General features: G+C 48.8%; 2 pseudogenes; both read left to right on the top strand.

Annotated features, from left to right (window-relative positions):
• The first annotated feature begins 19,620 nt into the window (after positions 1-19,620).
• Positions 19,621-29,653, top strand: LOC121149365 (annotated as a pseudogene).
• LOC121149358 lies at positions 29,650-30,484 on the top strand (annotated as a pseudogene).
• The last annotated feature ends 41,605 nt before the right edge of the window (positions 30,485-72,089 follow it).

Here is a 72,089-nt window from a genome sequence, read left to right as displayed (position 1 = left end):
GTCCTCTACTTTTTCCCAGGTCACAAGCAGAGAGCTGGATAGTATTTAAAGCAGCTGGACTGGGCTCGGCACAATGGCACAATGGTTAAGGTCCTCGCCTTGCACACCCTGGATCCCATATGGGCACTGGTTCTAATCCCAGCAGCTCCACTTCCCATCCAGCTCCCTGCCTGTGGCCCGGGAAGGCAGTAGAGGATGGCCCAAAGCTTTAGGACCCTGCACCCACATGGGAGACCCGGAAGAGGCTCCTGTCTTCGGATCGGCATAGCATCTGTCGTTGCGCTCACTTGGGAAGTGAATCATCGGACCGAAAGCGCTTCCACTCTGCCTCTCCTCTCTGTATATCCGCCTTTTCAATAAAAATAAAATAAATTAAAAAAATAAATAAATAAAGCAGCTGGGAGAAGAACTTGGGCCCTTATGAGATCCCGACACATGCAACATTAGGAGTGTAGCAACTAAGCTATCATGCTAGGTTCTTAATTTCCAGGAAAATATAAACTTAATTTTATTTTCTTTTGAGCTTCTGTTATTATTATGTTATGACAAATTTCCACAGGCCCTGGGATTTTCCTTACTTCTGCCTCTTTCATTACTTAAAAAATAGTTTATTTATTTCCTTAAATATGAAAATTATACAACAAGAGTCAAAGACAAACAGATCTTCCCTCCACTTGTTTACTCCCCATGTGGCCACAAGGGGCAGCAAGGTCCAGGCCAAAAACAGGATTCCATTCTGATGCTCCACAGGGGTGCAAGTGTCCAAGGAACTGGGACATTTTATTCTATCTCCCAAGCACACTAGCAGGGAACTACATCAGAAAGTGAACATCACACCTCAACTGATGTCTCTCACACAAAAAATTTCAAAAGAGGATTTTGCATGGATGTTTGGTGCAACGCATTTTTTAAAGAAAATCTCATAGAAAGGCAAAGGAAAGTACACACTGAAAGACAGTAATGAGTACCAGTTAAACAACAGCATAACTACTGTGCCTGTGGTAACTGCTATGCAATGTGATCGGAGATCTCAGTTAACACCAGATGAAAAATATAAACTCAATCCAAATTCTAGAGAAACTCAAAATAAGTGTACATGGAAGAAATGTTGGACTGTAATCCTTCTACCCTGACCACAATTCATACACCATCAGAATTTATGCACAGTCTGTAACATAAATTTTCCCATATGGAAAACACTAGCAATGAGTTAGCATATGTAAAATAAATAGCAAGACAAATACTGTCATTATATCAAAAAATAAGGAAAAGCCTAGCATCGTGGTATAATGTGTAAAGCCGCTAACTGCAACACCAGCATCCCATATGGAATCAGCTGTTCTACTTCCAGCCCAGCTCTCTGTGAATCTCCTGGGAAAAGCAGTGGAAGATCATCCAAGTGCCTGGGCCCTGATCACCCACATGCAAGACCTGGAGGAAGCTGCAGGTTCCAGGACTCAGCTTGGTCCAGCACTGATTATTTTAGCCCCTTGCGTAGTGAGCCGTTGGGTAGAACAATTCTGTCTCTTTTTTTAAGATTTATTTATTTTTATTGCAAAGTCAGATACATACAGAGAGAGAGGAAGAGAGATAGAAATATTTCCAGTTTGATGTTTCACTCCACAAGTAACCACAATGGCAGGTGCTGTGCCGATCCTAAGCCAGGAACTCTTCCAGGTCTCCCACACAGGAGGTGCAGGATCCCAAGTTTTGGGCCGTCATTGACTACTTTCCCAGGCCACAGGCAGGGTGCTGGATGGGAAACAGGAGCACAGGGATTATATCCAGTGCCCATATGACATCCTGACACAAACAAGGCGGGGACTTTAGATGCTAGGCCACACAGCAGGGCCTTGTCTCATACTTGAACTCTCATTTAGCATCAAAAAAATCAAACATACAAAAACATTAAAAGAAAAAAAAAAAACAAAGAAGCATGTTGAAGATTTATTTACCATATCATATCACTTAAAAAAATTCAATTTAAGAAATCACAAACATCAATTATCAGACATTACTAGGATCCAGTCACTTCTAGGGATGGAAGATCAGACACTGAGACCTGAATTGACAAAAGCTTTTTATCTCATTAGGTATGCAGTTTATAAGGTTTACAGTCTTTCTTGGCAGAAAATAAAGCTGTCAATGATTTAGTTTTCTTTCTTGGAGTCTGTTGCATAAACTCAGGTTCCATGAAAAAGAGCAAAGATGTAGCACCCAAATCAGGGCACAGCATCACTGCCTAAGAGAGCAAACTGGAAATCAAAGCACCAGGACATGACAGAGAATGAGCTCTGGGAAGCAGCCTGCTTACACTTCACAGGGAGACCCACACTCAGCAGCTTCCCCACGTTCCCAGGCCTTGGGGATCACTCTCACTAAGGGCACAGTGCCCAGGGGGGCTCACTGCACTGTCTGAGGGAATTCTAAGCAGCCAGAAATGTGCCAGTGCAGACCTGGGAACTCCACTGAGTCTGCAGTGTCTCCTCCAGCATCTTAGCTCTTTGATGCAACCACACGTTTGAGATCAAGTGAAGGCTGTGGCCTCTGTTTTTTTTTTTTTTTTAACACCAGATGTGTTATGTTTGCTTAATACCAATTAAAACTAAACACAACACAATTCAATTATTTCAATATCTGCAATGAGTAGAGACTTCACGGCCAAGCTCAATCTCTATACACAGGTGCTGTGGCCACTTGGGGAGTCAATCAAAGAATGGAAGATCTCCCTCTCCATCTCTCCTCCTCTCAATATAACTGCTTTCCAATAAACATAAAATTCAAAAAGGAATGTTGTGCCAGATATTGAGCACAAATGACACTAACTCTTTATTAAACCAGCCAAATATGCTCACAACATTAATTACCCTTTTTGCCACCAGAATAGGACCACTGCAAATATGCCCTGAAATAAGTTATGAATCCAGTCACAAATACACTCACCATCTGATAAGTGCTCTAGGTCACCAAAATTTTACTTCACCAAGATCTTTTGTTAGTACAAATTATCCTCTGGTGAAACCAACTTGTGGATGCAAAATGAAACTGCTGTGTCCTAGGATGTACCTGGGCCTTTGCCAAGGTTTGACTCCTTGGTAGCCAAGGCTGAGAGAACCCAGAGTGCATCAATGTTTCCTTTAGATGATATTATGTCACCAAGCAATGGAGCTCTGCATGGGGAAAGAAAATATTAAGGCTCCGAGGGACTACCTATATAAAATACATGGAACACAATAGATGCCCTCCAGTTTTAGAGCATCAGCTGCCAGTCTGAATGGCCACCCCCATTCTACTGCTATCGTTCAGAAGGAATGAGTGAGTCAGAGGATCAGTTAGTCACTTGTGTTTGTTACCTAGTGTTTTGAAACTCAGAACAAAAAGAATGTAGTGAGGACTGTGTAACTATTTTAATGGGGGAACTTAAATTGAGGATACTCTGATCAAATGTATGAACTTAAGTTAGGTAAATGAAGATATATTAAGGATTCAAAGCTTAATTTAGTGTTTATCTTATTGACTGAACAGACTTTTTCATCCACTCTGAAATAAAACACATGTCTGTAACAGCCATAACACCAAAAATAAGTCAGGTTTTTCACACTGGTACCCAAGACACTTCCTGCTGCCTCCCATCCTGGGCATTAGCTGCACACTGCATTTGCAAAGAAATGAAACACAGGTATTATGACAGAGACACAGGAGTCAAAATGTCATTTTCATTTTTTTTTCTTTTTAAGATTTTATTGATTTTTGGGCCCAGTGGCATTGCCTAGTGGTTAAAGTCTTTGCCTTCAATACTCCAGGATCCCATGTTGGCGCCCTTTCTAGTCTCGGCAGCTCCACTTCCCATCCAGCTCCCTGCTTGTGCCCTGGGGAAAGCAGTGCAGGACTGCCCAAGCTTTGGGACCCTGCACCCACATGGGAGAACAGAAAGAGGTTCCTGGCTCCTGGCTTTGGATCGAAGAAGCACCAGCTGTTGTGGTCATTTGGGGATTGAATCATTGAATGGAAGATCTTCCTCTCTGCCTCTGCTGCTCTCTGTATATCTAACTTCTAATAAAAATAAATAAATCTTTTGAAAAAAAGGAGCCAAGAACTCATCTAGGTAACAAATAAATAAATAAATAAATAAAAATATTTTATTGATTTTTATTGCAAAGTCAGAAATAAATACAGAGACAGGAGGAGAGACAGAAATGAAGAGCTTCAGTCGCGAAGCAGCCACAGTGTCTTGAGCTGAGCTAATCAGAAGCCAGCATCCCGGACATTCTTCCGGATTTGCCACGGGGCTCCATGGTCCCAAGGTTTTGGGTTGTCCCCTACTGCTTTCCAAACACACAGGCAGGGAGCTGGATGGGAAGTGTGGCTGCCGGGATTAGAACCAGCAACAGTTTGGGAATCTCGTGAATTCAAGGTGAGCACTTTAACAGTTAATCTATCTCGCAGGAGACCCAAAGTCATCTTAAACACAGTCACAACAGCCACACTGTTCAGGGATGCCTTCCTGTGCTGTGTCAGGTGGCCATTCACTGCTTTCCTCCCATGCCTGTTGTTCACAGCAAACAGTGCTTCTAAAGAGCTAATGCTTATTTTGTGACATAGGAAAAAGACAACTTAGTGAAGTGTTACTTGATGACAATAGTGACTCCTGTTGTGATTTTTCAGGGCAGAGAGCAGCACTTGGTATTGAGGCAAGAGTTCTGCACATTCAGAGATTTATTCCCTGCCTTAATGCTCTCTGCTGAACCTGACTTATTCCCTCTACAACTCATGGGGACATTTAATCCCAATTGGGAGAACTTAAGGGAATGGGTGACAACATACCAGAAGCCATCAGGATAAATCAGTACTGCTGCCTTCACAGCTCCTTCCTCAGGTTCTTCTAGAGAAGCCCCTTTGCGTGAGTCCCCGTGCACTCCCTTGGCTTGTCTACAAGGTCGCTGTGCCACCCCAGGCCTCTGCCAAGCACAACGCCAGCACCACATGCTGCCCCTCAACCTTGCAGCAAAACTCGGAGGAAAACAAGGCTGTTTGTTCTAACTGCTGGAGTCTGTGCTGGTCTGGTGTGAGCAACAAGAAAACTGCCCCAGACCCTTAGGAGGAGCTTCACTGAGGACTGAGCTGTGGGCTCGAGACACTGCTGCTCAAATCAGGAAAATCAGGCCAATTAAAAAGAGAAATTGATATAAAATTTAAAAAAAGAGAGAGCAAATCCTGCCCAACATGAAGGTCGAACTGTCCCTGGGCACTCCCCCCTCCTCACTGCACAATGGGTTCCACTGTGAGTCCTAGTGTTCAAGGTCAGTGCTGCAGAGTGAGGACCCCAAGGTCCCCCTCCTGGCCCCCGCCCACCCCGCGGCCTCAGGAGATGCTCTCACACACTCACCCTTCCCAGCTTCTCACCAGTCGGGGGTCCTGCACAGGCTCCTGCGGGGAGGGAGCTCACAGGGCAGCACTGGCTCAGCCACCTGCGCCTCTCCACCAGCACAACCAGCAACGCGGCTATGGAGGCGCCCACAACAACCTCCTGCCTGCTGCCACAGGGCTTCCTGGGCGCGCCTGATTGGACCAATCCACACACCTTGACTACGCATGATGTCACAATGCGCAGCCAATCAGAATCACAAAGGGAGGAGGGCAGTCAGGTAGGATTCTGGAGGGAGGGGGAGTGAGGGGCGGGGCTTCACCTCAGGCAGGAAGTGGCCTCCTCTCTTGCAGCTTGAGCCTTCCAACAGCAGGGGCCGCTGTCGCCTCTCACATCAGTCCACCTCCTGGCCTCTCCTTCCCTCTCTTGCTCTATCTCCTTCCTACCCCCAGAAACAGAAAGGAAACAAAGAGAATGTGGAAATGGTGATCTCACCTAACTTCTTGTAGCCTTGACCAACCACCCTAAGCAACCATGTAAAAATCACCAAAAATAAAAATAATTGAAAAAAAAGAAATTAACAGTCCCGAATCTACATAGTATAAAGTATAGTGTTTTTTTTTTTAATTCCTTAAGAAAACAATTTACTTACTTAAAAGTGAAAATTACAAAGCAACAGTCAAAGCCAGCCGGACAGAAGGATCTTCCCTCCACTTGTTTACTCCCCTGTGGCCACAAGAGGCAGCAAGGCCCAGGACAAAACCAGGAGCCTGAACTCCATTCTGATCCTCCACAGGGGAGCAGGTGTCTAAGGAAATGGGACATTTTATTCTATCTCCCAAGCACACTAGCAGGGAACTACATCAGGAAGTGAACATCACACTACAACTGCTGCCTCTCATGTGCTTTTAACAAATAATAGACAAATTAATCAAAAAGTACAATGTGATTTTGGATGTTGGGTCATTCAAAAAAAGTGTTTGACACCAAATGATGGTATAAACATTCACTTTCTCCATTCTGATACATTCTAACATTTAAATCTTTATTCAAATAATACTAACAAATATGAACAAAATTGTTGCTCTTGATACTAAGTAAAAAGTATGACAAAGATTACATACAGGATAAATGAAAACAGTTGGGACTATTCCTGAACTTCTCAAGAAACTGGGAGTATACCTGAATTTCTAAAGAAATGAGACAGTGTTATATACAATTGAATGTAGATTATTTGCAAATATACTTTACAGACTCTAGGGAAACTACTCAAACAAAATCTTAGAAGATATATCCATGATATCCTAATACAGGACAGGATATGCAACCATCTAACATATTCAGTTAAAATGAGGAGATGTGACATGAAGGAAACAATATGGGAAAAATAATAGTCTTACCCACATTCCTTTAGCCCTGGAACCTTTTTACCCTAATTAACTATGTAACGATTGTCAAAATACAATCAATGGAATAGAATAGAAGCACCAAAAGGGAACCCACACAAATACAGCCAATTAATCTTTGACAAAAAGACCAATGACAACTCAAGCAAGTGGGAAGGCCTCTTTAGTAAATGTTGTTGGGACAACTGGCTGATAGCCTGTAGAAACAAAAGGATAGACCCACATCTATCACCATACACTAAGATCCAATCTACATGGATAAAAGACCTAAACCTACATCCAGAAACCTTCAAACTCTTGCAAGAAAATGTAGGAAATACACTGCAAGACCTAGGAGTAGGTTCCGACTTTCTAAGAAGGACACCAAAAGCAATAGCAGTTGAGAACAGAATAAACAAATGGGACCTCATCAAACTAAGAAGCTTCTGTACAGCAAGGGAAACAATCAACAAAGTAAAAAAGCAACCCACAGAGTGGGAGAAGATCTTTGCACACGATATAGGCGATAGGGGGCTAATTTCCAGGATATACAAAGAACTTCAAAACAACCAAAAAACCAAAACAAACAAGCCACTCAAGAAATGGGCAAGGGAAATGGGCAAACATTTCACAAAGGAGCAAGTCCAAATGGCAAACAAACATATGAAAAAATGTTCCAGCTCCCTAGCAATAAGGGAAATCCAAATTAAAACATCGATGAGGTACCACCTAACACCAGTAAGATTGGCCCACATAAACAAGAACACCAACGACGCTTGCTGGCGAGGATGCAGGGAAAAGGGAACCCTACTCCACTGCTGGTGGAGCTGCAAATTGGTACAGCCTTTATGGAAATCAGTCTGGAGAACACTCAAACAACTCAAAATCTGCATGCCATATGACCCAGCAATAGCACTCCTAGGAATATATCCAAAACACCTGTTTTACGACAAACCAACATGCATCCCCATGTTCATTGCAGCACAATCAGTAATTGCAAAAACATGGAAGCAACCGAAATGCCCATCAATAGAAGATTGGATAAGAAAGCTTTGGTTCATCTACTCCATGGAATACTACTCAGCTGTTAAAAAAAACAAAATGCAGTTCTTTGTGGCTAAATGAGCACAACTGGAAACTATAATGCTAAGGGAAATGAGTGAATCCCAAAAGATTAGATACCACATGTTCGCCTTGATTTAACCTGTAATTTATTGTTTGGTTGTTTGTTATTTTTTGAACGTGTCATTGATGCTGTCTCAACCCAGATGTTTCCAAGAATGGAACTTGCATTATTTTTAACATATTGTTTACCCAATACTATGTCAATTAATTCCATAATGTTGTATATTGATACTGAGGCCTTGTTGGGGCTTTTAACCGACCGGATCTTTACTCTGTTAGACCTATCTTCAGACCATAGAAGGTCTCCCCAAGAGGCCACTGAACTTATCTGGACAATAAGACGCTGAACTTTATGCTAGGCATGTGTTTGCAAGCAATGAATCTCAACTGAACTTGAACTATGGTTATGCAGCAAGGTGGAGGAATCCAGCATGGGGGGAGGGGTATGGGGAGGGGTGGGGGGAATCCCCAGCGCCTATAAAACTGTACTACACAATACAGTGTAAGCAACAATAAAAAAAAAAAAATAATAATGAGGAGATGTGGGCATCTAGAGGAGTGGATGAGAAACTGCTTAGGAGACGCTCACCCTACACTGGACTGTCTGTGTTTGTGTTATCGCTCCACAACAAATTCCATCTTGCTGCTAACGCACTCTCTGGATGCAAGCAAGAAATTCCTCAAGTATGCGAGTCTTTGCACCTGCTAAAATGGACAGAGATTTAGTTCCTGGCTCCTGCTTTTGGCTTGATCTTGTCATAATCTTGCAAGAATTTGAAGAATTAAACAGAAGATGGTAGATCACTCTCTCTCCATGACTTTTATAAATGAAATATACTAACAAGAATAATTGCAAAATGAAAATTGACATGGATGTTTGGTTCAGCTTTTCACACACAATTTTGAGGACCACATGCTTCTTCCCAGTGATTCTAAATAAAGCAGCACATTCTGTAAAGGAAAATCTCATAGAAGAACAAAGGAAAGTACACACTGACTGACAGTAATGAGTATTAGCTAACACAACATTGTAACTACTGAGTCAGTGGGAACTGCTACTTAGCAATGTGATCGGAGATCTCAGCTAACACTAGATGAAAAAAAGAAAGTCAAGCCAAATCCTGGAGAAACACAGAATAAGTGCACATGGAGGAAATGTTAGACTACAAATGTTCTATCCTGTCCATACTTCACACACCATCAGAATGTATCCACAATTTCTAACCTAAGAACAATGACTCATATGGAAAACACTTGAAACAATTAGCATATGACAAATGAAAAGCAAGACATGGAATGTCATCATATCAAAAACAAAAGCAAAGGCCAGCATTGGGGTATAATGTGTAAAGCTGCCAACTGCAACACCAGCATCCCATATGGAATCAGCTGTTCCACTTCCAGCCCAGCTCTCTGTGAATCTCCTGGGAAAAGCAGTGGAAGATCATCCAAGTGCCTGGGCCCTGATCACCCACATGCAAGACCTGGAGGAAGCTGCAGGCTCCAGGACTCAGCTTGGTCCAGCACTGGTTATTTTAGCCATCTGTACAGTGAGCTAGTGGGTAGAAGACCTCTGTGTCTTATTTTTTTAAAAGATTTACTCACTTTTATTGCAAAGTCAGACATATACATAGAGTAGAAGAGACTGAAACATCTGCTGTCTGCTGATTCACTCCACAAGTGGCTGCAACTGTCGGCACTGTACCAATCCGAAGTTAGGAGCCTGGGGCTCTTCTGGGTCTCCCACGGGGGTGCAGGGTCCCAAGGCCTTGGGCCGCCCATGAGTACTTTCCCAGGCCACAAGCACAAGGCTGGATGAGAAGCGTGGCTGCCAGGATTAGAAGTGGTGCCCATATGGGATCACAGGTCGCTCACGGGGAGGAGTTTAACTAACAGGCCAAGGCGCCTGGCCCTTTCTCTTACTTGAACTCTCATTTGAATATTAAAAAAAAAAAGGAAGAAAAGAAAAAAAGGCATTTTTAAAGATCTGTTTACCATACCATATCACTTTTAAAAATTCAATTTAAGAAATCACAAACATCAATTATCAGACAGTACCAGGATTTAGTCACCTTTGACAATGGAAGATCAAAGAGACCAAGACTTAAATTGACAAAAGATTTCTTCAAATAACTTGTCTGCAAAGTTGCTGTGCCACCCCAGGCCTCCGCCAAGCACAACGCCAGCACCACATGCTGCCCCTCAACCTTGCAGCAAAACTCTGAGCAAAACAAGGCTGTTTGTTCTAACTGCTGGAGTCTGTGCTGGTCTGGTGTGAGCAACAAGAAAACTGCCCCAGACCCTTAGGAGGAGCTTCACTGAGGACTGAGCTGGGGGATTGGTGACGTTGCTGTTGCTCAAGTCAACACATACCTTTACCTAAAGAAAGCGGAAATCCTGCCCAACATGAAGGTTGAACTGTCCCTGGGCACTCCCCCCTCCTCACTGCACAATGGGTTCCACTGTGAGTCCTAGTGTTCAAGGTCAGTGCTGCAGAGTGAGGACCCCAAGGTCCCCCTCCTGGCCCCCGCCCGCCCCGCGGCCTCAGGAGATGCTCTCACACACTCACCCTTCCCAGCTTCTCACCAGTCGGGGGTCCTGCACAGGCTCCTGCGGGGAGGGAGCTCACAGGGCAGCACTGGCTCAGCCACCTGCGCCTCTCCACCAGCACAACCAGCAACGCGGCTATGGAGGCGCCCACAACAACCTCCTGCCTGCTGCCACAGGGCTTCCTGGGCGCGCCTGATTGGACCGCTCCACAGACACCTGACTAGGATGTCACAATGCGCAGCCAATCAGAATCACAAAGGGAGGAGGGGCAGTCAGGTAGGATTCTGGAGGGAGGGGGAGTGAGGGGCGGGGCTTCACCTCAGGCAGGAAGTGGCCTCCTCTCTTGCAGCTTGAGCCTTCCAACAGCAGGGGCCGCTGTCGCCTCTCACATCAGTCCACCTCCTGGCTTCTTCCCTCTCTGCTTCAGGTTCAAGTCTGGAAACTAAGAAATGCATGACAAGAGTCTGCAGATACACCTCACTGAATGTTCAATAGCTTCTGGGACTTTTCTTTATTTATTGCCGTTTTCTTTCCATTAGTCCATTTCATGTTTTAAAATGCAGAACCGAAGAATATCTGAAGATACAATATACTCTTTTAAATCTCTTTTATCCTACTCATGTTCAGTTCATGGTCTGTATATTTTTATTTTCATAGTGTTCCATATCTGTTTCTTATTAGTACATATTATTTTGATTCTCTATATTGATCTTCTGCCCAACCCATCTTGCTCGAATCTCTCCTATCTTTAAATTTGGTTTTCCACAAAAGCACCATTAGTGTACATTGATAGTTTTGCTGCTTAAAACTTGACAATTTGGGGCCTGGCGCGGTGGCGCAAGTGATTAAGGTCCTCGCCTTGCACACCCCAGGATCCCATATGGGCACCGGTTCTAATCCCAGCAGCCCCGCTTCCCATCCAGCTCCCTGCCTGTGGCCCGGGAAAGCAGTCGAGGACAGCCCAAAGCTTTGGGACCCTGCACCCATGTGGGAGACCCGGAAGAGGCTCCTGGCTTCGGATCAGCATAGTATCAGCCGTTGCGCTCACTTGGGGAGTGAATCATCGGACTGAAGATCTTTCTCTCTTTCTCTCTGTCTCTCCTCTCTGTATATCCACCTTTCCAATAAAAAAAATAATAAAAATAAATCTTTAAAAAAAAAAAAACTTGACAGTTGGGCTACCATTTATTTTCTGTGTTTAATTTCCTGGTTACACATTAATAACAAATTGTGAGAAATTAAGAGAAAAGAGGGCACCTCCAGACTTACATATAGGGGAAAAAATTTGTAGTGTTTCATGTAGATATAGTATATTTGCATTTCCTTTGTTATACACTAGATATGTATTTGTTACTTGTTTTACATAATGTGTGGCTTTTGGTTTTTGATTTATAACATCTTTTTTGTAAGGACTTAAATTTTCTTTTTTTTTTTATTGCAAATTCACATATAGAGAGAGAAGGAGAGACATAGGGGAATATCTTCCTTCTGCTGATTTGCTCTCAAAGTGGCCAGAATGCCCATGGCTGTGCCAGTCTGAAGCCAGGAGCTCGGAGCTTCTTGTCAGTCTCCACATCGATACAGGGTCTCACACATTCGGCCATCCTCAACACTGGCTCTGCCACAGACAGTGAGAAAGATGGGAAGTAGGGCTGCTGGGATGAGAACTGGTGCCCAAATGCAAGCCAGGCACGTACAAGGCAAGGACCTAGGCCACTACTACCCCAGGCACTGTTTTAATGCATATTACTCCTAAGTGTTTCAGAATATCTTCTCATAAACTTGTGGAAGATTACAAGTTTTATGAAAGATGATGTTTATATCCCATAATTGTGTTTATATTCCTAAAATTGATTATTTACATACCATTTCTTTCTTAATGACTTTTACTAATTTATTTTGATATTTAGTTATTTATTGAAAACACAGATTTACAAAGAGAAGGAAAGACAGAGAGAAAACTCTTGAATCTGCTTGTTCCCTTCACAAGTGGACACAATAGCCAGAACAGAGTTGATTTGAAGCCAGGAGCCTCATCCAAGTATTCCATGTGTGTGCAGCATCCCAAAGCTTTGGGCAATCATCTACTGCCTTCCCAGGCCTCAGCAGGGAGCAAGATAGGAAGTGGAGCAGCTGTGCCATGAACTAGTGCACATATAGGATCCCAGCAATGCAAGCCAAGGATTTAGCCACTGAGCCATCATGCCAGACCCCTAATTTTGATAATGTTGAGAATGAATTGCCACAATAGCTGGTTTTTAGTATACACAACCAAACTCATTTGAGGCTACAAATGGATCCCCACCTACTATGCTGGTTTATGTGACATGCTCTGTATTTCTTCCTGAGTTTTACAAACTTATACAAGCCTTGTCTGCCTCCTCATGTCTCAAACCGTATATGCCTGTAGCTAGGCCTGGATTTGTATATCTCAGATCTTGTTCCTGGGACTACAGGTCATCGGAAGTTTCAACACCTCACATGCATGTGACCTGTGTTCATCCTTGCAGTTGGTAATTATAGAAATCTATCATTTGTACCTGACATGGTAGCCTAGTGACTAAAAGACCTTGCCTTACACTAGCAAGCATCCCATTTGAGCAATTTTTCCTGTCCTGGTGGCCCCATTTCCCATACAGCTCCCTGCTTGTGGCCTGGGAAAGCAGTAGTGGAGGGCGCAAAACCTTGGAAATCTTACCAGCATAGGAAACCTAGAAGAAGTTTTTCCAAGCTTCAAGCTTTTTTTTTTTTTCCTCTTTTGTATGCTTCATTGACATCCACCCCTAATCCAGAGGGATGGGGTACAAGATAAGCTAAGTAACCACTACTTATAAAGAAAACAAAACAGTTACTTGCCAAACTTGTTCAGTAACTTGTTACAACAGAGCCCTCCAAAAACAATGAATATTAAACTACAGATTTCTACACCTTAAACTTTAATTTAAATAGAGCAATATTTCCTAAATGTGAACTTAAGAATACCTAGCCTCTTGTATCCTATGAACAGTGTTTGTAACTGATTAAATGCAACCACTGACATAATCTCTAAAACATTTAGCCAGTATATGAAGGATAAACTGGCATAAAATTAAAATCTAATCCACTGTTACATTGTTCCAAGGTAACAGGACAACTCATGTTCTCTGTCTTCTAGATTTTATATTAGCATTCAAAATGGTTACATGCTTGGTAATGTGTTCTTTATGAAGAAGGCTGTGAAACAAAAATCTATGTATGATATAGTTGATGATAGTCCTTAAGGTATAACTTGTGCATTTTCTAAATATTTATCATTGATACATGATATTGAAGTCTGATCCTCTGATAAATAAACTAACTTTTACAATATACATGTAATTGCAACATCTCCCTTTAATTGCTCTTTGTGGCAGCAACCTGAGGACCCAAGGTGTCCACCAGCCGCTATTCCAGGGCTAAGCCAGACAACTTGTGCACTCTGCTCCCATGTCTGCCTGCCATCTGCTTCATTGTCAAGTCGTCCTGGCTGGTGTCCCTGCTTCCACAAGACTATAGTCGTTGCCTTCATGGCCAGACCCAATTGTGCTCTGGGGAGAGTGCACCTCTAACCAACGCCCTCCACTGCCCCACTTGCTCATCCAGGGCCAGGCTTGGTGAGCAGGTGTAAGCGTGCCTCTAGCCCATGAGCACTGCCACTCCATCTACCATCTGCTGCTGAGAGCCAGTCAGGCTTAGCAGGTGGTCCCACTCCCTCAGCAGGCAGTGCACCCATAGCCATTCCAGGCTTGGCCTGTTCTGCAGTCAGACTCTGGCCTTGCCAAATGGACAAGCCATTGTGCCCTTCCTTACTCCTGCCACTTCATAAATATCCTCCCGTGAATGTTTCCATGTAGCTTTGAAATAAATCTTGCTTTTCTAGGGAAAGAAAGAAAGAAAGAAAGAAAGAAAGAAAGAAAGAAAGAAAGAAAGAAAGAAAGAAAGAATAAATAAAATAAAAAGAAAGAAAGAAAGAAAGAAAGAAAGAAAGAAAGAAAGAAAGAAAGAAAGAAAGAAAGAAAGAAAGAAAGAAAGAAAGAAAGAAAAAAAAAAGAAAGATGAGTAATTGGCCCAAGGTATATAATCAGTAACTGGCAATGTGAGATGAACTTCCACTATTAAAATATCATTTTAATCCCATCTGTACACTACTTTCTAATCACTGAAGGCATGAAAAGAGTCACATCAAGCAAAAAGACACCCCCAACATACATACACACACACACACACACACACCTGTTCTGAAGCAACATCCAGACTGCAAAGACCAAGAGTTCAAACAACAAGGTGAAGTTCACAGTACATTTGGTGGTAAGAGAACAACTGCTGGGTGGGAGGCCCTGGAGGTGCTCCTGGCTCCTGGCCTTGGATCAGCTCAGCTCTGGCTGTTGTTGCCACTTGTGAAAGAGAACCAGTGGATGAAAGATTTTTTCTTTCTGTCCCTTTCTCCGTAATCTGACTTTGCAACAAAAACAAATGTTTAAAAACACCACCACCAGTGACGTCACTGGGATTCTCCCCTAAAACACACACACACACACAAACACCATCATATTCTTTGCTCTATATCGATCTATATCTATTTATTTATATATATATACATACATATATAAATGTATAAATATATAAATATATAAATATGTATAAATAAATAAATATACATAAATATATATATATATACTTATTTACTAGAAAGTTTGACAGAGAAGAAAACACATTGATCCAAAGGGCTCGATTGGAATGGGAGAACAGTCACTTGTATTTCTTCCCTGCTGTAGATGTGCACATCACAAAGATCCAGACTGGACAGCACCAAGTGGCCCATCAGGCTCTGTGTTGGCCCTTCTCGCACTGGCACAGCACTACCCACCATGACTGGAGATTTACAGGAAAGTTTAAAATAACAGCTTCTTTGTTAGTTTGTTTAATGGCATCTTGAGAATCTGATATGTGGGTAAAAACCTCTTTTTTTCTTCTAAGATTTCATTTATTTTTATTGCAAAGTCAGATATACAAAGAGGAGGAAAGACAGAGGAAGATCTTCCAACCAATGATTCACTCCCCAAGTGACCACAATGTCCGGTGCTGTGCGATCCGGAACCAGGAGACAGGAACTTCCTCCAGGTCTCCCAAACTGGTGCAGGGTCTCAAGGCTTTGGACCATCCTTGACTGCCTTCCCAGGCCACAAGCAAGGAGCTGGATGGGAAGTGAGCTGCAGTGATTCGAACCTGATGCATTCAAGCTGAGGACTTCAGCTGCTAGGCCACTGCACAAGCCCCAAAATAACAACTTTTATACAATCCCTCTGAGTCTTTACTAATCCACCACCAGCATCACAACCACAACCTCCTGCCCATTCAGTGGCGAGTTCTGGGGTTTTAGGGCTATAAATCGCTGCCTAGGTACCTCCATGTTCAGCCCACTGTGCTTCTGGGTTGTGAATCAATCCTGAACACTCCCAATGACAGAGTAACTTTTCATTTGAAGGTAAGTGAGGGTGCTGAGACCTTGTAGTTTGGGGGAGAGTGATCAGATGAGCTTCATGGGGTCAGACTGATATACCAGCCTCCTTTAACTCCTGTGTAGAACTTGTTATCACAAAACAATGCTGACCACCTTACACCAGTCCATGCAAAAGCTAAGGCTGGGAGCTTGCCTAGTAGGACCAGATCCTAGCACCTGAAAGATTCATGGGTCAGGAGACAGGTCACATTAGGCAGGGCCATGACATGAACCAACAAATGAGAGAACCATTTCCAGGGATAGATTCTGTGGCAGAAGTGTAGGTCAAACCCGTGGAAATACTAGTCCCACTGGTTAGCTCAAGAGTTGGGGTGGTGATGGACTAAGATAGATAGGTGTGACCAAGGAGCCTGCCATCAATCACAGGTAAAGGAACCAACAACAGTCTGTGCTGGTAAAGGCAGCAGCACCCAAATGTGCATCCCAAATAGGGTGTGGGGTGTGCTGGGCTGCAATGTTCACCAGCTCATGCAAGGCCAAATGAAAGGCCAGACTATGCACCACACTGACCTAACACCCACTGGCATGTATGAGAACTGGGTCTGGGAGTGGGTCAAGTGGAGGAACTGGGAAACTCCCCTGGTGTGTCATAGCTCCTGCTGGTGAACACATGGTCCAGGCATGGGGGTTGTACAAGCTGGGCATAGTAGCTCCGATGGATGGCTAATGTGTGGGTTGGTAATGGAACAGGGTAGACCAGGCAGGGCTGAGCAAACCTTAGCTCACAAGAAAAACAGAAATCAGGATGGATCACAAGTAATGCTGAGCTAGGCTCTTACACCCACTGGGTCTGCATGAGCCAGGGATGCTAGGCCACAGCATCAAAGGCAAAGGCCAAGACAGGTGAGAGGTTATGCCAAGCTGAGTCAGAGCAACCACTGGCATGCACACAATTTATGGCTTGGAAAAGGGAGCTAAGGAGACACCCTAGCTGAGTTGGAGTTCCCACTGAGGAACACAGGGGCTGAAGTGAGTGCTACATTCTGATCTGATACAGCTGCAGTCTCCCTTGGCACAAGTGTGGACTGGGACTGGGCGTACAAAGCCAGGTCAGACTCCAAACACCATCTGATGTTCTGGAGGACCAGGGTAGCTGTGGGATGGACTAGGCTTGGTCTCAACCACCTCTGAGCCATGTGTGAGCTGTGTTTGCATATGGATGAGCCTTAGCTACGCTAAAACATCCACAAATAAGAACCAGAATGGGTTGAAGGCCAGTCAGGAAAGACCACTCCTCCTGCTAGGACAGGAGGTGGACTGAGAAGGACTGGCTCATGGACCCACCAGTATATGCAAAATCTGGCATTGGGAGAGGTTCTGATGAAGCAATCTGGGCAATTCCTCTGTCAGGACACAACCCTGCAGGTAAGTGCTATAAGCACAAAAGGAACAGCCCATACCAGGCCAGGGAAAGGTACCCATCAGCACACATTTGGCACAGGTCAGGTGTGGACCAGGCTGAACCAGTTCATATCACCGCTGATGAATCTGAGCAACAGAACAGTGTGGGTCAAACCAGTTATGGTCACAACACATACCAGTACACATTACAGCTGGAATTGAGGGTGGGCCAGGCCGGGCAGGCAACAACACATGCTAGCAAACACCGTAGTGAGGAGAGCCATGCCAGACTGGGCCACAGCACTAATAGGAACCAGAGAGGGGGTAAAGCTGGTAGGGGGAAGTGGAGGGTCCCCCTGCTGGAATATCTTACTCACTGGACAGCATGAGTTGATGCAAGGCAGGGCTATAACACCTGTGGGCCTCATGCGAGCCAGATCAGAGAAGATCCTGGCTTGATTGACTGTCCATACTGGGGCAAACATAAAGCAGAATGGGTGAGGGTTGGTAGGGCTTGACAACAGCATTAGATAACAGATTCTGGCACCAGTGGCTAATCTGTCAAGTTAAACTACAGAACCAACTGGAGAGTACACGATCCGAGAGTGGGAGTGATTTAGGAGGGAAATAGTGGCACCTACTCCCTCTTGGATTGCCACTCCCACTGGAGAGCATGAAAACCAGCACTGCAACAGGTGTGGCTAGACAGAACGGCACCCACCACCATGTGTGTAGCCTGGATAGTGGAGATGGTTAGGTTAAACTAGGCTTTTAATGTCCATTTGCATGTATGAGAGCTGAATTGGATATGGGACAGACTGAACTAATCTGCTGCACATACTGGTAAGCATGGGAACTAGGGCAGGGGATGGGTCTGATGGGGGTTACTGTGAAGGGGCTTCCACTTGTCTGCAGCTCCCACTGGTTTATCTGAGAGTCAAGTGTGTGTTGGGCAGAATCAGGATGGATTGCAACACCCATTGGGTCCAGGGCTGGAAACACAACCACACTAGCCATTGCAACCACCAGCTGATTGGGGCAGTGGACAGTACCCGGCCCTGTACTTGCAAGCACACACAAGAATCTAGTCCAGAATCACCTCAAAGTTTCTTTGGGGATTTCACCAATCAAACTGCCAGACTCAGAACCCTACCCATGAAGAGAAGTGCAGGTTCCATGGTATGCCCTGGAGTGTAAATGCCAGAGCCTAGCCTCCTCAGAGGCTCAGACGGAGCAGTGGAGGGCATAACCAGGCACACATGGAGGATATGGCAGTCTATCAGAACCTGCAGAGGATACCGTGCACCACAACAGAGGGCAAATCGAATCAATCAGCTACCCCAGCCATATTGTCAGTGAAAACTGGGCAAACGGAGATGCTAGGATGGACTATGTCAATCAGTGGATTCTGCAGCGACTTCATTGTGCTTAGAATGGAGAGATTGGGGCCTGGCGCCATGGCCTAGTGGGTAAGGTCCTCACCTTGAGCACTCTGGGATCCCATATGGTCACCCGTTCTAATCCAGGCAGGCTTCTTCCCATCCAGCTCCCTGCTTGTAGCCTGGGAAACCAGTCAAGGACAGCCCAAACCATTGGGACCCTGCACCCATGTGGGAGAACCGGAAGAGCTCCTGGCTCCCCCCATCAGACTGGTGCAGTACCGGCCATTGCGGTCACTTAGGGAGTGAATCATTTGATGGAAGATCTTCCTCTTTGTCTCTCCTCCTCTCTGTATAACCAGGTTTCTGATAAAAAATTAAATAAAATAATAAAAAATAAATAAATAGTTTTAAAAAGAAAAAAAAAAAAAGAATGGCTTGATTGGCAGCAATTCATAACTGTTGAACTATCAAAACCACTTGAACAGGACCCTCGGAGCATGCTCAGTGTTGAAGACCAGGATAGTTGGGAGGCTGATTGGGGCTTCTCCCTTTATCCCCCTCTTTACCCCAGATACAGAAAAAAAGAGAACGTGGAAATAATAGTCTTCCCCACTTTCCTGTAGCCTTTGAACCTTTATGCCCTAATTAACCATGTAAAGATTGTAAAAAAAAAAAAAAAAAAAAATGAGACACATATCCTTGCGGCTGCCAAGTGATCAGGCAGTGCGCTGACCGGCCCAGCCGCACGGCTCCATCTGGGACCCTCCTTTGCAGCCTGTGAGGGGCCGTCCCGGAGACCCCATGCCAATGGCTGCTCAAACATCAGGCTGGCCCCCAAAGGGACGCTCTCAGATTCCCCATCCAGGGGCCCTGTGTAGACCTGGAGCAGACACCCCCTCTTTCCCTTCATCATTTGCTTGTAGCACAGTGGCGATGGATGATGAGGACAGGAGATGCTTACTGGACGTGATTTGTGACCCCCAGACCCTCAATGACTTTCTACACGGATTCGAAAAGATCAACAGTGAAGACCTCCTGGACAATGCCATCGGGGTCCAGGGTGCCTTCTATGAAGGCCCGGAGCTGCACGTGCAGGAAGCTTCCAGTACCCATCTGAACCCAGAACCCAGGCAGCTGGCCCCCAGCGTATACTTGGACTTCCTAGAAGATGACATCCTGGGCTCGCCAGCCACCAGATGTGGGGCGGCAGGCAGTGGGGGTGCCGGAACAGCCCTGCGACATCCTCCAGCAAAGCCTGCAGGATGCCAATACCACCGAGCAGACCCTGGAGGCCGAGGCTGAGCTGGACCTGGGCCCATTCCAGCTACCCATGCTGCAGCTAGTAGACACTGGAGCCGGCCCTGCTGGGACTGCGGGTGTTACTGCCATGGCCACAGGATCCAGGTGCTCTTCCCTGGCAGCTCTGAGCTGCTGGGGCTGCAGGCCCACCCACCGTGCTGATGCACCAGGCCCTGGTGCCACCCCAGGATGTGGTCAACAGGGCCCTGAGTGTGCAGCCCGTGTACCTGGGCAATGTGACACTACAGCCCATTCTGGGCCTCCAGGGCCTGCCCAGGGCGGCCAGACTCGGCCTGGCACCCATCCAGGTGGTCGGCCAGCCTGTCATGGCACTGAACCCACCCACCCCGTGACACTGGCCTCTGCTGGCTTCTCCCTACAAGGGGCTGGCCTGGTCATCCAGAAGAACCTCCCAGCTGCCATGGCCACCACGCTCAATGGGAACTCGGTATTTGCCAATGCTGGGGCAATCAGGCCACAACTGGTAGGGCAATTTCAGTACAGCAACTGGAGGTGGCTCTGGGTCTCGGCATAGCACCACTGGTCCCAGCGCCCAATGTGATCCTGCAACGTACGCCCATGCCCATCCAGCCCAAGCCAGCAGGGGTGCTTTCCCCCAAGCTGTACCAACTGATACCTAAGCCCTTTGCACCCGCCAGTGCCACACTCACCATCCAGGGCAAGCCGGGCTCACTCACACCACAGCCCAAGGCACCGCAGAACCCGACCTTCGTGGCAGCTGGCAAGGCTGGCCAGAACGTGGTATTGTCAGGCTTCCCCATGCCCACCCTGCAGGCCAGCGTCTTCAGGTAGCCACTGGCCACTGCAACTGGGGCGGCGCCACTGCAGCCTCCAGGTGCCCTGAGCAAGCCCATGAGCATGCACCTGCTAAACCAGGGCAGCAGTATCGTCATCCCTGCCCAGCACAAGCTGTCCAGCCAGAACCAGTTCCTGCTGCTAGGCACCCCCACCGTCCAGCTCCCACAACCACTTTCCACCTTGCCAGCCAATGTGGGCGGCCAGATCCTGGCTGCTGCATCCCCTCACACACACGCACAGCTCATCGCCAACCCTATCCTCACAAACCAGAACTTGGTGACCCCGATGAGCCTGGGCCCTGTGCTGGCCCCGCCCTCGGGTGCACACAGTGCTGCCACACACATCCTCTCTGCTGCACTCATCCAGGTGGGCCAGCCCACGCTCTTCCAGATGCCCATGTTGCTGGTACCAGGCAGCCTGCTTGCACAGATCTAGCCTAGAGCCGCGGGCCCCACCACCACCACCACAGTCCTGCAGGGCATCACCCTGCCTCCCAGCACTGTGGCCATGCTCAACTCCCCCCTCCCCCCTTGGGCTGGTGCAGCCAGCAGCTCTTCCCACTGCTGCGGCTGCCTCCTCCACCACTACCACTAGGGAGGCGTGCTCACCATGCAGCCCACCCCACCAGCACCCCCTGCAGCCAGCACGCCACTGCCCCTGGGTCTCCAGCAGGCGCAGGTACAGAAGTCCCTCCAGGCCACTGCCCCACCTCAGGCCAACACCCCACAGCCCAGCCCAGGCCTGGCATCCAGCCTGGAGAACATGGTCCTTGGGCAGCCACTGCCCGCACCTACCCCGGCCATCCTCACTCAGGACTCCCCACAGATGTTCCTGCCACAGATCCCGGCAGCCACTCCACTGGCCCCACTCTCATCCCCCTTCCCAGCCCCAGAGCCTGTCCCATCCCCCCTCTGAGCCCATCCTGCACCCCTGTCCCCCACCCCAGGCCCCAACCACCCTGCCAGGCATCTTTGTTATCCAGAACCCCCTGGGCGTCCCCCAGGATGCCATCACCCCAGCTCCCACTGTCCCCATCCCCTGCCTCCTCTGCCAGCTGAGAGGCCACTGCCTCCCGCCCGCCACCCCATGCCGGCCTCCACAGTGCCTTTCTGTGAGACATCCACCAGGGTGCCTGGCCCCATGCCATTTGACTTCCAGCTTTAGTTCCCGCTGGTCAGGGACCCCACAAGTCTCCCACACCCCTGCTGAGCCTCCACCTGGTCCCTGAGCCTGTAGTACCTCTGCCACAACCCCCATGGACCTTCCAGATGGTGGCCCCCCCTTCCCAGCTCTGCCCAGCCTAAGGACCTGCTGGAGAGATTCCACCATGTACCTTCCGGAATCCTCCTCTAGCACAAAGCAGTTGGGGCCTCTGATGCCACCCCACAGGCCCTGGCCAGCCCCACGACCTTGGTGCTGGTCAGCGGCCAGGCCCCCTCCAGAACCTCCGCCACCCCCAAACATGCCCTTGCCCCAGCACCCATGGCCAACACAGGCCTCTCTCCTCTGTTCCCCATTTGCCAGCAACCACCCAGCCCTGAGTGTGACCAAGGGCCCTGTACCTTAACTACAGCTGAAGAAGGCCCCTACACTGCAACCCAGCAAGGAGGCCTGTTTCCTGGAGCATTTGCACAAACACCAAGGCTCCATGCTGCACACAGACTGCAAGACCGCCTCCCCTCCCTGCAGTGCCTGCTGCCCTACCACGTGTACCAGGGCGCCCTCCACTCCGCCAGTGACTACCACAAGGTGAACGAGGAATTTGAGGCCGTCTCCACCCAGCTACTGAAACGCACCCAGGCCATGCTCAATAAGTACCGACCCTTGCTCCTGGAGGAGTCTCAGAGAGTGAGCTTCTTGGTGGACATGGTCATGATTGACCAAATGTTCATTCAGGAGGAAAAGACCACCCTTGCCTTGGATAAACAGCTGGCCAAGGAGAAACCCAATGAGTACCTCTCTTCCTCGCGCCCTCGGCCTCCCGGTCCCTGCCTCTTCTGAGGGACATCGGCTGTTCAGTCATGGATCCACGTCATCTTCCTCCACCGCCTCCGCCCCGCCGCGGTCGCACCTGCCCACCAAGCTTGTGATCCGGCATGGCGGGGCTGGTGGGTCGCCGTCTGTGACTTGGGCGCAGACTTCCTCCTCCCTCTCCCCCTCCTCATGCCTCCTCCCTGGAAGCCAATGAGGATGAGCCCATGCCCTCCCGCAACCACCCGCCCATCAGGACCTATGAGGCGCGGAGCTCAAGCTCAAGATCAAACAGGCCTGGCTCAGCAAGGTGGTGCACAATATAGCGCTGGACCCCGCCTTTCCAATAAAAATAAAATAAATCTTAAAAAAAAAAAAAAGAAAAGAAAAGAAAACTGCCCCAGACCCTTAGGAAGAGCTTCACTGAGGACTGAGCTGGGGGCTCCAGACACTGCTTCTCAACTCAACACATGCCTTGACATAAAGAAAAAGGAAATCCTGCCCAACATGAAGGTCGAACTGTCCTGGGCACTCCCCCCTCCTCACTGCACAATGGGTTCCACTGTGAGTCCTAGTGTTCAAGGTCAGTGCTGCAGAGTGAGGACCCCAAGGTCCCCCTCCTGGCCCCCGCCCGCCCCGCGGCCTCAGGAGATGCTCTCACACACTCACCCTTCCCAGCTTCTCACCAGTCGGGGGTCCTGCACAGGCTCCTGCGGGGAGGGAGCTCACAGGGCAGCACTGGCTCAGCCACCTGCGCCTCTCCACCAGCACAACCAGCAACGCGGCTATGGTGGCGCCCACAACAACCTCCTGCCTGCTGCCACAGGGCTTCCTGGGCAGCGCTGATTGGACCGCTCCCACAGACACCTTGACAACGCAAGACATCACAATGCGCAGCCAATCAGAATCACAAAGGGAGGAGGGGCAGTGAGGTAGGATTCTGGAGGGAGGGGGAGTGAGGGGCGGGGCTTCACCTCAGGCAGGAAGTGGCCTCCTCTCTTGCAGCTTGAGCCTTCCAACAGCAGGGGCCGCTGTCGCCTCTCACATCAGTCCACCTGCTGGTGTCTCCTTCCCTCTCTGCCTCATGTTCAAGTCTGGAAATCCAGAAATGTAGGACAAGTGTCTGAGGATGCATCTTACCGAATGTTCAATAGTTTCTGGAACTTTTCTTCTTTATATTGCTGGTTGTTTTTCTCTATTAGTTCAATTCACTTTTTAAAGTGCAGATTACACATTCACAAATATGTGTAAGACGCAAAGCAACAAGAGGACTTGTCCAGATTCAATCTAGCAAAAGAAAACTTGCAGTGATATATGTAATTCATATTATATCTGTATTTTCCATTTTATGCACTAGATTTCCTATTTTATGAACTATATATGCATTTCTGTAACTCGGTTTCCACAATTTGTGACTTCCAGTTTTTGTTTTAAAACATCTTTTTAAGGGATATTTTTAAATTTTTGTAGGAAAGTCAGATATACAGAGAGGTGAGAGACAAAGAGGAAGGTCTTCCATCCACTAATTCACTCCCCAAGCAGCTGCAATGGGTGGTGCTGCACCAGTCTGAAGCCAGGAGCCCAGAGCTGCTTCCAGTTCTTCCACAGAGCTGTAGGGTTCCAAGGCTTTGGTCTGTCCTAAACTGAACTCCCATTCCACGACCAGATATCTGGATAGGAAATAAGGTTGTCGAGATTAGAACTGGTGCCCAAATGCAATCCCAGCATGTACAAGGCAAGGAATTAGGCCACTTAGCTACTGCGCTGGGCCCTGTTTAAAAATAATTTTTAAGTATTTCAGAAAATCTCAAGTTCTTATGAACGATTACATGTTTTATGAAGGACAATGTTTATATCCCAGAAATGAATTACTTGCAAAGCAGTGCTTCCTTAATGACTATTAATTAATTAATTTTAAAAGTGATTTGCATAGAGAAGCAGAGACAGAGAAATCATACCTGCTGGTTCCCTTCACAAGTGGACACAATGGCCAGAACTGAGTTGATCTGAAGTAAAGTGTTTCATCCAGATATTTTATGTGTGTGCAGGGTCTGAAGGCTTTGTACCATCCTTGATTGCTTTCCCGTGCCACAAGCAGGGAGCTCGATGAGAAGTGGAGCAGCTACATATGAATGGTGCACATATGGGTTTCCAGCACTTGTAAGCCAAGGATTTAGCCACTGAGCCATTATGCCAGACCCCTAATTTTTGCTAATTTTGTTAATAGATTGCCACAATAGCTAGTTTTCAGTATGTGCAAACACTCATTTGCAGCTATAAATCCATCCTCACCTTCTGTGAGTAGCCTTGGTAATTTTACTGGTGTTGGAAACCTAGAAAACAGTCTTTGCTCCTAGGTTAGGATCAGCTCAGCTCTGGCGTTGCAGTATTATACAATCTGGTCAATAATCAATATTTTCCTCCATCCTCCTTTCCTCTCTATTCACACTGTGCTAACCCGCTACTTCTCACATCTCACTCCCTTCACCCTCCTCTGTCTGAAGTTCCCTAGCTAGCTTTCCTCACTGAGAATCTGAGCGGCCACAACCACTTCTCCCCTCCTCTTCCCTCTTCCTCTGCTTGAAACTGCAGTTTTTCCAAGGTTTAAGCTTTTTATTTTCTTTTTTGTGTACTTCACCCACCCCTACCCCAATCCAGATGGATAGGGTACAGGATAAGCTAAGTAACATCTACTTACAAACAAACAAAACAAAACAAAATGTTACTTGCCAAACTTGTCAGTAACTTGGTATAACAGAGTCCTCCAAAAGTAATAAACATTCAACAAGATTTCTACACCTTAAATTTTCATTTAGGTCCCATCATGGAAGCCTAGCAGCTAAAGTTCTCAACTTGAAAGTGCCAGGATCCCATATGGGCACCAGTTCTAATCCCGGCAGTCCTGCTTCCTATACTGCTCCCTGCTTATGACATGGGAAAGCCGTGGAGGATGATGACCCAAAGTCTTGGGATCCTGCACCCACATGGGAGACCTGAAGGAAGTTCCTAGATCCTGGCTTTGGCTTGGCGCAACACTGGCCATTGTGGTCAGTTGGAGAGTGAACCATCAGACAGAAGCACTTCCTCTCTGTCTCTTCTCTTCTCTGTACAAATGACTTTGCTCTAAAAAATAAAATAAATCTTTAAAAAAATTATTTTTATTTACATGAAATAAATATTTTCTTTTGTTAATTATTATTTCATTTTATGACACAGTTTCATAGGCTCTGGGATTGCCCCAATCTCTCACCAAGCCTTCCCCCATATAGAATTCCTCCATATTGTTACAGCAGTACAGTTCATATCCAGTCATGATTCCATCATTGTGGGAAAGGGCCATGCTGAGAGTCCAGCATCCCATTGTCCAGATAAATTCAACAGTTTCATTGGGGTACCCTCCTTGGTCCAAAATAGAGCTGGCAGATTATCATCCCCTCCAATGAAAAGACACTACACAACTTCAACAACACGAAGAAACATGGAAATTCACAACATCATGATGTTAATTAACATGGTATTGAGTGACCAATTTGTTAGAAATTGCAAGTTCTTAACCACATACTGTAACTACTTCATTGACATCTAAATTTTAATATATACACAATGAGTTGCTATAAGCCTTAAATGGATATGTGGTATGATTCAGCTGTCTCTTGTTTATTTTCATTTTTATTTTTAGCAGCTTATAGTATTCAAGAGTGATTTTTACTGAACTTCACAAATTTTAGGATAGTCCAAACAAGCTTGTTGACCTCAGAGTTTTTGGCTTATGAGGACACCCCAATTCCCTGTGATCTCCTTGGCGGTTGGCATATAGTCTTTGGTGCCCATACTGATACATCTTGGTGATGTACCGGGAGTCTCTGGGGTTAGGATACAAGCCTCCTCCTGTCCTCCTGTTCCACTCTGGGGTCCCCTCCTGCTCTGTGCATATGACCTCCTGTTAAGAGTTTGTCAGGATCGCTCTTGGATCCTACTATATATCTTTGTACTTTTTGCTAATGTCAAATGCAGATTTGAGTGTGGAGTCTATAAATTACCTGTTACAATCTTGATAGATTATATATAACTTCTACCTCACACATTCTAAGAAGGTGGAAGATTTCTCTGCTCTCCTGATCCATTGTGGATTAATGACATATTAAAGGCATAAAGGGTATTAAAGGCATATTGAGCTTTTTAGTTCTTTATCTATATGAATATATCTACATATATATGAATAGATATATACTTAATTTTGAATATTTGAATTATGTGTTACAATTTCACATAGACTGGGATTTCCCCCCAAAGTCCCACCCCATGACAGATTTTCCTGATTTTACTACAGTGGTATAATTCTTCATGAGGAATTATAATTTCATCAGTCTCTTATTTAAGTGTACACAAACATTGCTGGAACAGACAAATGCAGACAGTACAGTATCCCATTGTCTACACTTGTCCAACAGTTTCTTTAGGAATCCATCTTTCATCTGGATGCATGGATCAATGTTGCATTATATCCCCACATCTGGATATGGTAGACCCATCACTATATGTTTCCATAATTGAGAAACCATGAAACAAGGTCAACAACTGGTATAAGCTAGAACAGCAGCCTCAGAAACAACAACAAAATACAGCTCCATGAGAAAAACATGCCACTGAGTAACCAACACATGGGTGATAATAAAGAGATACAAAAGTATCTTGGGAAAAATGATGCCACCATATAGTCCATGATCCAGCAATGAATTTGAAAAAGAAAAGAGAGTATTTTTGCTGGGATTCCATATGGGCACCAATTCTAATCCCAACCACTCCACTTCCCATCCAGCTCCCTGCTTGTGGCCTGGGAAAGCAGTTAGGATGGTCCAAAACCTTAGGACCCTGCAACCATGTGGGGTAGACCTGGAGGAAGATCCTGGATCCTGGCTTCAGATCTGCATAGCATTGGCCATTGTGCTCATTTGGGGAGTGAATCATCGGACAGAAGATCTTCCTCTCTGTCTCTCCTTCTCTCTTTATATCCTACTTTGCAATAAAGATAAATAAATTTTTTAAAAAGAGAGTATTTGAAATAAATAAAACTGAAAAAAAAAACTTCAAAACACATAAGTTGCAGCCCAAACAAAACAAAACAAAAATAAGTATCATCGGATCATTGAAGTTAAACATTCTACACTGGTTTCCTTATATAAGAGAGAACATATGGTATTTGTTGTTTTGTGACTGACTCATTTCACTGAGTATAATGGTCTCTAGTTGGGACCATCTAGCTGTAAATATTATAATTTTATTGTTCTTAATAGCTGAATAATATTCCATGGATTAGATGCACCAGTTTCTTTGACCACTCTTCTTTGGATGCACATCTAGATTGTTTCCATGTCTTTGCTATTGTAGCTTGAGCTACTGGAAATAGGATTACAGATCCCCTTCTCATATGCAAATTTCATTTCTATTGGGTATATTCCTAGCAGCAGTGGGATAGGTGGGTCATATGGCAGATTTATTTGCATTTCTCCAAGCACTCTTCTTACTGATTTCCACAGTGCTTGTATTAGCCTTCACTCCCACCAGCAGTGAAGGAGGGTGCCTTTCTCCCCAGGATTGGCCAGCCCCAGCTTGTCTTCATCTCCTGAGCTCCCCATGTGAACCCAAGCTCCCACCTTGCTACTGCAAGGGCTGATCTGTGGCTGCCTCTGGATCCCTGGTTGTCCTTTGAGTCCAGATCACAATCCAAACCACAGTGGCTTCTGGGTTTTCTGTTCCCTAAACACCGCTCAGCCGCCGTCGCCTCTTCCCTGTGTCCAACAGTTCTCCAAGTACCTCCCTGCTGACTTCCGAGTCGCTAACTTTTTTTGTAATCTGATCTCTGTTCCTTACCTTATCTAATAATTTTCTGTCATCTCAAACATGTCTACGTCCTTTGCCGACCAGTGAGATTTTCTAAATGTAAACTTCAGAATTCCTAGCCTCTTGTGCCCTAACAACGTTTGTGCCTGATTAAATACAACTCTTTTTTTTTTTTTTAAGATTTTGTTTATTTTTATTTGCAGAATCAGGTATACAGAAAGGAGGTGAGACAGAGAGGAAGCTGTCCTATGATTCATTCTCCAAGTGATCGCAAAGGCTGGTGCTTGCCGAAACGGAACCAATCCAAAACCAGAAACTTCCTCCAGGTCTCCCACAGGGGTGCAGGGTCCCAAGGCTTTCCCAGTCCTCAAGCAGGGAGCTGGATGGGAAACAGGGCTCCCAGGATTAGAACCAGCGCTCGGACGGTTGTCTATTATCTTTTTCAAAAAAGTATCAGGAGTTGTAAAGGCAGAGAAGAGAGTGTTTGCAAAAGGGGGAAAGTAGTTTGCAGCCTCTTTAAGGACTGAGGGAACAAGAAGAGGGGAGACAGAAAGGCAGAAAGAAGTTTGAGTCTGGGGCTTAAGCCTTTCTGAAAAAAAATAATAATCACAACAACAACAATAATAATAATAATCGCAGTTGGCTGCGGCATCGGAGGAAAGCACTGCTTTTTTGATCCTGATTCCAGTTTGCTTCTCTCTCTGCCACCTCTGTTCCCTTCCTCCCCAAACTGCTCTCCTCCACTTGGTCTCCTCTCAGAAACCCCGCAATCCCCAGTCACCCCAAGGCAGCCCGCCCTTCCTCCACCTCCTCCTAGGACCCCTTCCCCCGCTGCCCTCGTCCCGCCCCCGAGGTCCTGGCTGCAGTGAGGGTCACTGGCTTCCAGCGGGCCAGGCCCACACTCACAGCACCCACATGTACAACAGATGGAGAAGGAGCTCAAGCCCCTGGGCCAGCAGCCGAATTTGGGGAGCCGCTGCAGCGATGGCAACCCCACGGTGGCAAAGGCAGCCAGCGGCAACCAAAACGCCAATGATCGGCTTCATGGTGTGCTCCCGTGGGCAGCGTCAGCGTCGCAAGATCGCCCAGGAGAACCCCAAGATGCACAACATTGAGATCAGCAATCGCCTGGGCCCCGAGTGGAAACTTATCTGGAAATGGCAAAACAGCTGTTCATCGCTGAGGCCAAGCGCCTGAGGGTGCTGCACAAGAAGTAGCATCTGGATTATAAATATCAGCCATGGCAAAAAAAAAAAAAAAACAAGACACTGGTGAAGAAGGATAAGTACACGCAGTCCGGTGGGCTGCTGGCTCCTCGCAGCAACAGCATGTTCAGCGGGCTCGGGTGGGCGCTGGCCTGGGCGCGGGCGTGAACCAGGGCGTGGACCGCTACCCTCACATGAAGGGCTGCAGCAAAGGCAGGTACAAGGCGATGCAGGATCAGCTGGACTGCCTGCAGTACCTGGGCCTCAACGTGCATGGCGCAGTTCAGATGCAGCCCATGCACCGCTAAGACGTGAGCATGTTGTGGTACAACTCCATGACCAGCTTGCAGACCTGCATGAACAGCTTTCCCTTCTACAGCATGTCCTACTCTCAGCAGGGCACCCCCGGCATGGCGCTCGGCTCCATGGGCTCCGTGGTCAAGTCCAAGGCCAGCTCCAGCCCCTCCGTGCTTATCACTTCCTCACACTCTAGGGCTCCCTGCCAGGCCGGGGACCTCCAGATCATGATCAGCGTGCACCTCCCCAGCACCCAGGTGACAGAGCCCTCGGTCCCCAGCAGTCTGCAGATGTTGCAGCACTACCAGAGCGAGCCGGTGCCCGGCACGGCCATTAACCGCATACTGCCCCTCTCGCACATGTGAGGGGGCCCTCTGACAGCGGACTGGAGAAGGACTGGGGATGGGAGGGGAGGTTGGGGGGTGATAATGGGGTGGCGCGTAGGAGGAAAGACATTTTCAGAGGAAAAGGAAACAAACAAAAATCCCAGGAAATGGAAGGGGTGCAAAAGTAGAGAGTGAGAAGGAAGCATGACGAAAAAAAAAAAAAATGACAGGCGCATGCAACAAAAATCCTGGTGTGCCAACAAAGAAGAACATTTCATTGCTCACAGCAAATGGCGGCTTCAGAGGAGACCACCCATCTCTTCTAAGCTCAACGCAAAACCTGCTCCGCCAACGAGAGAACTTTTTAAAACATGTAGAGATGCTGGACTTCTTTGCAGGGGATGGGAGGAGGGAACTATTTTTGTACAGAGAAATAATCCGGGCGTGTGTGGGTGGGCTGGGGAGGGCTGGTGGGAATGGACCTTGTATAAAAACGAAGGAACAGAAAACTGCACACAACATTTTTTTTTAATTAAACGTTAATATATAGAGAGGAGGAGAGACAGAGGAAGATCATCCATCTGATGATTCCCTCCCAAAGTGAGCACCATGACTGGAGCTGAGCCAATCTAATGCCAGGAGCATGAGCTCTTCTGAGACTCCCATGAAGCTGCAGGATCCCAAGACTAGGCTGATGACCCCTGCACCTCTAGGCTTCTTGCTGCTCCAGGCTCAGACCCACTCTGCCCAAGACACCAACGCACCTGCCCCACTGCTCCACTTGCTGCTGTAGAACCAGGTGGGCACTACCAGCCACTTGGCACCCCCAACGCGCTGCTCATAGACCAAACAGCATGCGGACCTTGCCCTGCCAAGAAGCTCATCAAGGACTGGTCAGAGTAGCTGGCATCTCCTGGGCCTCCAGTCCGCCAGATGTCGGCTCTGGTAACAATCTTGACCCCCCCCCTTGACCCGCCCCACATTCCCAGCTTGCCTGAAGCCACTCAGAGTTCAGGTGGGCTCAACTGGTGCTACACATGCCTCTAACCCAACCTCACCATTGCCCCACCGCTGATCTAGGGTCAGGCCTGTTCAGACAGCATTCATGGCCCTGAGCATGCACTCCATCTGCTCCAGGACCACATCATTCCAGCTGCCTAAGCCAGTGTACCCCCTCAGTCCTAGCTCAAAAACCACTCAGCCCCGCATGCTGCTTGGTCGGTATCCCCATGTGCCCCCAGTACCTACACCATGTGTTTCAGAGCCAATGGGTCATGGCAGTAAGCCCAGAGCCTAAGGAACCCACTGGCTGCTATTCCAGGGACAAGCTGGAGAAGCCAGTGCACTGTTCACCCCCTCTCTGCCTAATATCTGCTTCACAGCCAAGACATCCTGGCCAGTGTGTCTGCTCCTACAACCTGTAGTCCTCCATTTCAGAGCCACGTTAAATTGCATGGGCGGAAGGAGGTGGCGAAGGGCTGCTTTAACATAACACCTCCCGTTGCCCCACTTGCCCATCCACGGCCAGGTTTCGTTACACAACCTGGGCTCCACCCCAGGAGCACTGCCACACTGTCCACTGTCTGCATCTTGAGAGCGAGTCAGGCTTAGCCAATAATCTCACTCCTTCAGCAGGCAGTGTGCTTGCCAGCTGCTCCAGGGCTAGGCCCCTTCTGCCGGTGACCCTGCAGCCCCAGCATGCACAGCTTGAGTCCCCTGCCACACAATATGCCCACTCTGCCACCTCACCTGACCCTCCAGTGTCATTTTCCACACCCCTGGCCTGCCTGGAAGCTCATTCAGGGCCAGAAGGGCTTGGCCCCACAAAACTCATTTCTAGCCTGCCCACCCCCATAGCCTTCCCACTGCTGCAGGACAAAGCAGGCTCATGTGGTAGAGAAATCATCATGAAACACTGCAACAACCTATTTCCTGTCTTGAAGAAATGTTCATGTGGACAACTCTAGTTTGCAAAGCAGGGTTTATTTAAGAAGACAAAGGAAGGTAGCCTGCCCTAGCAGCAGCAGGGACTCCAAGGGAGGAAAGACCTGAGGAAATGATGGAAATTGTGTCCATTAAGCACCATCTCAGGGAGGGGTTGACATGAGTCACCCCAAGGGCAGAGAGAAAGAAAATTATTTGCAATGGGCAATAATGTCTGCTGCAGCGACCAGAACTAAAACGCTGAAATCTGTGTCTTCCTTCTCCCAATGTTGTAGGGTAGGCAGCTAACTCAGGGCCACCAGCTTAGAAGCCACACTCCACCCCACCACCTAGATGTTCCCTCCTGTCCACCTGTGATGCTCACCTATCTGGAACCTGAGAGGGGACGATATTGCATTGTTGTTGACCCTGTCCTCACAAGCCCCCACAATGGCCCCTGATAGCAAGATGGGGACTTCCTCTCGTAGTCACGTGCTTCCATTGCTCTGACACTCTGACTCTTGTTCTCCCCAGCACATGGTTGGTCTCAAGTCTCCAGGTGGCCCCTGTGCATGGCCCCCATATGTGTGTATTCCTCACAATCTGGTTACTGCTTGGGTGGGACAGGAAAGATGTTAATTCTAAGATGCTTTGTATTTCTAATTTGTGTACTTTCCAGAGTTCCAGGCGAGGTGAGGCCTAGCAGTAATGGAATGTGGCCAGAGAAGCCAGGGAAAGGTAGATGTCTGCAGTCTGAGCCTCTCTGTTTTTTTTTTTTTTTCCTTTGAAATTCTTTTGTTTTTATCACAAAGTCAGATAGACAGAGAGAATGAGAGACAGAGGAAGATCCTCTGTCTGATGATTCACTCCCCAAGTGACTGCAATGGCTGGTGTTGCACTGATCTGAAGCCAGGGGCCAGTAACTTTCTCCAGTCTCCCACATGGGTGCATGGTCCCAAGGCTTTCTCAGGCCACAAGCAGGGAGCTTGATGGGACGCTGGGTTGACGGGATTAGAACCAGTGCCCAGATGGGATCCTTAAGCATTGAAGGTGAGTACTTTAGTGGCTAGGCCACCTCGCAGGGCCCTCTCCATTGCATTTGGAGCTTTTTGGATCCAAGTGTTTTCATATCTGACAGACTCTCTACTAAATATATATACACCTGTAAAGAGAGGTTGAGAGGAATGTATGCATATTACGTGAGAATATTAGTGACATTATAAGCTTTCTTTTGTTTTTATTGTAAAGTCAGATCGACAGAAAGAAGGAGAGATAAATATCTTCCATCCACTGGTTCAATCTCCAAGCGGCAGCCAAAGCTGAGCCAATCTGAAGCCAGGATCCAGGAGCCTCTTCCTGGTCTGCCACATGAGTGCAGAGTTTCAAGGCTTTTGTCCAACTGCTATTGCTTCCTAAGGCCACAAGCAGAAAGCTGGAAGGTAAGTAGAGCTGCTGGCACACACACTGGCAACCATATTGGATCCCAGGCATGCCAGGCTAGGGTTTAGGCCTTTTTGTTTGGTCCAAGCTGGTATCTTTGATTCAGGATATTTACCATCAATCACTTTGATGTTGTTTATTTCACCATTAAGATTTTCAGGAAACTTAACTTATCATTTGATCATTTTCTTAACTGACTAAGACTTTTTGCAACAATTATCTTTGTTGATGATGTTAATGGCCTCAATGCTTTGCTGATATATCCCCGATTTTGCAATCGTGGGTAACCCAGCTGATGGAAAATCTCTTTACCTCTGTTACCATGCCTTTCAAATCAATCAATCTGCCATGCCTTCAGTGGAGGGTCCCTTATCACTGTACTGTGACCTACAGGAAGGTGTACGTTCCCATCAGCATGGCGTTATCAGACAGAAAGGAGTATGCAGCTGGTCCTGGGTCAAACCCTGTGCTGGATCACAGCAGGCTGTGGGATGAAATCACACAGGAAATGGCACCAGGAGTCCATCTTGCAAGCAGCAACACAGTAAGGGTGATGAGTCTCCACATCCAGCCACACAAAGAGACAGAAAAGGCAGGGGCCACAGATCAAAACAGAGGAAAGTACCCACAGGGAAGCAGGACCCTACCTAAGCAGCTATGAGGATAGGAAAGAGGAGATGGGAAGTGGATAGAGGGAAGCAGCAGTGTTCCTGGAAGGTTCCAGCCCCTGATCCCAGAGTAGGGGGTGGAAGCCGGATCTACCCCTGGAAGATCCCAGCCCCCAATATGTCTCTGAGTAGCAGGTGTGGTGGATGTGGGAGATGCATGGAGGTCGCAGGGTGAACAGAGCTGGCTCTGGAGTGACAGGCAGGTGAGTGGTCTGAAGTAGACACTGTGTCACTGGCACATTCTGCCTGGTCCTGGAGCATGAGGCAGGGCAGTGGGCAGGCTAGATGTGAGGGGACCACAGCCATGCTCCCAGTCTTGGAGTGGATTGCATGGGTGTTGGTGGCTGATAGAGTGCACACAGCACAGGTCTGGCCTGGAGCAGCAGTGGACTGGGTACCAGCTAAGTCAGTCTAGCCCTGGAACAGATTGCAGATTGTCTGGGAATGTGGGGTGGAGTGGATGTGGGATGCACTAATGTTATTGAGCTGGCCTGGCTCTGCAGTGAGCGGCTGTCGGTCAAATGTAGAGGTGCCACTGCCCAAACTGCCTTGGCTCTGTAACAACAGCTGCAGCCACTGCCATGGGCTGGGCAGGCTAGAAACCTAGGGTGGAGAGCACAGCCAGCCAGTCCTGGTAGGAATGATCAGGGTGGGGTGGGAGTGCTGGTTATGCCACTGTCACAGAAGAAACCACAGGTGGGCCAGCAGTCTGCTTTGTGTGCTGGGTGATTGAGTGACTGAGTGAGTGTGCCTGGCTCAGGGGAACATGCCATGATGCAAATCAACTGGCTAGATGTGCTGGGGTGCCAGGTTTGAGGCCCTGGAGGGGCATCAGATGGCATTGAGTGCTGGGGCAGTTTTGGTGAGGAACATGGCTTGCTGAGCACACCTGGACTTGGAGAGAATGGCAGGTGGGCCTGGGCCTGAGGTTGTCATCGAAGTCATTCTGGTTCTGTAATAGCAAGCGGGCCAGCAGGGCAGTTGTGCTGGGTGTGTGGGGATGCTGGAAGGGCCTGTGTGGCCCTGAAGCAGGTGGTGCAGGGCAGGTGGACTGGGGGCATGGGGAAGTTGCCCTGACCCTGGAGCAGACTCATGGGAGCTTGGTGCTAGAAGCACTGGCAGGAATTCTAGAGGCATGTGGGCACAGCACAAGCGGGCCTGGAACTTCAGAAAGAGTGTGGTGCCTACAGGACCGAGTGCTTGTATGCTGGCCCAAATGGCCTGTCCTGGCCTTGGAACAGTAGGCATATTATCATGGCTGATAGTCAGAGGCGCAGGGTGCTAAGGGGGTTGGCAGCTGAGCAGTCCCTGTCTGGAACTGGCTTTGGGACAGCAGCTGTCAGAGATAGCAGATTCCTGGCTGAGCCAGCCTGGCCTTGAGCTGCTAATGGGTGAGATGGACAGGGAAGCTACAGGCATGTGTGGGGTTAATGAGATAGTGGCAGAGCCTTCTGAAACCTGAATGGTTTGACAAGTAGGCTGGGAGCATTGAAAGTGACTTCTGGGCTCATCTGACCTGGAAGCAACAAGGCAGGTCATCAGGATGGGCATGTTGTAGAGCCTGTTACTCTAGCCAAGCCAGTCTGTCCCTGGAGTGGCAGGCAGAGCCACTTGCCTGCTGCAGCAACCAAGGTGGGAATGCTAGAGGTGCTGTGGGTCCAGGGAGAGTGAGGCTAGCCCTGAGGACCAAGATGTAGGGGAGGGGTAGTAGGGTCACTGGCAGAGCCAGCTTAGACCTGAAGCAGCAAACAGGGCAGTAGAGGGGATTTCTTTGTGGATGTGGATGGTGTGCAGAGTTGGCCTAGGCCTCAAGTAGCAAGAAGGGCTGGAGGGCCAGGTGTTAGAAGGTTGTGGATGCTCTTACACCTGGCCTGGTCCTATAGCCAACAGCAGGTAGGCTCGGAGACACGGTGTGCACCACCTGAACTGGTGTGGTCCCTAAATGACAAACAGGATGATGGGCATGCTCAATGAAAGGAGAGGCAGGTCTAGCCTGCCTGGCCCTGGAAAAAGCAGAGGGCGGTTGTGGACATGAAGGCACTGGAGTAGTGTGTGAGGAGTCAGACTGGATCTCCTGGTCCCTGGTAAAATGATCCTTTAAAATGTGAGAAAAGGGTCTTCTACTATTTCCACATCCTTCCTGTTCCCTTCCTCTGGGGAGGGAACACAGGGATAGAATCAGCATATTAATCATCCCTCACAGCTGTTGCCATATGAAATGTAGTGAGATGTGGCTCACACTAACCTCATCTCTGGGTCACTGTCAGAGGAACTGTGCTTCAGCTTTCAGCTTATCTCCAGGATGGTGTTGTGGGTTGCAAGCAAGATCACGCCAGACAAGTCTAAGGTGTATTAAGGAGTCTTTGTTAATCAAGTTTGGTGATAACAGGGCCCAGTAGAAATTAACAAGTGCCAAGTCCATGTGACAATTCACTCTGAATGGAAACCCCAAGAAATAGAAATGGTCATTACCCTGAAGTCTTTCTGTTCATCTGAAGACCTATGTCCCAGCTTCCCCAGAAATATAAGTTACCCTAAGAGACATAAAGCAAACAACCTGTACAGACTTACAAGGCTGCAGACATTCTCATTTCCCTGCCTTCTCAGCCCAAATTCCATTACTGCTAGGCCTCACATCTCTTGTAACCCTGGAAAGTACACAAATTAGAAATACAAAGTTTCTTAGAATGAACATCTTTATTGCCCCACCCAAACTGTGAACAGAAGGTGAGAAATACACACATACAGGGCCATTCCCAGGGGCTACCTGTCCTCAGAAGCTGTCTGCTGGAATCCAGAGAACAAACAGGTACTGGGGAGGCCAAGAGTCAGAGTGTTAGAGCAATGGAAGCAGGTGACCAAGAGAGTGAGCCCCTTCCTATCATGGGCTTCATTGGGGTTTGTGAGGTGGGTTGTTACACAACAATGCAATACCTCCCCCTCTCAGGTTCCAGGTGATGATAGGGGAGTGTCACAGGTGGGCAGAAGGGAAAGCCTAGATGGTGTGGGGGGTGTGTCTTCAAAGCTGGTGACACTGAACTGGCTGTCTACCCCACAACATTGGGAGAAGGAAGCCGCAAGTCTCACCCTCTTTTTTTCTGGGTGAGGTGATAGACATTACTGCCCGTTGTGAATAAGGTTCTTTCTCTCTGCCCTTGGGATGATTCATGTGAACCCCTCCCTGAGACGGTGCATAAAAAACAGCATTTCCACTATTTTCTGATGTGTTTCCTCCCTTGGGGCCCATCCTGCACTATGGCAGCAGCAATTTTCCTTCTTCTTATTAAATAAATCCTGCTTTTCCAACTTTAGTTTTCTGCATGAAAATTGTATCATGTGAGACAAGAAATGAGGTTTTTGCTGCAGTGTTTTGCTTCAAATTCCTTGCAACTCTAGCCCACCTTGCCCTGTGGCAGCGGAAATGCCACAGTGGCAGGCAGGCAGGCTAGAGGTGAGTGTTGGAGCTGCCCACCCAGCCTGGCCCTGGAGGAGCTTGCAGAATAGCTATGGATGTGGGAAATGTCATTGGAAGGTCAGGTAGCATCTGGTAAGGTGACAGGGTGGACGTGTTGTGAGCAGGGGACTCAAGTCATACAGGCTGGGGCTGGCAGGGGCTGGGTGGCCAGCAGAAGGAACCCAGCATGAGGACACAGGATCACTGGCTGAGCCCTACTGGCTCTCAGCAGCGGATGGTAGACAGTGTGACAGTGTGCTTGGGCTAGAGGTGCACTGGCGCTGGCTCACCAAGCCTGGCCCTGGATGGGCAAGTTGGGAAACAGAGGGAGCGTGTTAAAGGCACACCCTTTCCCCAGCACAATTAGGCTCTGAAGTGGATGACTACAGTGCTATGGCAGCAGGGACACTGGCCAGGATGACTTGGCTATGAAGTAGATGGTGGGAGGACAGCAGTTGTAGAGTGTAACAGCTTGTCTGGCCTGGCCCTGGAAAATGCAGCTGGTGTGTGCATTTTTTCCTTGGCTTGTTGTCATAATTCCTTGTCCCTGGAGCACCCTGTGCATGCCTGGCATGCATGTGGGTACCAGCTAAGCCCTCTTGGCCCAGGAGTGTACAGCAGGCCCAGGAGTGGACAGTGGGCCAGGTGGAGTTGCTGTTCAAGCACACCTGGCCCTGGAGTGCCTGGCAGGCAGGTTGCAGCTGATGGGTTCCGTCCCCAGCTGGGTTTTGCTGTGGCAATCAGGGCAGCATGGCCCTGGAAGAGAATGTGGATCAAAGAGGCAGAACGGCTAACAGGGCACAGTCTGAATTAGTAGCTGGCACAGTGGGAGGACTGAGGGCACATGGCATGCTGTCTGATAGGCCCAGGCCCAGGGGAAGGTTGCAGGGTGTGTGATGCTGGCTGAACCTGGTTAACCCTGTAACAAACAGTGAGTGGGGCTGCGTGGCCTGCATGCTAGGGGTGCTGAGCAGGATGCACTGGCCTATGCAGCTTGGAGCACATGGCCCTAGAGGGGCTGGCGTGAGTGCTGGGGCCCATGAAGCAACCTCTGAATACGCCTAGCCTTAGAACCTCAGGAGGGGGCTGTGGAGGAAGAAGGCGTAGAAGGGTGTCAGATACCAGCTGAGTCCACCTGACCCTGGAGTGACTTGCAGGCAAGCCAGGAACAAGGGGTTAGAGGGTGCATTCTTAGTGAAGTAAACAGCAGGCAACCTGGGGGCACGGGGGATGTCAGCTGAATTAGCAGGTCCTTTCAGCAGCGGTGTAAGAGCTGCCTGTGCAGGGCAAGCTCCTGGAGTGGCAAGTGGGCGAGCAGCCTGCTGGGGGCGCTGGATGGCTGGCAGAGCCCACCTGATTCTGCTGCATCAAGTAGAGTAGCCTGCCATGTGTTTGTGTGTGTGTGTGTGTGTGTGTGTGTGTATGTATGGGGGGGTGGGGGTGGATTGCAGGCACAGTGTGCCTGAACCTTGAGCAGTGGGCATAGTGGGAGGGTTAAAGGAGCGGGGATCATCGACCTTGTCCTTGAAGCTCTGGAGCACTGGGCAAGTGGGTTAACGGAGCGTGGGTTCCATCTACACTGGCCTGAACCTGGAGTGCCATCCTGTCAGGCACTAGAGGTACAGGGTGAGCGGGAACCACTAACTGATTCTCTCTGCCTTCAAGACACTTGTGGAATAGAAGACCAGGTGGACTGCAGGTTATGGGTCTCTCTCCAAGTAGGCCTGTCCCTACATCAGGGGACAGGGCAGGAGTGCTAGAAGCAGTGTATGCGGGTGGGCAGATCTTGCCCTGGAATGCAGGCAGAGTGCCAAGCAGGAGGGCTGAGGCAGCCAGGCTCCACCCTGGAGCAACTGGCATAGTGATGAGACCTGGGGAGGCCAGTGGCCTGCCCAGCATACCCAATCTGGGAGTGGCTGTTGGGAGAGTGGTTGTGTGAGTGAACAGGTTCGTGGCCCTGGCCACCTGACACTAGATCTGCAAACTGGGTGGGCTTGCTACAGGTTCACAGGGGAAGAGGGAAGCGGGGCATGTAGCAAAGACCGCTGGGGCCTGGAGCTCAAGGCATGTCCACGGGGTGCACCTATTCTGGAGGCAGGTTGACTGTGGCCAAGCTGACCTGGCCGAAGAGTAGATTATGGGTTGTCAGGATGGGCTGAGAAGCGGTGCTTCTGATACTGCCAGAGCCATCGTGGCCCAAGATGGGGTCGCCAGCGGTCGTGAGCCTCTAGGGCAGTGGCTGAAACCACCTGGCCCTGGTGCAGATGGCTTGTGGCAAGCGGCATGCTAGAGGCTTACAGTGCTCCAGCACAGCCCAGCTGGCCCTGGAAGGGCTGACATGTGGGTTAGGGTCGTTGGGGAAGCAGGAACAAACTCACGAGACTGGAGTGGCACATAGGACAGGCAACCAAGAGGTGAAGGGCCTGGAAGCTGAGCAGGCCTGCAGATTCAGTGGTTTTCATTAACATTGGTGTGGTCCAGGGGACATCAGCCAGCAGGACAGTGGCACTGGCAGAGACAGCCATGTTCCAAAAAAGGGGCAGAGGCTGTTCTGAGGAAATCATTTATTAGACAGCTGCTTATCATTACCTTGACAAAGGAACTGATTATAAGCGTCCTAATAAAGTGTGAGGTTTTTGTCTGGGGCAAGTTCCCTTAAAAAAAAAACAAAACAAAAACAAAAGAAGTACCAAGTTCATATAGGATCCTGGTGCATGTAAGGTAAAGAATTTTGTCACTAGGCTACCGCACCAGGTCTCAATACTTGCCTCTTAAACATTGTTTTGAATGTGCAATGAAAAAACTTAAACAGAGACAGGAAATTATATGCATAGTTGTGACCTTTTACACAGCAGAACTGTCAATGTACATCAATGACTCATTTGTGCAAAACCAAACTGAAACTGATGAGAGAATCAGGCGAGATTTCTGGGTAGCAGATCAATACAATCAGGCTGGTATTACTAATAAGAAACAGATAAGAAACAGTATGAAAACAAAAAAAAAAAAAAAGAAAAATGAGATCTAAAATATAAATTAACAATAAATTTTCAAATATCTCAGCTCTGTATTTTAAGGTGTCAAATGAACTAACAGCAAAAAGCGAGCAAAAAGAAGAAAATTCTCAGAATCAATTGAACATTAAATATAGAGTACCTCTAGATTATTGTCCCGCATTTGCTTTTCCAGACTTGAATGGGATCCTGAAGGAGAGGCCAGGAGGTGGACTGATGTGAGTGGCGACAGCGGCCCCTGCTGTTGGAAGGCTCAAGCTGCAAGAGAGGAGGCCACTTCCTGCCTGAGGTGAAGCCCCGCCCCTCACTCCCCCTCCCTCCAGAATCCTACCTAACTGCCCCTCCACCCTCTGTGATTCTGATTGGCTGCGCATTGTGACGTCATGCGTAGTCAAGGTGTGTGGGAGTGGTCCAATGAGGCGCGCCCAGGAAGCCCTGTGGCAGCAGGCAGGAGGTTGTTGTGGGCGCCGCCATAACCTCGTTGCTGGTTGTGCTGGTGGAGAGGCGCAGGTGGCTGAGCCAGTGCTGCCCTGTGAGCTCCCTCCCCGCAGGAGCCTGTGCAGGACCCCCGACTGGTGAGAAGCTGGGAAGGGTGAGTGTGTGAGAGCATCTCCTGAGGCCGCGGGGCGGGCGGGGGCCAGGAGGGGGACCTTGGGGTCCTCACTCTGCAGCACTGACCTTGAACACTAGGACTCACAGTGGAACCCATTGTGCAGTGAGGAGGGGGGAGTGCCCAGGGACACAGTTCGACCTTCATGTTGGCCATGATTTCTTTTTTGTTTATTTAAACTTTTTTGTTGATGGGCATGATATTTTTTGTTGTTGTTGTTGATCTAAAGTTTTTGAGTTGAGAAGCAGCGTCTCGAGCCCCCAGCTCAGTCCTCAGTGAAGCTCCTCCTAAGGGTCTGGGGCAGTTTTCTTGTTGCTCACACCAGACCAGCACAGACTCCAGCAGTTAGAACAAACAGCCTTGTTTTGCTCCGAGTTTTGCTGCAAGGTTGAGGGGCAGCATGTGGTGCTGGCACTGTGCTTGGCAGAAGCCTGGGGTGGCACAGCGACTTTGCAGACAAGTTATTTGAAAAAATCCTTTGTCCATTTATGCCTTGGTCTCTTTGATCTTCCATTCCCAAAGGTGACTAAATCCTAGTACTGTCTGATAATTGATGCTTGTGAGTTCTTAAATTGAATTTTGTAAGTGATATGGTATGGTAAATAGATCTTTAAAAAATTTCTTTATTTCTTTTCTTCTTTTTTTTTTTTTTCTTTTTGCGCAAATGAGAGTTCAAGTAAGAGAAAGGGCCAGGCACCATGGCCTAGTACTTAAAGTCCTCCCCTTGATTGCCCTGGCATCCCATATGGGCACCGCTTCTAATCCCGGCAGCTCTGCTTCCCATCCAGCCTCATGCTTGTGGCGTGGGAAAGTACTCATGGGCAGCCCAGAGGCTTGGGACCCTGCTCCCCAGTGGGAGACCCAGAAGAGCCAAAGGCTCCTAACTTCGGATCAGCACATTGCCGGTGGTTGCAGCCACTTGTGGAGTGAATCAGCGGACAGCAGAAGTTTCTGTTTCTCTTTCTCTCTCTCTCTCTATATATATATGTCTGACTTTGCAATAAAAATATATAAATCTTTTCTTAAAAAAATAAGAGACAGATATATTCTACCCACTAGCTCACTACACAGGTGGCTAAAATAACCAGTGCTGGACCAAGCTGAGTCCTGGAGCCTGCAGCTTCCTCCAGGTCTTGCATGTGGGTGATCAGGGCCCAGGCACTTGGATGATCTTCCACTGCTTTTCCCAGGAGATTCACAGAGAGCTGGGCTGGAAGTGGAACAGCTGATTCCATATGGGATGCTGGTGTTGCAGTTGGCAGCTTTACATATTATACCCCAATGCTGGCCTTTGCTTTAGTTTTTGATGTGATGACAATACCTGCCTTGCTTTTCGTTTGTCATATGCTAATTATGTCAAGTGTTTTCCATATGGGTCATTATTCTTAGGTTAGAAATTGTGGACACATTCTGATGGTGTACGCAGTATTGTTAAGGTCGAAGGGTTGAGTCTAAGATTTTTTCCATGTGCACTTATTTATTTTGTGTTTCTCTAAGACTTAGATTTTATTGTTTTCATGTAGTGTTAACTGAGATCTCTGATCACATTGCTAAGTAGCAGTTCCCACTGGCTGGGCACTGATACTGTAGCATTAACTTGTCCAGATTACTGCCAGTCGGTGTGTATCTTCCCTTGTTGTTCTGTGAAATTGTCCTTCATATAATGTGATACTGTATTTAGAATCACTGGGAAGAAGCATGAGGTCCTCAAAATTTTGTAATTTTGTCCAGCATACACTTGAGCCTCACATAAGCTGCAACCTAGTTGGAGACACCCACAATAACTCCTACCAGACCCTCCCCCTGCTCTAGTTCCTATGCTTGACATTATGTACAGCAGACTAGTTTATTCTGTTCCACATCCCATTCTGCTCTCATACATATCAGGGGCCATCCAATGTGCTTCATCTTGTTTATATAGCTAACCCCTTCGAGTATGAATATTTTCTTTACCCATGCAGAGCTCCATTCCTTGGGGGACATATTAATATCATCTAAAGAAATGATTGATGCACTCTGGGTTCTCTCAGCCTTGGCTACCTAGGGAGTAAAATCATGGCAAAGGCCCGGGTACTTAGAATAGTGTGCTTGGGATGCACAGCAGTTTCATTTTGCATCCAGCACTTGGTTTAGTCAGAGTATAATTTATACCAACAAAGAATCTTTGTGAAGGTGAAATTTTGATGGCCTGGAGCACTTATCAATTTGTGAGTGTATTTGTGAATGGTTTCATAAGTTATTTCAGGGGAATATTTGCAGTGTCCCTATTCTGGTGGCAGAAAGGGTAAAAAAAGTTGTGAGTATAATTAACTGGTTTAATAAAAATTATAATTTGTGCTTAAAATCTGGGAGAAGGATTTTTTAACTTTAAATTTAGTTTTTATGGAAAGCAGATATACAGAGCAGAGGAGAGACAGAGGAAGATCTTCTGTTCATTGACTCAGTCCCCAAGTGACTGCAAAGGCCTGAGCTGTGCTGATCCAAAGCCAGGAGCCCAGAGCCTCTTCTAGGTCTCCCACATTGGTGCATGTTCCCAAGGCTTTGTACTGTTCTCAACTGCCTTCCCAGGTCACAGGCAGGGAGTTGAATGGGAAACACAGTCACAGGGATTAAAATTGGAACTTTCCTAGGGTCCTGGCCTCGGCTAGGGGAGAATTTCAACCACTAGGATACTGGGCTGGGCTCTAGATAACTTCTTAATGGCGACGAAAGACCAGAAAGAGCTAACACCTGTTATCCATTAACATTAACCTGCACCTGTGTATCTAGATTGAGCCTTGACCCTGAGGCCTCTACTAACTGCAGATGATGAAATAATTGAATTGTGTTGTGGTTAGTTGTTGCTAGTAAATTGGTATTAAGCAAATATAACACATGTAGTGTTAAAAAAAAATCACAGAGGCTACAGCCTTAAGTTGGTGTTAGATGTGTGGTTGCATCAGAGAAACCACAGGCTGTGCGGAGTTCCCAGGTCCACACTGTCACATTTCTGGCTGCTTAGGATTCCCTTCATCAATGCAGTGAGCCCCCCTGGGCACTGTGTCCTCAGTGAGAGTGATCCCCCAGGCCTGGGCACCTGGCAAAGCTGCTGAGTGTGGATCCTCCTGTGAAGTGTAAGTAGGCTGCTTCCCAGAGCTCATTCTCTGTCATGTCCTGGTGCTTTGATTCACAGTTTGCAGACTTAGCAGGAATGTTGTGCTCTGATTTGGGTGTTACATCTTTGCTCTCTTGCATGGAACCTGAGTGTATGCAATGGTACAGTAAGTGAAAGAAAAGTAAATTTTTGACAATTTTATTTTCTGCCATGTTTTCAGCAAAATTGGAAACAGTATAAGCTTCATACCTATTGAGAAAATAGCCTTTGTCAATTCAGGCCTTGGTTTCCTGCCCCCCCTGTGGGACTCCCAGAAGAAGCTCGAATTTCCTTGCTTTGGTTTGGCCCAGAAAGTGCTGCCATATATGGAGTGAGCCACAAGATGCATCTCTTTCTCCCCTTGTCCAAATAAAAGAACCTTCAAAATGTATTTTTTTTTCTTTTCTTTAAAAACATTTTTTTTATTTGTTTATTTTCAAGTGATAGTTAAAAAGTAAGAGACACACATCTTCCATCCACTCGCTCTCTGTCTGTATGGCTAAAATGAGCAGTGCTGCACAAAGCTGAGTTTTTGTTTTTGTTGTTTACGTTGTATTATGTGGTGCAGTTTTATAGGCGCTGGGGATTCCCCCCACCCCTCACATATCCCTCCCCCCATGGTGGATTCCTCCACCTTGATGCATAACCACAGTTCAAGTTCAGTTGAGATTCATTCCTTGCAAACACATATCTAGCATAAAGTCCAGCGTCTTATTGTCCAGAGAAGTTCAGTGGCCTCTTGGGGAGACCTTCTCTAGTCTGAAGATAGGACTAACAGAGTAAAGTTCCGGTCAGTTAAAAGCCCCAACAAAACCTCAGTATCAATATACAACATTATGGAATTAATTGATTGACATAGTATTGGGTAAACAATATGTTAAAAATAATGCAAGTTCCATTCCTCGAAACATCTGGGTTGAGACAGTATCAATGACAGGTTCAAAAAATAACAAACAACCAAACAAACAAACAAAAAATTACAGGTTAAATCAAGGCAAACATGTGGTATCTAACCTTTTGGGATTCGCTCATTTCCCTTAGCATTATAGTTTCCAGTTGTGCCCATTTAGCCACAAAGAACTGCATTTTGTTTTTTTTTTTTTTTTTTTAATAGCTGAGTAGTATTCCATGGAGTAGATGAACCAAAGCTTTCTTATCCAATCTTCTGCTGATGGGCATTTCGGTTGCTTCCATGTTTTTGCAATTACTGATTGTGCTGCAATGAACATAGGGATGCATGTTGGTTTGTCGTAAAACAGGTGTTTTGGATATATTCCTAGGAGTGCTATTGCTGGGTCATATGGTATGCAGATTTTGAGTTGTTTGAGTGTTCTCCAGACTGATTTCCATAAAGGCTATACCAATTTACAGCTCCACCAGCAGTGGAGTAGGGTTCTCTTTTCCCCGCATCCTCTCCAGCAAGCGTCGTTGGTGTTCTTGTTTATGTGGGCCAATCTTACTGGTGTTAGGTGGTACCTCATCGATGTTTTAATTTGGATTTCCCTTATTGCCAGGGAGCTGGAACATTTTTTCATATGTTTGTTTGCCATTTGGACTTGTTCCTTTGTGAAATGTTTGCCCTGGAGGAAGCTGCAGACTCCAGGACTCCAGGGCAAACAGAGACTCTAAGGTGGACTATGTCAATCTGTGGATTCTGCAGCTAATTCTCCGTGCTTGGAATGGTGAAATTGGCAGCATTCATAACTGTTGAACTATCAAGAACACTTAAGCAAGACCCTTGGAGCATGCCCCACATCAGGGACCTAGGATGGGTGTGAGGCTGGGTGGGGCTTCTCCCTTTATCTTCCCATTTACCCCAGATACAGACAATAAGAATGTGGAAATAGTAGTCTTACCCACTTTCAAGAAAAAACAAAGAAAAAAACCAAACAAAAAGTATATAATAAAAAAAGGAAAGAAATACAGCAGCCAGGACTTAAGATGGCTCTACGTGGGAAGTTCATTTCACAAGCAGTGGCAGAACCCACTTTGCCACAGACAGCCCTGATCCATTCTACTACTGTGATATCAATTTTAATATGTTCTTTTTGATGTTATGTACTTGAGCCTACTCTTTCTTAATCTCTGTAAAGATTTATTGATTTTGTTTTCTTTTAAGAAAAATGAATGAATGTGTTATCTTCAGTGTTGCTTGGTATAGTTTATTCATTTCTTCATTAATCTATACTTTGAATTTCCTTTTTCTACTCGTAGACTTGGCTTCTTTCTTTGGCACTTACAGACTAGTACTTAGTTATTTGATAGTTTTGTTGTTATTGTTTAGGAGTTGGCCATGTAAAGTGAAAACTTTAGATTTCTATATTTCTCTGATGACAGTTGGTTCTTTCGCATTGGCAATAGGCAGTATAGTTGAAGAGTGGGCTTTGGCTGCCATAAAAACATGCTATAGAGTGTATATTTTGAATCACAGAATTCATTTCTTATGGTTCTTTCTTACATTTTATTTTGATGCTGTTTACACAGTTGAGAAGGGAGCACGCATGCACATGTGGATACTGATTCAGCTAGGAAGGATGGAGAGTTGCGGGAAAATGGATGAAACCATTGTTTCCAAATTTTGTTCTTCCTGTGTCTAGGGGATGGGGAAGAATGAGAGAAGCCACTGCCAGAATCCTCACAATAGAACCATGGGCCATCTTATTTTCCAGGGTCCCCGCTGTGGAGCATGCTCTGAGGGTTCTGTTCAAATGGTTTCCATAAGAAATCCTTCCCAGTTACATTGCTTGGCATAGTCCATATTAAAATCTGCATTCATCCAGATCTTTGGTGTAAATACCTGGCTGGGGTAGTTGACCAATTTGTTCTGCCCTCCTTCCTCTGCTGTGATAATAGATGTCCTCTGCAGGCACAATGAACTGCCATGTCCCCCATATGCATGAGAGCATGCTGTCCACTGCTCCATCTTCAGCAACTGTAGAGAACCAGTTCTGACACAGGCACTCCAAGCTCAGAGCAGAGATCTCACGTCTCTCTCCATGGATGGAGTTCTGAGTACATCGGTTCAGTTGAATGATCCCTAATGAAATTTTATCTGAGGTGATCCCAGACTTGACTGTTGTGTGCACTTTCAGTCCAGGATTCAGTTCAGTGTGTCACCCACATGAGCCTGTGCATATACTGGTGGTTGCAGTTGCTGGATCAGTTTTGTCTCCAGTCTGTTCTGTTATGCAAAACCAATGGATGCTGTGGTGGAGCCCAACCATGCCCACCTTGCACTCGGCCCTCACGTGCACCAGTTGGGAACTGCATCCAATCACAGTGACACCCAATAATCCATACTAGGCCTGCCCGCACCATGGTTCCTGTATGCATTGTGTGCAGCAGACTGCTGTGTGCTGAAGCCTGGACCAGTGTGTCCTGTTCCCAATCCCAGTATCCATGAGTGTCAGAGGGTTCCATGGTCATGTGTAGCTCAGCCCTTTACAGCTCCTAGCTCTTGAGCAAAGCAGTGGAAATTGCAGTTGCTACCACATATTCCCCACAGGATCTGTCCCCAGACTTGGTTCTTTTGCATGCTTGTCAGTGTCATGGCCCAGCCTAATATTATCTGCCCCTTCTAAAAACCTCACTGGCAGTAGTGTGACCTTTCCCTGCCAGACAGGCCTCCAAGCCCTACCTTTACTGCACACTAATGGATGGTGGTTGGTGGCAGTCCATGCTAACCAGCCCAGCTCAGGTCTCCCATATTGGTGGGTGCATTAGTCTGACCCAGAAAGATCCTGTTGGCCCCTCCAAACCACTAGGTATTAGCCCCCTCATTTACCTGCAAGTACAGTTGTTTTGTCAGTAGAAGTCCCTCAGCAGTCATTCCTCACCTGCAACATACTCCTTCAGTGCTCCTGCCTCTCACACATCCCGTTAACCCCTTCCCTGAGCAATCCACAGTCCCTGCACCTGGGAGTGCATGGGTTCTACAGCCTAGTCTTCTGAAGCCCAGTCTAACCGTGGGGTGGTGTGCTGGCCTGGAAGTCTGTCCACTCAGGAGAGTTCCAAGCTCCTGTCCTGTGTGCTGGACGTGGACCTTGCCCCTCCACCAAACCAAGATCCAAGACCACTCAAAGTTCTCCATACCCAGTCCACCAGCAGACCATGCCAGCAAGCTAAGCTAGGGCTCTCTCCTCCCCTCCTCCACAGCTCCTGGGACAAAGCACATGAGAAAATCCCCAGGATTGTTTTGCCTGCATGGGCATGATCCCCTAGGGCCTTGAATGCCCCCAGCAGTGCCATCCCCAGTCACTCTGCAAGCCTGCTCGGCCAAACCCACAGAAACCCACTGCCTTGGTGTCAGATCAAAGGTGGGTGATGTCAGACACCCATCTTATGATTCTAATGATTGAAGATTTAACAGAAAGATGATAATAGGCTTGGTTTCTTCTGAGGTGTCTCTCCCTGGCCAACTCACAGCCTCCATCTTTCTACACTCTATTGTGTTTTCTTTGTTCCTGTGCATTCTTTTCTAAAGGAAACCAAGTCAGTTTGCAACAGCATTTCACAGGCAGCTAATTGACTTTTTTTTTTTTTTTCTTAATATATTGTTTTAATAGGCAAGACAGATTTCCAGAGAGGAGAGCAGAGTGAAAGATCTTTTAGCTGCTGGGTCACACCCCCAAGTGGTTGCAGCGGCCAGACCCAAGCCAATCCAAAAGCAGGAGCCCAGAGCTTCTTCCAGATCTCCCTTGCAGGTGCAGGGTCCCAAAGCACAGGGCCATCCTCTACTGCTTTCCCAGGCCAGAAGCTGGGAGCTGAAATGGAAGTGGAAAAACCATGACAATATCTGGCACCCACATGGGATCACAGCCCATGCAAGGCAAAGACTTTAGCGACTAGGATACCACACCAGACCAGCTAATTAGATTGCTAAAAGAAGTGTCTTAGAGTAGAGTCATATTGGTGGTCTACCCTTTGTGATACAAAATATTGTGAGACACATTTCTGTACTTAGCATTTGGATGGGACACAGTGATCTGCCCCAAAGGCAACAACCATCTCTGAGGAGGATATGGTTTTAAATTAGTGTTATGATTGCCCTTAATTTCATTTAATTAATTTATTTCTGTACATTTGTTGGTTTTTGCTCATTAGATTTATTTATTTTTATTGTAAAGGCAGACTTATCTATTCTTATCTTAGACTGTCTACATATCTATTTATAGATAGATACATAGAGAGAGAGAGAGAGAGAGAGAGAATAATGCAGTGATTCACTCCCCAACTGAATGTAATGGCTGGAGCCATACCAATTTGAAGCAGGAGCCAGAAGCCTCTTCCAGATCTCCCTTGTGGGTGCAGGTTCTCAAGGCTTTGGTCCATCCTGGACTACTTTCCCAGGGTATAAGAGGGAAGCTACTAAAGAAACAGGGCTGCCTGGATGAGATCCGGCGCCCATATGGGACCATGGCATGTTCAATGTAAGGACTATAGCTGCTATGCCACTGGGCTAGGCCCTGCTTTAGCTTTGATACTGGTGATGATATTTTTCTTGCTTTTTATTTCTCATATGCTAATTATGTCAGGTGTTTTCCATATGGTTCAATATTCTTAGGTTAAAAATTGTGGATAAATTCTGATGGTGTGTGAAGTATTGTTAAGGTAGAAGGGTTGAGTCTAAGATTTGCTCCATGTGCACTTACTTATTTTGTGTTTCTCTAGGACTTGGTAGATTTTATTGTTTTCATGTAGTGTTAACTGAGATCTCTGATCACATTGCTAAGTAGCAGTTCCCACTGGCTGGGCACTGATACTGTAGCATTAACTTGTCCTGATTACTGCCAGTCGGTGTGTACCTTCCCTTGCTGTTCTATGAGAATTTCTTTCACATAATATGCTGCTGTATTTAGAATCACTGGGAAGAATCATGTGGTCCTCAAAATTGTGTGTGAAAAGCTGCAGTAAACAGCCATGCCACTTCTTGTTTTTAAATTACTTTTCTCGGGCCTGGCACCGTGGCTAAAGTCCTTGCCTTGAATGCACCAGGATCCCATATGTTCTCAGGTTCTAGTCCCAGTCCAGCTCCCTGCTTGCAGCCTGGGAAAGCAGTCAAGGACAGTCCAAAGTCTTGGGACTCTGCACCCACGTGGGAGACCTGGAATAAGTTCCTGGCTCCTGACTTCAGTTGGAAACAATGCAGGCTTTGTGGTCTCTTGGGCAGTGAATCACTGGACGGAAGATCTTCTCTGTCTCTCCTAATCTTTGTATATCTGATGTTGCAATAAAAATAAATGAATCTTTAAAAAATGTTTTTTCTCTTATTTCTAATATAATTTTTATTAATTTATTTCATTTGTACAAGTCATAGAGACAGAGTGATCTACCATCTGGTTAACTCCTTAAAGTCCTTTAAGATTGTGACAAGGTCAGGTCAAAAATTGGAGCCAGGAACTAAATCCGTGTCCATGACAGCAGGTGCAATGACTCACGTACTTGAGAAATTCCCTGCCTGCTTCCAGGGAGTGCGTTAGCAGCGAGATGGAATTTGTTGTGGAGCGATAACACAAACACAGGAAGTCCAGTGTAGGGTGAGCGTCTCCTAAGCAGTTTCTCATCCACTCTATTAGATGCCCACATCTTCTCATTTAGTTTTTTAAATTTTTTTTAGTTTTTTTCTTAAGAATCGGCTTTTAATTTACAAGAGGTCTAAGTGTACAGGATTCTCCTTTCAAAAAATCTTTATACGCAATAAATACAGTACAAAAAAATTATCTTACACAACTAGTTCTGTCTCTGGGATTTTAAACCGTGGCATGGGCAGTTGAAGGCAGAGGAAGACTGGTTGTGCAGGTGCACCTGTGTTTTGGGGGCTGGGAATACCCCAGTTTCTGGTGGCTGCACGTGGATCCCAGCAGAGGGGTGAGGGGCGGCTGTGCGGGTTGGTGGGAAGACACAGGGGGAGGTGGGGGCACCCTGCTTAATCTCCACCAAGCTCTGGTTTCCTCTACAGTTGCTGTGTGGTCAGGGCCGACCCTCCCTGCTGTGGGTGGCCTCCTGCAGGCCCCTGGCTAGTGTGAGCTGTGGTGAGCATGGGCACTGGGGGCTGTGGGGAGGGAGGGAAGGAGGGACTGTCACCCTCTGTCCCCTCCCCAGGTGCACACCCCACTCCCACATCTCCACCAGGTGGCCCTCGGTGACTGCAATTACTTAATCATTGCATGGGCAGTTCCGGCCGCCCACTGTTCAATGTCCGTGTGGCCCAGGCCACCTTTGAAGCTGGAGGGTGGGTAGGCGTTGGGCCGGTGCAGGGGTGCGGGGAGGTGGCAGGTGCTGGCACACTGTGTGGCTGGCCCGGCACCTGCTGCAGGTTCAGGATGCTGTGGATGGCACTTTGCAAGTGCTCCGTGAGAGTGTCGTCCTGCGGACTGTGGCTGGAGAAGCTGGCCTGGTTCATGTCTGTGGACTGGGATTTGTGCTACTTAGCCGGTGGCATTGTGGGGGCCTCCCAGCCGGCATCCCCATTCTTGGTGTGGGTGGCTGCATGGACTGTGCCCTTAAGTAACTGCTGGTACATTTCGTCCTCCACGCGCTAGCTGCGGATGAGCCACTTGTGGCCTTGTCCACCTTGGCGGGCAGGGGCGTGGCACTGGTGGCCACATGCTCTTGGTAGCTCTTGCATAGCTGCTGGTGCGGCCAGGGTGGCGCAGGCCCACAGCCTTGTGAGTGTTGGGTGGCACCGGTGGTGGCATGTGGTCCACGATGCCGTTCATCTGGCTGGCCAGATTTGGTGGTGGCAGGGGTGGGCGCTGCAGGGGCTCGGCACTCTGGGGGCAGGGGACGGCTGGTGCCCGGGGTCCAGCGTCATGTTGTGCACCACCTTGCTGAGCCTGGTCTCCTGTTTGATCTTGAGCTTGAGAACGATGTGGCTTCGCACCTCGTAGGTCTTGATCGGCGGGCGGTTGCGGGAAGGCGTGGGGCTGTCCTTGTTGGTGTCAAGGGAAGAGGCAGTGGACCATGAGGAGGAGGACAGGGAGGAGGACGCCCGAGCCCAGGTCATGGAAGGCGATCCACCAGCCCCGCCATGCCGGATCACAAGCTTGGTGGGCAGGTGCCACGACCTGGGTGCGTTTCAGTAACTGGGTGGAGACCGTCTCAAATTCCTCCTCCACCTTGTAGTCGCTGGGGGAGGGGAGGGTGCCCTGGTACACGTGGTAGGGCAGCAGGCAGTGCAGGGCATCCTGCAGGTAGGGGAAGGCGGTCTTGCAGTCGGGGTGCAGCACAGACCCTTGGTGTTTGTGCAAATGCTCCAGGAGACAGGCCTCCTTGCTGGGTTGCAGTGCAGGGGCCTTCTTCAGCTGTAGTTAAGGTACAGGGCCCTTGGTCACACTCAGGGCTGGGAGGCTGCCAGCAAATGGGGAGATGTACCTGCACCTGCTGGAGGTCCAGGGGCAGCAGTGTGCTGGCTGCAGGGGGTGCTGGTGGGGTGGGCTGCATAGTGAGCACGGGGGTGGCCTGCCCAGTGGTAATGGTGGAGGAGGCAGCTGCCGCAGCAGCGGGAAGAGCTGCTGGCTGCATGAGCCCATGGGGGCACTGGGAGGCAGGGTGATGCCCTGCAGGACTGTGGTGGAGGTGGTGGGGCCCGTTTCTGTAGTCTGGCTTTGTGCAGTCAGGCTGCCTCCTGCCAGCGACATGGGCATCTGGAAGAGCATGTGCTGGCCCACCTGGATGGGCACAGCGGAGAGGATGTGTGTGGCAGTGCTGTGTGCACCTGAGGGCGGGGCCAGCACAGGGCCCAGGCTCATCGGGTTCGCCACGTTCTGGTTTGTGAGGATGGGGTTGGCGATGAGCCATCCTTGTGTGTGAGGGGCTCCAGTAGCCAGGATCTGGCCTCCCACATTGGCTGGCAGGGAATAGAGTGGTTGCAGGAGCTAGATGGTGTGGACACCAGGCAGTAGGAACTGGTTCTGGCCGGGCAGCTTGTGCTAGGTTGGGATGATGATACTGCTGCCCTGGTCTAGCAGGTGCACGCTCATGGGCTTGCTCAGGATGCCTGATGGCCTCGGTGGCACCGCCCCAGTTGCAGTGGCCGGTGGCTACCTGAAGACGCTGGTCTGCAGGGTGGGCAGGTGCAGGGAAGCCTGACAACACCACGTTCTGGCCAGCCTTGCCAGCTGCCATGAAGGTCAGGTTCTGTGGTGCCTTGGGCTGTGGTGGGAGGGAGCCCGGTTCACCCTGGATGGTGAGTGTGGCACCGACAGGTGCAAAGGATTTAGGCATTGGTTGGTACAGCTTGGGGAACACCACCCTTGCTGGATTGGGCTGGATGGGCGTGGGCGTATGGCGTAGGATCATGTTGGATCTTCCGTCAAATGATTCACTCCCCAAGTGACCACAATGGCCAGTACTGTGCCAATCTGATGCTGGGAGCCAGGAGCTCTCCCGGGCCTCCTACTTGGGTGCAGGGTCCCAAAGCTTTGGGCCATCCTTGACTTCTTTCCCAGGCTACAAGCAAGGAGCTGGATGGGAAGTGGGCTGCCTGGATGAGAACCGGCTACCATATGGGATCCCAGAGCGCTCAAGGCGAGGACTTTGCCAGCTAGGCCATGGCGCTGGGCCCAATCTCACCATTCTAAGCACAATGAAGTCACTGCAGAATCCACTGACTGACATAGCCCATCTTAGAGTCTCCATTTGCCCAGTTTTTCACTGCCAACATATGGCTGGGGTATTTGATTGATGCGTTCTGTCCTCTGTTGTGGTGCCAGGTATCCTCTGCAGGTTCCCATAGACTGCCATGTGCTCCATGTGTACCTGGTTATGCTCTCCACTGCTCTGTCTGAGCCTCCTAGGTGGCTCAGCTCTGGCACTTGCACTCCATGGCAGACCCTGGAACCTGCACTTCCCTCCATGGGTAGAGTTCTGAGTCTAGCAGTTTGTGCAGGGAAATCCCCAAAGAAACTTTGAGGTGATCCTGGACTAGATTCTTGTGTGTACTTGCAGGTACAGGGCCCGATACAGTCCATCGCCCCAATCAGCTGTGGTTGTAATTACTATGTTGGGTCTGTTTTCAGCCCTGTCTTCCACTGGAACCAATGGGTGTTGCAGTTCAGCCTGATTCTGCGCAGCACACACTTGATCCTCACATAAACCAATGGGAACTGCAAACTAGTTGCGGCCAGCCACAGTAACCCCCACCAGGCCTGTCCCTTGCCCTAGTTCCCATGCTTGCCAATTTGTGCAGCCAACTAGTTCAGTCTGTCCCATATCCCGTTCAGCTCTCATGCACGTCAAAGGCATTGAAGCCTAGTTCAACCTAACCAGCTCCACTATCCAGCCCACACACATTCTGTTTGTAGCCATTCTGTCCAACCACCCCTCCCCCAGTGCTGGTTTTAATGCTCTGCAGTGGAAGTGGTAAGCCAAGAGGGAGGTGCCCACTGTTTCCCTCCTAGATCACTCAAAACTCCCAGGTCATGCACTTTTCACATGATTCTGTAGTTTAACTTGACAGATTAGCCACAGGTGCCAGCATCTGCTATCTGATGCTGTTGTAAAACCCAGCCAACCCTCACCTATTCTGCTTTATGTTTGCCCCAATAGGGATAGCCAATTAAACCTGACTATTCCCTGATCTGGCTCGCCTGAGGCCCACAGGTGTTATAGCCCTGCCTGGTCTGTCCCCATCCAACTCATGCTGTCCAGTGAGCAACATGTTCCAGCAGGGTGCCCTCCATATTCTCCTTACAAGCTTTACCCCCTTCCTTTTGGTTCCTATGAGTGCTGTGACCCAATCTGGCATGGCCCGCCTCACCTTGGCATTTGCTAGTGCGTGCTCTAGCCTGCCTGGCCTGGCTCAATCCTAATTCCAGCTGGGGAGGGTTACAGTCAATTTCAGCCCAGCGTGTACCCTATCCCAGCTGTAATGTGTACTGGTATGTGTTGTGACCATAACTGTCCTTACCCCATACTGTTCTGTTGCTCAGATTCATCAGTGGCTGACGGGAACTTGTTCAACCTGGCCCATCCCTGAACTATGTAGAATGTAGGTCCTGTAGGAGGGACAGTCAGTCAAGCCTGACTCTTCCCTGATCTGGCTTGCATGAGGCCCACAGGTGTTATAGTCCTGCCTGGTATTAACTCATGCTGTGCAGTGAGTGAGGTGTTCCAGCAGGGGTGCCCTCTGCATTCCCCCTACCAGCTAGTGGGTGCTGTAGCCAGCCTGGCCAGGCCAACTCTCAATTCCTGCTTTAATGTGTACTGGTATGTGTTGCAACCATAACTGATTCAACCCAAACTGTTGCTCAGATTCATCAGCGGTGATGTGAACTGGTTCAGCCTGGTCCACCCCTGACCTGTGCCAAATGTGTGCCAGTGGTCACCTTTTCCTGGCCTGCTCTGGGCTGTTCGTTTTGTGCTTATTGCGCTTACCTGCTGGGTTGTGTCCTGACAGAGGTGTTGCCCAGATGCTCCATCGGAACCTCTTTCAGTTCCAGATTTTGCATGTACTGGTAGGTGCATGAGCCAGCCCTATTCAGTCCGCCTCCTGTCTCAGTAGGAGGAGTGGTCTTTCCTAACTGACCTTCAACCCATTCTGGTTGTTGTTGGATATTTCAGCACAGCCAAGGCTCATCCATACCCAAACACAGCTCACACATGGCTCAGTAGGGGCAGAGACCAAGCTTAGTCCATCCCACACCTACCCTGGTCCTCCAGAACATCAGATGGTATTGGAGTCTGGCCTGGCTTGGTGCATCCAGTCCTGGTCCACACTTGTGCCAAGGGAGACTGCAGCTGTATCCAGACCAGAATGCATTCCCGACTAAAGCCCCTGCACTCCTTATTGGTAACCCCAAGTCAGCTAGGGTGTCCTCTTAGGTGCCTAACCAGGCCTGTTCCCAACCATAAATTGTATGCATGCCAGTGGTTGCTCTTTCTCAGCTTCGCATAACTTCTCACCTGTCTTGGCCTTTGCCTTTGATGCTGTGGCCTAGCATTCCTGGCTCATGCAGAGCAGTAGTGGCCTAGCAGCTAGGGTACTCAGCTCGATTACGCCAGGATCCCATTAAAGATTTATTTATTTTTATTACAAAGTCAGATATACAGAGTGGAGGAGAGATAGAGAGGAAGATCTTCCGTTCAATGATTCACTCCCCAAGTGAGCCCAACAGCCGTTGCTATGCCGATCCAAAGTCAGGAGCCAGGAACTTCTTCCAGGTATTCCACAGGGGTGCAGAGTCCCAAGCCTTTGGGCCGTCCTTGACTGCTTTCCCAGGCCACAAGCAGGAAGCTGAATGGGAAGTGGAGCTGCCGGGAATGGAACCAGCACCCATATGGGATCCCGGCACGTTCAAGATGAGGACTTTAGACACTAGGCCACGCCGCCGGGCCCCCCAACTGAAACTTCTTAAAGTGCAACAAAAATGTGGCCTTGAAGATGCCCATCGTGTCTGTTATCCAAACATACTTTTGTTTCAGGAAAGATGACATCTGAGCCAATCTCTTGAGGGTTCTGTTTGATTATGAAAATCAGTGTTTACATTGAAAGCATAATTAAGTTATTAACCTTCTTCATATTTTTACAATAGGGATTTCAATCACATTCTGAGTATTGAATTGGTAAAGATTTTTTTGTTCATTTTGCAGGAGAGGGATTATATCCGTTTCTTCTCACAGTAGCCAACTGGAAGGATATTCGGCTTTTAAAGTACTGGCTGGGCTGCATCTGTAATGGTAGCTGGATAAATGAGATTTCTATGTAACACATGCTGCTACTGGACACACTCGTGGGCTTGGCCCTTTGGCACTCTGACTCTTGGTCTCCCCAGTATCTGCTTTCTGGCTTCCTGCAGACAGACTCTGAGGACAGGCAGCCCCTGTGCATGGCCCCTGTATGTATTCCTCACCCTCTGTTCACAGTTTTTTTGTGGGACAGTGAAGATGCTAATTCTAGCATACCCTGTATTTCTAATTTCTACTTTCAGGAGTTCCAGGAAAGGTGAGGCCTAGCAGTAACGGTATGTGGGCAGAGGATCCAGGGAAAAGTGAATGTCTGCAGCCAGAGCCTCTTTTCAAGAAGAGCAGCCCAGAGCCAGGCCCCTTTTGACGGTGACCCTGTGACCCTACTATGTTTGCTAAACAGCAAAGTTTATGAAGTAGGCAGATAAACAGACCAACCAGCCTGGCTCAGCTCTTCTGTCTTTCAGAGAGTAACATCAATGTGAAAGATAGATGTATTTTTGTGGAAAGAATGAGTTATATAGCTACAGGAATGAGGCGAGTTGGATAGCCACAGGAGGCTGCCATGTTTGCAATGGGTGGACAAAGGGTTGGCTGTAACACTGCAGAAGGTGCCAGCTCTAGGCTGGTTCTGCCAGAGATCTTTCCATCCCTGCTCTCCATCTTGCTCCTCTAATAGGCTTACGCTCCTGGGTCCTCAGCACCTCTTGTATTCCTGCCTTGGCTGCTGCAGCAAACACAGATCTTCAGAGCTGGCAAAGCCTATGCTTGTAGCCTGCCTGTCACGCCTCCCTCAGGCTCCTCCAGGTGCTCTGCCTGTCTCTCCAGGGATGGACCAGCTTGGTGAGAGTAACATGTGCCACAACACAACTACTCCACTGCTCTGCTTTGCCAATGCCAGGTAGATGGTCCCAGGCGGAACTTCCCGTGCTGCAGCCTGCTTATCGAACCCTCCAGGGTTTGAGAGGCTTGGCCACCATTCCATGAAACCCGAACATGCCTGTGCTGTCTGCCCCATCCACAACTCGAGGGGCAGGCTGGCTCAGCCAGCAACCCACTCCCTCTGACAGTCATTGATCCACCATCTGCTTTCAAACCAAGAACACTATGCTGCTTCTTTCTTTGCATCCTGCGCTTCTAACTGCCAGCCCTGCCACCATGCCCACTGCTCCAGTGCCAGGACAGGTCAGCTTAGCCAGTGTACAAGCACCCCATTCCCCAGGGACCATGCTCTAGTGTGAGCCCTGCTTGCCTTGTGCCCACCATGCCTCCAGCACTCCTGTCACTACCTCTAGCAAGCCTGAATGATGCCCCTCCAGGGCCAGGCCAGCTCCCCAGCACCCCTGTCCTGGCTGACCTCCACCACCTGCTCCAGAACCATGGTAGCTCTTCCAGAATCCCCACACACCCAACACAACTACCCTGCTGGCCTGCTTGTTGCTGCCGAACTAGGCCAACTTGGATGACATCCCTGGGCCCCATCTGCCTACCATCCACTCCAGGGCCAGGTGTGCTCAGCCAGCCGTGTTCCCCCAGCACTCAACACCATCTGATGTACCTCCAGGGTCCCAAGCCCGGCACCCCTACAGATCTAGTCATTCAGCACTTCCTCCCTTCTTGCTGCCCCAGGGTCAGGCGAGCTTGGGCTCTGGCACACCTGCCACTTTCTATGTGCCAGCTGTAGATCTAGCAAGCCCACACCACCATTGCTACAAGGACAGGCCAACTGCACTGTTGACCCTGGGACTCTAGCCTTCCTGATCCATTGGCACTGCAGTTGTTCCAGAACCAGGCTGATTTGAGCGGTGCCTCTTTTGCTCTCAACTGCCAGCCATGCACTTCAGGGTTAGGCCAGCTCACTAACACCAATAAATCCCCCATCCCACCCTACCCTACCTATAAATGACTGCAGGGCCAGGTGGACTTAACTGGTGCCCAGGCCTCTTTTCTATGGCCAGACCTGTTCCTTGGGTGCTCTACTAACCCCCAGCACCAAGTATATCTGCTCCAGGATTGATGGCACAGCCCAGGTCCCTGCAACTGTAGTCCTCCCAGCACCTTGCCAGCTGCTCCAGGAGCAGGCAGGCTTGGCCAGTGACATGGTGTCTGCTTCAGGCTGCTCGCCTTCCTGCAGCCCTAGAGCCAGGTCTGTTTTCCATGCACCTACCATGCATCTCCCACATCCCTACCGCTCGTGCTGTTCCAGGGGCAAGTTGGGGACTGGGTTCTCCCAGGAGTAGATCCTGCTTGATCTACCCCCTGACCCCCACCAGGTCAGGGACTGGAGTATTCCAGGAGTGCTGCTGTTTCCCTCCCTAACCTCCCCTTCTCCTTCCTCTCCACCCAACACCTGGACATCAGTGCTATAATCATAAAAAGTGGGTCGAGCTTCCCTGTGGGTAGTGTCCTTTGTTTTTACTGCTTGGCCCCTGACTTTGCTGTCTCTGTCCTTGGCTGCATGTGGTGACTGATCATTCTTACTCTGGTGATGCTTGCAACATGGACTCCTGGTGCCAATTCCTGCATGACTTCCTGCTGTGACCCAGTGCAGGGTTTGACGTAGGGCCAACTCAGGCCACGCTGATGGGCACCTGCACCTTCCTGGAGGTCACAGTACAGGCAACAAGGGACCCTCCACTGAGGGCATGGCAGATTGATTGATTTGAAAGGCATTTTCCAGAAGGAAAGAGATCTTCCATCAGCTGGTTTTACTCCCTGGTTGACCAGGATAGTCTTGGTTAGGCTAGGCTAGAGCTAGGAACGAGGTGTTTTATGCATGTCTCCTACGTGGGTGCAGGGGCATATCCCAGGAGCATCATCAGAGACTTGGAATAGCAAGTGGAGCAGCCAGGACTCAAACCAGTGCTCTGATGTGGGACGTTGATGTTGTAGGCATCAGCTTGAACCAGGGTAGCAGAATTCCAGGATAATTTCTGAGAGGAGGGAAAATGAGTGATATTTTCTTTTCATTTATTTTTATGATCTCTGAAACTGTCACAATCACATGTCAGATCTTGATAATCTGAAAAAAAGTGGAGATTTGTTTTTATTGTTTTTTTTGTTGTTGTTGTTGTTTGTTTGTTTCCAGCATAACGGAAATTTTGAGAACTGCTGGAGTAAAATCTTCTGGTCTCTATCTGGTTGGGCAGATGAAGCTGAGCTCTCCCCCAGTGCATTCAGGGCACTCTCTGACTCTAACTCATAGTGGACCATTTCCTTGTGTGCTTTCATTTTCTTCAAGATTATTGTTTAGCACAAAGCATGGTAGCTTAGTGGCTAAAGTACTTGCATGTGCCAGGATTCTATATGGGTGTCAGTTTATGTTTTGGCTGCTGGATTTCACATCCAGTTCCCCAATTATGGCCTTGGGAAGCAGTCAAGGATGGCACAGAGCCTTGCAATGTTAAACCCACATGGAGAGCAGGAAGCAGCTTGTGGCTGCTGGCTTTTGAACAGCTCAGCTTCGGGCATTGCAGCTGCCCGAGGAGTGAACCAGTGGGTGGAAGATTCTTTTCTCTCTCTCTCTCTTTCTCTCTGTATATCTCACTTGCCACTAAAAATTGGCTCTTGGCTTCAGATCAGCTCTGCTCCACCCATTGTGGTCAATTGTGGAGTGAACCAGCAGACAGAAGATCTTATTCTCTGTCTCTCCTCCTCTCTCTATATCTGAGAAAAAGATCTTCTGTCCCCTGGTTCCCTCTCCAAGTGACCACAATGAAAAAGAAAAGCGAGGAGCCTTTTCTTCTACTCCCTTGTTGGTGCAGTGTCCCAATCAGAAGCTAGGAACCAGGAGTCTGAAGCCTCTTTCAGGACACCTGCATGCGTGCAGTTTCAAAGCTTTTTCCCAAACACTACCATTTTCTCAGGCCACAAGCAGGTAGCTGAAAGGTAAGTAGAGCTGCTGACACACAAACTGGCACCCATATTAAATCCCAGGCATGCCAGGCTAGGATTTAGCCACTAGGCTGTTGTGCTGGGTCCTAGCTGGTGTGTTTGATTTAGGGTCTTTACTGTCAATCAGTTTGATATGTTTATTTCACCATTAAGATTACTTGTAATCTTTTTTTTTTTTTTATTTGACTTTCATTGGAAAGGCAGATATACAGAGAGGAGAGACAGAGAGGAAGATCTTCCATCTGATGATACGCTCCCCAAGCAGCCGCAATAGCTGGAGCTGAGCCAGTCCGAAGCGAAGAGCCTCTCACGAGTCTCCCACTTGAGTGCAGGGTCCCAAGGCTTTGGGCCGTCCTCTACTGCCTTCCCGGGACACAGGCAGTAAATGGGAAGCGGTGCTGCTGGGATTAGAACCGGTGCCCATATAGGATCTGGGGCGTGCAAGGCGAGGACCCTAACCACTTTGCTATCACGCCGGGCCCAGATTCCTAGTAATCTTAACATATCATTTGATCTCTTTCTTTTCTGACTAAGGGTTTTTGCAACTACTCTCTTTGTTGATGATGTTAATGGCCTCAATACATTGCTGTAACACCCCTGAGATTTTGAAACCGTTCATAAATCAGCTGATGGAAGATCTCTCTCCCTCTGTTACCATGCCTTTCCAATCAACCAATCTGCCATGCCTTCAGTGGAGGGTCCCTTGTTCCCTGTACTGTGACCTCCAGGAAGATGCATGTACCCACCAACATGTCCAGGGACAGGCAGAGAGGAGTGTGCAGCTGGTCCTGGGTCAAACCTTGAGCTGGATCACATGCAGCTTTGGGGTGAAATCACACAGGTAATATCACCAGCAGTCCAAATTGCAAGCATCATCAGAGTAAGGGTGATGAGTCTCCACATGCAGCCATGTTTAGAGACAGCAAAGGCACAGGTGATGGAGCACAAGCAGAGGAAACCTCCATAGGAATCTAGACCCCCCGCTGGAAGACCATAACCCAGACTGCTGGTTGGTGGGGAATAGGGGGAGAGGATGGAGGGAAGTAGCATGGGCCTTGGAAGATTCCAGCCTCTGATCCCAGAGTAGGGGGTGGAAGCAGGATCTACCACAGAAGAACCCAGGCCCCAACTTGGCCTTGGAGTAGCAGGTGTGGTGAATGTGGAAGATGCATGGTAGGCACAGGGTGAACAGAGCTGGCTCTGGAGTGGCAGACAGGTGGGTGGTCTGAAGCAGAGACTGTGTCACTGGCCAATTCTGCCTGGTCCTGGAGCATGAGGCTGTGCAGTAGGGAGGCTACACGTGAGGGGACCAGAGCCATGCCCCCAGTCTTGGAGTGAATGGTGTGTGTCTGGGGGCTGGTGGAGAACCATGGAAGAGGTCTGGCCCTGGAGCAGCAAGCTTGTGTCCAGCTAAGTCAGCCTGGTCCTGGAGTGGCTAGCTGGGAATGTGGGGTGGAGGGAATGAGGGATTTCTTGGTGTTAGTGATCTGACCTGGCCCTGGAGTGGGCGGCTGGCAGTCAAGGGCAGAGAGGGCACTGTGCACACTGCCTTTGTTCTATAACAGCAGCCACTGCTATGCGCTGTGCTGACTAGAGTCCCAGGGTGGGCACCTCAGCCAGCCTGTCCTTGTAGGAATGGGCAGGGTGGGAGTGCTAATTGTCAACTGTCTCAGGGAAACAGCAGGTGGGTCAATGATCTGCTGAGTGTGCGGGTGGCTGAGCGACTGTGCCTGGCCCTGGGGCAGCTGCTGTGAGGCAGGTCAGGCTGGCTAGTTGTGCTGGGGATTTCAGGTTTTGAGGCTCTGATGGTGCAGCAGATGGTGTTGAGTGCTGGGGCAGTGGTGGTGGTGAGGACCGTGGCTGGCTGAGCACACGTGTACCAGGAGAGGCTGGCAGGTGGGCTGGGGCCTGGGGTTGCCATTCAAGTTGATCTGGTTCTGCAACAGCAGAACAAATGCCAAGTCCATGTGATAATCCAGTCTGAATGGAAACCCTGAGAGGTAGAAATGGTCATTACCCTGAAGTCTGTGTGTTAATCTGAAGACCTATGTCTCAGATTCCCCAGCAATATAAGTTATCCTAAGAGACATACAGTGAACAGTCAGGACACACTTACAAGGCTGCAGACATTGACATTTTCCTGCCTTCTCTGCCCACATTCCATTCCTGCTAGGCCTCATCTCTCCTGGAACTCTTAAAAGTACACAAGTTAGTAATACAAAGCACCTTAGAATTAACATCTTTACTGTCATGCTCAAACTGAACAAAACTTGAGGAATACAGACATAAAGGGGTCATGCACAGGGGCTACCTGTCCTCAGAGTCCATCTGCAGGAATCCAGAGAGCAAGCAGGTACTGGAGAGACCAAGAGTTAGAGTGCCAGAGCGATGGAAGCACGTGACCAAGAGAGTGATCCCATCCCTATCATGGGCTTCATAGGGGCTTGTCAGGGGAGTGGTTACACAACAATGCAATGCCTCCCCCTCTCAGGTTCTAGGTGATGGTACGTGAGCATCCTAGGGAACGTCTAGATGGTGGGGTGGGGTGTGTCTTTTAAGATGGTGACCCTGAACTAGCTCCTACCCTACAACATTGGGAGAAGGAAGCCACAAGTTTCACTCTTTTATTTCTGGCAAAGTGGTAGACATTACTGCCCAGTGCAAATAAGTTTCTTTCTCTCTGCCCTTGGGGTGACTCATGTGAACCCCTCCCTGAGATGGTACATAAAAGGCATTATTTCCACCATTTTTTTGGGCCTTTCTTCCCCTGGAACCTCATCTTGCCACTAGGGCAGGAACTGTTCTCCTTCCTCTTATGAAATAAACCCTGCTTTGCAAACTAGAGTTGTCTGCATGAAAATTGTGTCATGTGAGACAAGAAACAAAGTTGTTGCTGTGGTATTTTGCTTCAAATTCCTTGCAACTCTATCCCACCTTGCCTTGGGGCAGTGGGAAGTCCTTGTGGGTAGACAGGCTAGAGTTGAGTGTAGGGGCTACCCTTCTGGCCTGGCCTGGAGGATCTTGCAGAAGGGCTATGGATGTGGGACACACCACTGGAAGGACAAGTAAGGTGACAGGGTGGGCATGTTGTGGGGCAGGGGACTCAGGGCATGCAGCCTGGGGTTGGCAGGGACAGGGGAAGGGTGGACGGCAGTTGGGACCCAGCACTGAGGGAACTGGCAGAGCCCGACTGGCTCTCAGCTGTGAATGGTGGACAGTGTGACAGTGTGCTTGGGCTAGAGGTGCACTGGCTCTGGCTCACCAAGCCTGGCCCTGCATGGGCAAGTGGGGCAATGGAGGGAGTGTGTTGGAGGTTCAAACTTACCCCAGCATAATTTGGCCCTGAAGTAGATGACTACAGTGCTGTGGAAGCAGGGACACTGGCCAGGATGACTTGGCTCTGAAGTAGATGGTGAGAGGACAGCGGGCATAAAGTACACCAGCTTGTCTAGTCTGGCCCTGGAACAAGCTGCTGGTCATCGTCTTTGGTCCTCGGCTTGCTGTCATAACCCCTTGTCCCAGGACCCCACAGTGTGCATGCCTGGCACACATGGGGGTACCAGCTAAGCCTCTTGTGCAGGAGTGGACAGTGGGCAGGGTGGAGTCGCTGTTAAAGCACACCTGACCTGGAGTGCCTGGCAGGCGGATTGCATCTGATGGCGCCCATCCTTCTCCTGGTTTTGCTGTGACAATCAGGGCAGCATGGCCCTGGAAGAGACAATGGATGTTGGGCAGTCCGGGCACTCACGGGGTGTGGTCCGAGTGAATAGCTGGCACAGTGAGAGGAATCGAATGCATAGCATGCTGTCTGATAGGGTCCAGGCCCAGAGTGGGGTGCGGGGTGTGCGACACTGGTTGAACCTGCCTTACCCTGGAGCAAACAGTGTGTGAGGCTGTATGGCCTGCGAGCTAAGGGTGCTGTGCAGGACGCATTGGCCTAGGTGTCTTGGATGACATGGCCCTAGAGTGGATGGCGTGCGTGCTGTAGCCCGTGAAGCAACTTTGAAGAGGCCTAGCCCTTTAACCTCAGGAGGGGGCTGTGGAGGAGGAAGGCATAGAGGGGCATGAGGCACCAGCTGAGCCCACTTGAACTTGGAGTGACTTGCGTGCAAGCCGGGAACAAGGGGTTGGAGGACAGGTTTTTAGCAAAATGGACAGCAGGCAGGCTGGGAACGGGGGACGCCTGCTGACACAGCAGGTCATTTCAGCAGTGGTGTATGAGCTGCCTGTGCAGCGCAAGCTCCTGGAGTGGCAGGTGGGAAAGCAGCCTGCTGGGGGCGCTGGATGGCTGCAGAGCCTACCTGGTTCTGTTGCATCAAGCAGAGTATCCAGCTGTGTGTGTGTTTGTGTGTGTGTGTGTGTTTGTTGGGAGGGGGTGGATTGCAGGCAGAGTGTGACTGACCCTGGAGCAATGGGCATGGTAGGAGGATTAGAGGCATGGAGATCATCAACCTAGTCCTTGAGGCTCTGGAGCACTCAGCAGGCAGGCTAGGGGGATGTGGCTCCATCTATGCTGGCTTGACCCAGGGGTGCCATCCTGATGAGCGCTAGAGGTGCAGGGTGAGGAAAGACTGCTGGTTGATTTTGTCTGCCTTCAAGCCACCTGTGGAGCAGAGATCCAGGTGGACTGAATGTTAGGGGTCTCCTTCCAAGTAGACCTGTGCCTGCAGGAAGGGACAAGACAGGAATGGTGGAGGCAGTGTAGGCCGGTGTGTGTGGCCCTGGATCTCAGGCAGAGTGCCATGCAGGAGGGCTGGGACAGACTGGTTCCACCCTGGACCAGTGGGCATAGGGTGGAAGGTGGTGGCTCCCAATGCTTTGGGCCATCCTTGACTGCTTTCCCAGGCCACAGGCAGGGATCTGGATGGGAAGCAGAGCTGCCTGGATTCAACTAATGCCCAAGAAGGGTCCCGGCGCATTCTAGGTGAGAACTTTAGCTGCTAGGCCAACACATCAGGACCTAAATCAAAATTTAAGGTGTAGAAATCTCTGGTTGAATATTCATTGCTTTTGGAGGGCTCTGTTATAGCAAGTTACTGTACAAGTTTGGCAAGTAACGTTTTGTTTTGTTTTGTTTTGTTTTCCAGTAGATGTTACTTAGCTTGTCCTATATATGCATGCCTCTGGATTAGGGGTGGGGTGGGTGAAGCATACAAAGAGAAAGGAAAAAGCTTAAACCTTTGAAAAACTGCAGTTTCAAGCAGAGGAAGAGGGAGGAGGAGGGTTAGAAGTGGTTGTGGCCGCTCAGATTCTCAGTGAGGAAAGCTAGCTAGGGAACTTCGGACAGAGGAGGGTGAAGGAAGGAGTGAGATGTGAGAAGTAGGTAGAGCACAGTGTAATTACTAATTCTTGGTCAGAGTAAATAATACCGCTGTACAGGCAGCTCTTTTATGATGTAGGCACAAGGAATATCCAAGTGGCTGCAAAAGCCAGAGCTGAGCTGATCCTAACTCAGAAGCCAGGAACTTCTTCCAGGTTTCCCACACAGGTAAGATTTCCAAGGCTTTGTACCATCCTCCACTGCTTTCCAGGCCACAAGCAGGGAGCTGGATGGGAAATGGGGCCACCAGGACAGAAATCAGTGCCTAAATGGGATCCCGGCTCATGTAAGGCAAGGACTTTTAGCCACTAGGCTACCGTGCCAGGCCCAAATGATAGATTTCTATAATGACAAACTGTGAGGATGAATATAGGTCGCATTCATGTGAGGTGTTGAAACTGCATAATCCCTGGAACAAGATCAGAGATATACAAGTCCAGGCCTAGCTACAGGCATATAGGGCTCAAGACATGAGGAGACAGACAGGAAGAAATACAGAACATGTCACATAAACCAGCACAGTACGTGGGAATCCATTTATAGTCTCAAGTTTGTGTTACATTTAGTGAAAACCAGCCATTGTGGCAATCCATTATCAAGATTAACAAATAATAGGGGTCTGGCACGATGGCTCAGTGGTAAATCCTCGGCTTGTATATGTGCTGGGATCCCGTGTTGGTGCCTGTTCATACCCAGCAGCTCCACTTCTCATCCAGCTCCCTGCCTGTGGCCTGGGAAAGCAGTCTGATGGTACCTAGCCTTGGGACCACATACACATACAATACCTGGATGAGGATTTTGACATCAGATCTACTCGGTTCTGGCTGATGTATCCACTTGTGAAGGGAACCAGCAGATGCAAGATTTTTTTCTGTCTCTCCTTCTCTATGTAAATGTGTCTTTCCAACAAATATATAAATAAGTAAATATCAAAATAAAAGAATAGAAAAATCACTAACAAAGAAATGCCTTGCAAATAATCAATTTCTGGGATATAAACATCATCCTTCATAATACTTGTAATCATTCACAAAATTATGAGTGGATTTTCTGAAATATTTAGGAGTAAGAGGTATTAAAATAAGGGCATGGGTAATAGCCTAATGGCCCAAGTTCTTGACTTGTGTTTCAGGATTGCATTTGGGTAGCAGTTCTAATCCCAGCAGCCCTACTTCCCATGCAGTTTCCTGCTTGTGGACTGGAAGAGCAGTTGAGGACAGTCCAAGTCCTTGGAACCCTGTACCCCTATGGGAGACCTGGAGGAGGCTCTGAGCTCCTGGCTTCAGACTGGTACAGCACTGGCCTTTGTGATCGCCTGGGGAGTGAATCAGTGGATGGAAGATCTTCCTGTCTCTCATTCTCTTTGTACATCTGGCTTTCCAAAAAAAATTTTTTTTTTTTTTACTTTTTTTTTTTTTATTAATAAATTTTATTTTGACATTCTTTACATAGTTAATTAGGGTAAGAAGGTTCAAGGGCTACAGGAAAGTGGATAATACTAGTATGTTTTCCATATTGTTAGCTTCATATTTAAAGGGGGGTATTTAAGGGAGAAGCCCACCCAATTTCCCACCCTCCCCAGGTCCCGGATGTAGGGCATGCTCTGAGGTTCTTGCTCAAGTGGTTTTGATATTGCCACAGTTATAAATCACTGTCAATCTTGCCACTCCAAGCACTATGAGATCTTTGAAAAATCCACTGATTGACATAGTCCATCATAGCTGAGATGGTTGGTTGACCTGTTCTGTCTTCTCTCTTTTCTTGGTTAGGGTTCTGAGTCCAGCATTTAGATTAGGAAGATCTCCAAAGAAAGTTCTTGTATGTGCTAACAAGTACAGGGCCTGGCACCGTCCATCGCTCCAATCAGCTGGTGGTTGTAATTGCTGGGTTGGTTCTGTTTTCACTCCCAACTTCCACTGGAACCAATGGGTGTCGCAGTCCAGCCTGGTTCTGCCCAGCACATACTTGGCCCTCACATAAACCAGCGGGAGCTGCAGCCTAATTGGAGCGACCCATAATAACCCCCACCAGGTCCACCCCCTACCCTTGTTTGCCAGTAAGTGTAGCAGTAATCCAGTCTGTCCCACACCCCATTCCACCCCAGCAGCTGTCTTAGTTTTATGTCCTCCTGTGGGAGTGGTAACCCAAGAGGGATGAGCCCACTATTTCCCTCCCAGGCCTCTCCCACTCCCAGATTCCAGTTGATGCTGTGTCTAAGCCCAAACAACCCTCGCCCACTTTAATTTTGTTTGCACCAGTAGGAATAATCTGCCCAGCCTGGCTTTTCCCTGATCTAGTCCACATGAGGCGCACAGGTGTGGTAGCTCTGCCTAGTCGGGTCTGCCCCCATCCCAGCCCATGTTCTCCTGCGGAAGTAGCTGTCCTGCAAAGGAACCCTCCCTTATTCCCCTGCCAGCTCTGCCCACTTCCTTTCTTGTTCTCAGGCTGGTTGGGCGCTGCGGTCCCTTCTGGTACAGGCAACCTCACCTCAGCATTCCATAATGTGCACTAGTCTTTGTTGCAACCGACCCTGGGTCGACCCACACTGGTGCCTGGATTTACCAGTGGATGATGTGGACAGATTCAGCCTGGTCTTGCCCCCGCATCTGCCAATTGTATGCCAGTGGGTAGTTTTCCATGGCCTTTTCTGGGCTGTTTTCTATCATGTTTCTTGCGTTTACCTGCCAGGTCTGTGTCCTGCCAGAGGAGTTGCCCAGGCTCCTCCATCAGAACCTCTCCCAATGCCAGGTTTCACGCTTACCAGTGGGTCCATGAGCCAGCCCTACTCAGTCCACCTCCTGTCATAGCAGGAACTGTGGCTTTTCCTGACTGGCCTTCCACCCAATCTGGTTCTTGCTGTTGGATGTTCCAGCCCAGCCATGGTTTGCCCATACCCACGTATGGCTCACACATGGCTCAGTAGGGGTTTGAGACCCTGCCTCGTCCATCCCACATCTGTCCTGGTCCTCCAGAACACTAGGGGGAGTCGGGGTCCGGCCCAGTTCAGTGCATACAATCCCAGTCCACACTTGTGCCAAGGGAGACTACAACTGTTTCCAGATCAGAACGCAGCCCCCCTTCCAGGCCACGCGCCTCTTGGTGGGAACCTCAACCCAGCTAGGGTTGTCCCCTTTGCTCCCCAACCGGGTCTGTTCCCAGCCATAGATCACATGCCTGCCAATGGATGCTCTGACTCAGCTTGGCACAGCCCCTACCCTGTCCCGAACTCTGCCTTAGACACTGTGGCTTAGCGTCCCAGGCTCCCACAGACCAGCTGGTACAAGAGCCTAGCTCGGCATGACCTCTGCTCCCTCCTGGTTTCTAGTTTTACTTGTGGGCTAAGGTTTGCTCAGTCGTGCCTAATCTACTCTGTTCCATTACCAGTTGACACATTGGCCAGGGGTTGGAGCTACTTGTGCAGGACAAGCCCCAAGCCATAGCTTCTGCATGACTTGTATTTGGTGCTCAGCATTATTAGTGATTACAAGTTTTGCTAAGGAAGAGTTACTGCCTGTTTCAGGTCCAAGAAGCACAATGGGTTCAACCTGGAGCTAATTAAGCAGCAACTCAAAGAACCAAATCCCCAGAGCTCCCCAGCCGGGCGTCCAGCAGGCGGAGCCTGGCACCAATGGTGCACTGGCCACACGGGGAGAACGGCTCACCATGTGCCCATGGCAGCCATCTGAGATCCAGGCACGAGATGCCCCGTCCTGAGACCCACCAGCTGCCAGGAGGCTGCTGGAGGTTTAAATTCCCAGGCCCAAGGTCGCGCCCCTCCCAAATCCCATTCACCGCCCCATGAAGGCGGCGGGTGGGTCCCGGACCTGCCCAATCCCAGAGGCCTCCCCTCCTCGGTCTACTCACCCTGAAGGAAGCGGCCCCCGAAACACAGCAGGCCCGGGGAGAACGGCTCACCATGTGCCCATGGCGGCCGTCCGGGATCCAGGCATGAGACGCCCCGTCCTGAGACCCACCAGCTGCCAGGAGGCTGCTGGAGGTTTAAATAACCCAGGCCCAAGGTCGCGCCCCTCCCAAATCCCCTTCACGGCCCCATGAAGGCGGCGGGTGGGTCCCGGACCTGCCTAGTCCCAGAGGCCTCCTCCCCTCGGTCTAATCACCCCGAAGGAAGAGGCCCCCGAAACCCAGCAGGCCCGGGGAGAACGGCTCACCATGTGCCCATGGCAGCCGTCTGGGATCCAGGCATGAGACGCCCCGTCCTGAGACCCACCCAAAATGGAAGATCTTCTTCTCTGTCTCTCCTACTCTCTGTATATCTGACTTTCCAGTAAATAAATAAATCTTAAAAAAAAAAAAAGAATTAGTGCTTTCATAAAAAACAAACAAACAAAAACCCTAAAGCAAAGACCAGCATTGGGGTATATTGTGTAAAGTTGCCAACTGCAACACCAGCATCCCATATGGAATCAGCTGTTCAACTTCCAGCCCAGCTCTCTGTGAATCTCCTGGGAAAAGCAGTGGAAGATCATCCAAGTGCCTGGGCCCTGATCACCCACATGCAAGACCTGGAGAAAGCTGCAGGATCCAGGACTCAGCTTGGTCCAGCACTGGTTATTTTAGCCACCTGTGTAGTGAGCCGTGGGTAGAAGAGCTCTGTGTCTTATTTTTTTAAAAGATTAATTTACTTCTATTGCAAAGTCAGATATAAATAGAGTAGGAGAGACAGAAACATCTGCTGTCCGCTGATTCACTCCACAAGTGACTGCAACTGCCGGCACTGTGCCAATTCGAAGTTAGGAGCCAGGGGCTCTTTTGGGTCTTCCACGGGAGTACAGGGTCCCAAGGCCTTGGGCTGCACATGAGTACTTTCCCAGGCCACAAGCACGAGGCTGGATGGAAAGCGGGGCTGCCAGTATAGGTGCGGTGCCCATGCGATATCCCAGGGTTCTCAAGGGGAGGACTTTAGCTACTAGGCCAAGGCGCCTGGCCCTTTCTCTTACTTGAACTCTCATTTGAACATAAAAGAAATAAAACATAAAAAAGTAATAATAAAACAAATAAAAACATTTTTAAGATCTATTTACCATATCATATCACTTCAAAATTCAATTTAAGAAATCAGAAACATCAATTATCAGACAGTACTAGGATTTAGTCACCTTTGGGAATGGAAGGATCAAAGAGACCAAGACTTAAATTGACAAAGAATTTTTTCAAATAGCTTCTCTGCAAAGTCCTTGTGCCACACCAAGCTTCTACCAAGCACAACGCCAGCACCACATGCTGCCCCTCAACCTTGCAGCAAAACTCGGAGCAAAACAAGGCTGTTTGTTCTACCTGCTGGAGTCTGTGCTGGTCTGGTGTGAGCAACAAGAAAACTGCCCCAGACCCTTAGGAGGAGCTTCACTGAGGACTGAGCTGGGGGCTCGACAAGCTGCTTCTCAACTCAAAATCAGGGCAATGTAAAAAAATAGAAAACAAACAAAAAAAAAATCCTGCCCAACATGAAGATCGAACTGTCCCTGGGCACTCCCCCCTCCTCACTG

The sequence above is a fragment of the Ochotona curzoniae genome, unplaced genomic scaffold (genome assembly GCF_017591425.1).
Source record: "Ochotona curzoniae isolate NIBS_2020 unplaced genomic scaffold, NIBS_Ocur_1.0 contig_195, whole genome shotgun sequence".
In the NCBI taxonomy this organism is placed as follows: Eukaryota; Metazoa; Chordata; class Mammalia; order Lagomorpha; family Ochotonidae; genus Ochotona; species Ochotona curzoniae.
This window is presented reverse-complemented; position numbering and strand designations above follow the sequence as displayed.